Raw genomic sequence first — 71,734 nt, forward strand, 5'->3', positions numbered from 1 at the left:
CACCCCTGCCTTGAGCCATCAAGGCCACTATCTCCATTAATACCATCTGTCCATGGTAACAGTAGTACGGTGGGTGGGTTGGGGGTGTGGAGTGCTGGGGTGGGGGGCAGGGCAGGGCAACATTTGCCTCTCCCAAGCAATACGCAAGCAGGCCTTCGTTCAGTCCCACCCGGACCATATCCTTCAGCCTGATAAGCACTGCTCAAACAGCTGGTGCTAACTTGTAGTACACCTACGCACTACGGGCCTTACCAAAGCATACAGTCTAATTTGCCGATGTCTAAAAGAAGGCTGATCGCCGAAGAATTGATGCTTTTGAACTATGGTGCTGGAGGAGACTCTTGAGAGTCCCATGGACTGCAAGAAGATCAAACCTATCCATTCTCAAAGAAATCAGCCCTGAGTGCTCACTAGAAGGACAGATCCTGAAGTTGAGGCTCCAGTACTTTGGCCAACTCATGAGAAGAGAAGACTCCCTAGAAAAGACCCTGATGCTGGGAAAGATGGAGGGCACAAGGAGAAGGGGACGACAGAGGATGAGATGGTTGGACAGTGTTCTCGAAGCTACCAACATGAGTCTGACGAAACTCCAGGAGGCAGTGAAAGATTGGCGTACCTGGCATGCTGTGGTCCATGGGGTCACAAAGAGTCGGACACGACTGAACGACTGAACAACAACAACAACAACAACAACAACAACAACAAGAGATTGAGTATCAGAACAACCTGGCCACCACAAAGGAAATTCTGCACATGGTATGATCAATTTCCACCTTCCTATTCTGATTCTCTGGCTCCATACCTGCACAAACTAGCTATCCCAAAATACAGACGTGCTTTCACACTTGCAAGACTGAACGTTTTGCCATCATCTGCGGTACTTGAAGGCCGATTACAAAAGATCCCTCATGAGAAACACCTTTGCCCCTCTGGAGACGGTAGCACCGAAACAGTGGCTCACATCCTCCTCTCTTGTACTCTCTACAAAGCCCTTTTCTCTGTATATATTGTAATGTTTTATTGCTGCTACGAATAAAGTTTTATCTTTGTCTTTGTCTGCCAATCCCTGGCATGCAGCCCCCCCCCACCCCCAGAAAGGTTGCTATCAGCCCTGAGCGCTCACTGAAGGACAGATCCTGAAGTTGAGGCTCCAGTACTTTGGCCACCTCATGAGAAGAGAAGACTCCCTAGAAAAGACCCTGTTGTTGGGAAAGATGGAGGGCACAAGGAGAAGGGGATGACAGAGGATGAGATGGTTGGACAGTGTTCTCGAAGCTACTAACATGAGTTTGGCCAAACTGCGGGAGGCAGTGGAGGATAGGCATGCCTGGCGTGCTCTGGTCCATGGGGTCACGAAGAGTCGGACACAACTGAACAACAACAACAAAAATGTACTATTGTTGTGTCAATGACTTGTTGCAGAATACGCCAATGGCCCGTATAGTGTTTCTTGACTGAGTGTGGGTGTGTCTTAATTGTTTGAGTAACAACACATCCTGGGAAGGCTCACAGCCCTTCCTCTTTGTTTCAGGGGAACTGTCAGCCCAAGGAAGGATGCCTGATGAATTATAGGAATAAGAAGCGTTTTCCTCACCCTCTCATTCCAACAGCCCTTGTATTTGCTAAAGAGGCGACTTGGGTCTAAGATAGAGAAGACTATTCTCCAAAGGAAAGGAAAATGTGTTTTAAATCCCTTGGAGGGCCGTGAGGTCAAACCTAGGAATAGCACAATCCTTTCATCTATGCCTGCTGGTAATTACAGAGATGCTGATCAGGAAGCTCCATTTTGCACTTAAAATTGCAAGCAGGGTTCATCTTCTGCGCATGAAAGATTTCCACGTTGGAATTGTGGGGCTTAACAGACAGAGTGAAATCTCTCTGAGTTTATGAGGGAGACCATTAATCGCCCTGAGCTGAAATTTAAATAAAATCTGAACCTTTTGAGATTGTCTAGCAACTGTAACAGGCTTTCCTTGTAGCTGAAATGAAGTGAATTGGGTTGTCCATACCCACGCAGAAAAAAATGGCTGTTGCTGTTTAACTGTGTCACGAAATTAAAAGACACCTGCTTCTTGGGAGAAAAGCAATCACAAACCTAGACAGCATCTTAAAAAGCAGAGACATCACCTTGCTGACAAAGGTCAATATAGTTAAAGCTGTGGTTTTCCCAGTAGTGATGTGTGGAAGTGAGAGCAGGACCATAAAGAAGACTGATCGCCGAAGAATTGATGCTTTTGAATTATAGTGCCAGAGGAGACTCTTGAGAGTCCCATGGACTGCAAGAAGATCAAACCTATCCATTCTGAAGGAAATCAGGCCTGAGTGCTCACTAGAAGGACAGATCCTGAAGTTGAGGCTCCAGTACTTTGGCCACCTCATGAGAAGAGAAGACTCCCTGGAAAAGACCCTGATGTTGGGAAAGATGGAGGGCACAAGGAGAAGGGGGTGACAGTGGATGAGATGGTTGGACAGTGTTCTCGAAGCTATCAACGTGAGTTTGACCAAACTTTGGGAGGCAGTGGAAGACAGGAGTGCCTGGCGTGCTCTGGTCCATGGGGTCACGAAGAGTCGGACACAACTAAACAACAACAAACAACAATGGGTTTCCTGCTGTGATGCCATGGCACCAAAGGGTTTTTGTGGGCCCCCCTCCATTTTAATTAAAATATTAAAAAAAAAATGTATAGTTCCCATAGGTATCCCACTGTGCCCTCTAGAAGACCCCCTTTAAAGATATTTTTAAAATAGTATTATTATTTTTTAAATATTCACCATTGCCCTGCTGTGATTCTTTGATGTCAAAACATGATTGAGCCCCCGCCCAACCCACCCAGCTCTCCACAAAGAGGTGGCAAACCTTTGGCTTTTCTACTGGACCAGCAAAGGTCTGCTCCAGAGCGCCCTATGGAAGCCCAGTTGGCCAGATCCGTTGTTGGCTTCCAGGATTGTGCAGCTTGTCTCGTTTTATTTCCTTTTCTCCTTGGCGGCCGGTGCTGCGGGGCCCTCGGGGGAGAGATGATCACTGCTGTGTTGAATTGTTTGTCACATTTTCCGTTTGGCTGCCTCGGAGCCCCCAGGGGAGTTCATTGCGCCAGGGCCCACGGGAGGTGAGAGCCGTTCCCTGTTTGCACGTGCGGCGGCGGCAGAAGGGAAAACAGCAGGGCGAAGATGCAGCTTGGAATGAGCTGTCTCTGCCAGACAGCGGTTCTCTGGGCTAGCGGCATGAGTTGGTGCCCGGAGCGCAAGGCAGCGTTCTGGTGGCAGCGCACAGGTGACAGGCTCTTAACGGAAAAAGGGGTCCCTAGGCACGGACTTTTAAAGGAAGGAGGAAAAAGGCAGCAGTTTGCGCTCGACAGAAACAACGAGGAGGAAGCACTAAAAAAAAAGAAGGGAATGAGGCAGAGCCCTACAGGCTTCTTGTTTCCATCCTCTCTCAGCAGGCTTGGCTGAGCAGCGTTTAAGGAGGAAGCTGGAAGTGATGTGGAGAGTCTCCCAACTGCTTTTGTGTTTGTCTAACTTTTAACACGGCCCATGAAATATTTGGCCAGAGAGATGGTTGGTGCGTATGTGTGTATGCTTGCTTGCTTGCTTGCTTAACCCTTTCCCTGCAGTCATTTTTTTTACAATTAAAAATCTCCCTCACCATCTGTTTTCACACCCACGCATAGATTCTTCTGTGGGGAGTAAAGCAGCTTGGAAAAGGTGATTCTAATAAGGCGGACAACCCACGAGGAATTTTTAAAAAGCCTCCCCCTCTCCCCCTGCTCCTCTGTTTATATCTGAAGCCAGCTTGGCCAATAATGATAGGGGAAATGCTTGGACATCTGGAAGGCCCTACTCTGGCTGCCCCTGCTGTAGAGTATATAGCCTACTCATACCTCTTCCCTGATTGAATGTTAGAAAAATATTTAACAAAAGCTGAGATCTCCAGGATCCCAATTTCTGTCCTTGATGTCCCATTTGGCATTTGCATCCTGAGGCCATAGCACAGGGGTCAGCAAACTTTTTTTTAGCAGGAGGCCGGTCCACTGTCCCTCACACCTTGTGGGGGGCCGGACTATATTTTGGGGGAAAAAGATGAATGAATTCCTATGCCCCACAAATAACCCAGAGATGCATTTTAAATAAAAGCACGCATTCTACTCATGTAAAAACACCAGGCAGCCCCCACAAATAACCCAGAGATGCATTTTATTTTTATTTTTTTCAATAATTTTTTAGTTGATTTTCACATATTGAAACAATTAAAACTTATTTTAATTAATTTAAATTAAAAAATACATCTTATTTCTAAAAACATATATAAAAACTTTCTTATTCTTTCTCACTTTGTTTCATGAGGTCCTCTAATCCCTCTTTGCTGATTCCATTATAATACATCTTTAGCAGTCTTCCAAATCATTTTAAACATTCTTGTTTATAATCTTCTAATTTACATTCTTTCTCTATCCTTATCTAACTTTACTATCTAATTTCTAATTAATTCCAATTCTAAATACACACCTAAGCCTCAATTTCTTCCAAAAACTTTCCTCTTTAACAAATATTACAGTATTTTTTTAAATACACTTTAAAATTGCTCCAGTCTTGCTCTATCGTCTCCTCCTTCTGGTCACTGATTCGTCCACTCATTTCGGCCAGTTCCATATATTCCATCATCTTCATTTGCCATTCTTCTATCTTTGGTATAGCCTGTGTTTTCCAGTTTTTGGCGAGCAGTATTCTCGCAGCTGTTGTGGCATACAAAAAGAATTTTCTATCTTTTGGGGGGCAATTCTTCTCCTACCAGAGATGCATTTTAAGTAAGAGGACACATTTTACTCATGTAAAAACACGTTGATTCCCGGACCGTCTGTAGGCCAGATTTAGAAGGCAATTGGGCCGGATCCAGCCCCCACGCCTAGTTTACCTACCCATGCCGTAGCAGAATGGAATACATGCAGCCTGGTTCATGGCCCGCCTGGTGCTGGCTGGCGTCAATTACCGTATTTTTCACTCCATATGACACACTTTTTTCCTCCTGAAAAGTAAGGGGAAATATCTGTGCGTCTTATGGAGCGAATGGTGGTCCCTGGAGCTAAATTGCCCAGGGGCCAAAAGCAGATAGTGCTTTTTATTTTACAAAGAAAAAAGGGGGTGTTGAAAGGACCCCCCACTCAGCAGCTGATCAGCAAGAGATCGGGAGAGAGATAAGATTCCAGGCTCCCTTTCAGCCCCGCCCTCCATTGTTGAATGTGCTGCGGAGGGAGGCTGTTTGTTTCCCCAGCGACATGTGACTGGCTGATTAGATTATCTGTCCGGAAACTGTAGAAACTGCTCCCTTTCCTTAAGATTTTTCAGAAATGTGAGTTGAACCCCATAAAAATGGGGCTTTTCCTCTTTGCTTTTCCCCCTTTGCAAAAGGAGCTTTGCTTTCCCCCCTTTGGAAAAAAAGCTGCAAAACTTTTAGCTGATCCCCCCCAAAACCCAGGGCTTTTCACTTTGCAAAAAAGCTGCAAAACATTTAGCTGATCCTCAAAACAAAACAAAAAACAAACAAAAAAAACACCAGGGCTTTACCCTTTGCAAAAAAGCTGCAAAACATTTAGCTGATCCTAAAAAAAAACCAGGGCTTTACCCTTTGCAAAAAAGCTGCAAAACTTTTAGCTGATCCTAAAAAAAAACAGGGCTTTTCCCTTTGCAAAAAAAGCTGCAAAACTTTTAGTTGATCCTCAAAAAAAACCCAGGGCTTTTAGAGGAGGAAAACCAGACAAATATTTTTTTCCTTTTTTCCTCCTCTAAAAACAAGGTGCACCCTATGGTCCAGTGCGTCCTATGGAGCGAAAAATACGGTATTGGCTGTGTGCGAGTGCGAGCCCCACTTTGAAACAGCCTTAGAAATTGCTCCCTAAGCTGTGTGTTATATGAAACTGTTCCCCTCATCCTGTACTTGGCTGCGGCAGGTCAAGGTTAAGGTGTGTTGGCTGTGTGGCCAGGAGGAGACTCGCAGCAGGCACAGGTGGGGACGTTGGAAGCCGGTAATAACACCCGGTGGCAATGGCCATGTTGTCTGTGTGTGGGAAGAGGTGGAGCTGCAAGGGGTAATGAAGGCTTTGATGGAGATTCGGCGGAAGAGCCAGGTGGGGATCCAGAAACGAAATAGCAGGGAGTGCATAGAAAGCGCTGATTGACATGCACTCGCGGATCCCAGGACTGAAATAGCAGGAGGAGTGGGGGTCATGAACAGCATGCGCTAGCAGAGCCATTTGAGGTCCTTTATAAGAGAACAGCAGGGCTCTTGCCAGCCGCATCCAAAGTGTATTATTAGAGCTTCATGGGAGCCAAGGACTGGCATTTTTTCTGTGGGCTTTTGGATCAGGGCTATGCTGCACGGCCAGAGGATGTGTGTGCGAGAGAACTGGCTCCAGAATCAGCCCGCCATACATACTTACTGTGCATGACTCAAGTGCAAAGAGCCAGTGTGGTGTAGTGGTTACGAGTGGTAGACTCGTAATCTGGGGAACCGGGTTCGTGTCTCCACTCCTCCACATGCAGCTGCTGGGTGACCTTGGGCTAGTCACACTTCTTTGAAGTCTCTCAGCCCCACTCACCTCACAGAGTGTTTGTTGTGGGGGAGGAAGGGAAAGGAGAATGTTAGCTGCTTTCAGACTCCTTCGGGTAGTGATAAAGCGGGATATCAAATCCAAACTCTTCTTCTTAATGCAACATATGGAAAGAATACCTAATGTTCCAGCAACTGTTTTCCACCCACTTCCCCATAGTTCTACCCAGTTCCGGGGCATCTTGGCTGGCATTTATTTATATTTTTTAAAGAGGAGCCATGTTTTCCTTGGAAATCCCAGCACTCATGTGCCTGACCCCTGACTCTGCTCCTATGTGAGTCAAGTAGAGTTAAGAAACAGCTCTTCCTAGCCTGCCTTGGAATTCTGTGCAGCAGCCCCCATTCCCCTTCCCCACTCCAAATTCCAGTACTGTTCAGTACCCAGAGGCGTAGGAAGGTCAGGTGGTACCTGGTGCAGAAAATTTCTTGTCACCCCCCATTGATTCCCCCCCCCTGCAAAAATGGTTTTATGTTATTTCATATTTTCTTACAAAGAAATAATAACAAGTAATAATTTTTAAAAAACTTTTATTTATATCCCCCCCCCAATAATTAAATTACCTGCTAAAAAATCTCAAAATCAAACTACAATGGTGCCCCGCTAGACGAATGCCTTGCTAGACGAAAAACTCGCTAAACGAAGGCATTCGTCTAGCGGAAGGCTGCCCCGCAAGACGAAATTGTCTATGGGGCTGCCTCGCAAGACAAATTTTTTTTCGTTTTATTTTTTTCGTCTAGCGAAAACCGCAGTTTGCATTGCCGCTTCGCTAGACAAAAAAACCGCTAGACGAAAAGATTCGCAGAACAAATTATTTTCGTCTAGCGGGGCACCACTGTAAAGTCTAATTAGATGGCTTTCCACAGGGTTAGGGGTTGGGAACAGTAAGTGCTCCACTGAACTGAAATTTCCGCCTTCACGGCATAGGAAAACAGCCAAGTAAACAGCTATTTTGGTGGAGGAGGGTGAAGGTATTAACCGATATGCATGAAATTTCATATATAGCTATAGAATCCCTAGTATAGTAAGATAAGACCTTCGGAGCAGACATTTTTTTTAAAAAGTTTTTTTTAATGAACCGCCCTAGTAGGGCAGTAATTGTTCCTTGATAATTTGTCACCCCCTCCATTATGGAACCTGGGGTGGACTGCCCCCTACGCCCCCTTGCTTTGCCCCTGACTATACGAGGCTCTCCTCAACTGCAGCCACCACCCCCCTCTGACTCACTCTGAATATGGCCAAATCAGTGCCATCATCAGGACTTGCATCATGGTTTTCCTCTGTTACCTACAGGGAAAGGTTTTGTGGACACTCATTCATAGCAAGGCTGCTGCACAGATCATTGCAGGCTTGCATGCACCCTATTTTATTATTATTATTATTATTATTATTATTATTATTATTATTATTATGCTGTTATTTATTACATCAAAGAATCCACATAAAAATGAAAAATTCCAAAACTTGTTAAAAACCATTATACACCCATGCATATTCCTTATACATCCCTATACTCTGCCGAGTATTGTGACTTCCCTCCCTTCCAACCCTGGTTTTCAATCTTCTCTTCATTCTCTCGCTTTAATTATTGTCCAATTACCTTTAACATGTTAATTCTTATCTTGTTCTTGTTTAAGTCTAACATCTAATATTCTCACATTGCAAGTATTTTGTCAAATCCTGTTGGTGTTGCCGTTTTGTTACAGTGCTTTTTAAAATACTCAATAAATTCACTCCAATCTGTTATCACCTTTTGATCTCTCTGGTTTCTTACTCTTCCTGTCAGTCTAGCCAATTCCAAATATTCTAACAATTTAGTCCGCCAATCTTCAATTCTTGGTAGGTCCGGAGTTTTCCATTTTTGAGCCAACAATATCCTGGCCGCCGTAGTGGCATATAAGAATACCTTCTGATCGTTTTTTATAATTTCATTTCCCATTAATCCTAAATCCGCCCTCTTAGTAATAGTCTACCAACCGAAAAGCAACTGTTGGAAGGTGTGCCGCATCTGCTACATTTGCATTAGAATGGCAAGCCACACGCTGTGATTGACATGTCTCGTTTCTCGCACTTTGAGAGGTTTATTACTGAAGGTGGTGATGGAGACCCTGTTTGCAGGTTTTGCATTTACTCTTCTGGCGGAGCTCTGTTTGCCCCCCCCCCGGGGTGATGCTTCTTGCTCTGTGGGGGGGCCTGCTTCAACCAAGGAGCCCATAAAGGTTAGTGGGCTGTTTGAAAGCCAGAATACAGCATGTGAATCAATTAGAGCTGATTGAAATGCTTCCTTGCTGAAGCAACACGGCTGGGTAAAAATAAAGAATATTCCACTGGTGAGCAAGAGTCAATTTTAGTTAAAGTGCCTTGATTCCCCCCTCCCTCCTGTTGAATAAAATGGAATGGGAAAAAACATCATTTTACAATAACATTTGCTCGGTGATGTGCACGTAGGTGGGTCAGAGTTTAATAGTATTGTTTATTTATTCCTATCCTTCACCTTCAACAGCGTGGCTAGCAGAGCAACAAGAAACAAAACAGTACAATAAATAAACAATAATAATCATACAAATTACCGTATTTTTTGTTCCATAAGACGCACTTTTTTCCTCCTAAAAAGTAAGGGGAAATATCTGTGTGTCTTATGGAGTGAATGGTGGTCCCTGGAGCCGAATTGCCCAGTGGCCAAAAGCAGATAGTGCTTTTTATTTTACAAAGAGAAAAAGGGGTGTTGAAAGGACCCCTCTCAGCAGCTGATCAGCAAGAGATCAGGGAGAGAGATAAGAGTCCCGGCTCCCTTTCAGCCCTGCCCCCTTGCACAGGCCTCCATTGTTGAATGTGCTGCAGAGGGAGGTTGTTTCCCCAGCGACATGTGACTGGCTGATTAGATTATCTGTCTGGAAACTGTAGAAAAGGCTCCCTTTCCTTCAGAAGCTGCAGAAATGTGAGTTGAACCCCATAAAAATTGGGCTTTTCCTCTTTGCTTTTCCCCCTTTGCAAAAGGAGCTTTGCTTTTCCCCCTTTGCAAAAAAAGCTGCAAAACTTTTAGCTGATCCTCAAAAAACCAGGGCTTTTCTCTTTGCAAAAAAAGCTGCAAAATTTTCAGCTGATCCTCAAAACAACAGGGCTTTTAGAGGAGGAAAACCAGGGAAATTTTTTTTTCTTGTTTCCTCCTCTAAAAACGAGGTGCGCCCTATGGTCCGGTGCTCCCTATGGAGCGAAAAATACGGTAATGCACTAACAGCAGATTGAAAACAATGAACTAAAAAAGCAGCAGCCAGTTAAAACAGATGATGTTCATAAAAATCTGAGGGCCTCAGCAATGAATTAATGTATATTAATGAGTGAGCAATGAATTAATGTATATAGTATTTGGAACTATTTTACAACTTTGGCATGCATTTCTTTAATAGTAGCAGGAATTTCCGGCAGTGGAAGGGTCTTGCGCTGATACATAACAGGAAACAAAAATAATGAACTAAGAGGATGAATTACATAATCATAGAGCGACACATATGATGGATCTCGTTGAATTTAATAACCAAACAAATGAAGTTGTAATAAGAAAATTAAATGGATCAACTGCATTTTTTAAAATAAAATAAAAAATGATCATCACCGCCAGGGCTTGATTTAGTGTCTTCCTTAGCTCCCAGTTCGAAAAGTTTATATATATATATATATATATATATATATATATATATATATATATATATATATGTATGTATATACACACCCAAAAACAGAATGGACATTCTGAATTTTAAAAATAACACGTAACAAATCAGAACAGATTTTTAAAAACTAGTTAATTTTTTTATTAAATACACAAAAACATGATGGTTTATACTGGCAGGAAGGTTCCGATAAACCTTTTCTCATTAATATCTCCTGACACATTATGTCGTACATTCTCAGTTGAATGAAATTTTCCGTACCGTTCATTCCCTATTTGGACAGAAATCTTCCATGACGGAGATTACAGTTCTGCACTCGAACAAATGTGGCTTGATGAAACCGCTAATCTGATCGAAAGTGAAGGTGAGGGGGTTGGGGGTTGGGGAACCAAGCCACCCTTTTATCCTGAGAGCATCAAAGAACTGTAAACCTGTCAGCTGACTTAACTGGTTCCTAGCAGCTGGTTTTCCCAGTAGTAATGTACGGAAGTGAGAGCTGGACCATAAAGAAGGCTGATCGCCGTAGAATTGATGCTTTTGAATTATGGTGCTGGAGGAGACTCTTGAGAGTCCCATGGACTGCACGAAGATCAAACCTACCCATTCTCAAAGAAATCAGCCCTGAGTGCTCACTAGAAGGACAGATCCTGAAGCTGAGGCTCCAGTACTTTGGCCACCTCATGAGAAGAGAAGACTCCCTAGAAAAGACCCTGACGTTGGGAAAGATGGAGGGCACAAGGAGAAGGGGACGACAGAGGATGAGATGGTTGGACAGTGTTCTCGAAGCTACTAACATGAGTTTGGCCAAACTGCGGGAGGCAGTGAAGGATAGGCGTGCCTGGCGTGCTCTGGTCCATGGGGTCACGAAGAGTCGGACACGAATGAACAACAACAACAACAACAACAGCTTCAAACCGTTTGGAGCAGGGATAGAGAGCCAGTGGGTCTCTCGCTGGGTGTGGATGGACTCTGACTCCCATCAGCCCCACTCAGCAAAGTCATGGATGGTGGGGGTAGTGGGTAGTAGTCCGACAACAACTGGGTGGCCACTTGTTCTCCATCCCTGGTCCAGCGTTTGGATGATGGGCTTGAGGGCATCCTGATCAAGTTTGCAGATGACACCAAATTGGGAGGGGTGGCTAATACCCCAGAGGACAGGATCACACTTCAAAATGATCTTAACACATTGGAGAACTGGGCCAAAGCAAACAAGATGAATTTTAACAGGGATGAAATGTAAAGTACTACACTTGGGCAAAAAAAATGAAAGGCACAAATACAGGATGGGTGACACCTGGCTTGAGAGCAGTACATGTGAAAAGGATCTAGGAGTCTTGGTACATCATAAACTTGACATGAGTCAACAGTGTGATGCAGCAGCTAAAAAAGCCAATGCAATTCTGGGCTGCATCAATAGGAGTTTAGCATCTAGATCAAGGGAAGTAATAGTACCACTGTATTCCGCTCTGGTCAGACCTCACCTGGAATACTGTGTCCAGTTCTGGGCACCACAGTTCAAGAAGGATACTGACAAGCCGGAACGTGTCCAGAGGAGGGCAACCAAAATGGTCAAAGGCCTGGAAACGATGCCTTATGAGGAACAGCTTAGGGAGCTGGGTATGTTTAGCCTGGAGAAGAGAAGGTTAAGGGGTGATATGATACCCATGTTCAAATATATAAAAGGATGTCATCTAGAGCCTCCTCTAGAAAGGTTGTTTTCTGCTGCTCCAGAGAAGCAGACACGGGGCAGTGGATTCAAACTACAAGAAAGAAGATTCCACCTAAACATTAGGAAGAACTTCCTGACAGTGAGAGCTGTTCGACAGTGGAATTTGCTACCAAGGAGTGTGGTGGAGTCTCCTTCTTTGGAGGTCTTTAAGCGGAGGCTTGACAGCCATCTGTCAGGAATGCTTTGATGGTGTTTCCTGCTTGGCAGGGGGTTGGACTGGATGGCCCTTGTGGTCTCTTCCAACTCAATATTTCTATGATTCTGAGGTACTGCTTGCAAGCCACCGATTCCGGACTGAGAAACCTCTCAAGGCAGCTGCTCCATGCCCCCCCCCCGGCTTTTGTGCCAATGCCTGCAGCAGCTTTCATTTTAATATGCAGGGATTTGCTCAATCTCATTCTTCCTTTCCATTTATCCTGTGTTCTTAACAAGAAATTGTGTTGTTGTTTTTCTCCTGCTACTTTTCCCCAAAGCAAGCCTGCATACCAATTAAAGCAGGATGGAGTGGCAGGTATGCTGCTGCTATTCTTGTACGAACTCCATGACGTCCTAGAGCTAGACCATAGGTAGGCAAACTAAGGCCTGGGGGCCGGATCCGACCCAAATGCCTTCTCAATCTGGCCCATGGACGGTCCAGGAATCAGCGTGTTTTTACATGAGTAGAATGTGTCCTTTTATTTGAAATGCATCTCTGGGTTATTTGTGGGGCCTGCCTGGTGTTTTTACATGAGTAGAATGTGTGCTTTTATTTGAAATGCATCTCTGGGTTATTTGTGGGGCCTGCCTGGTGTTTTTACATGAGTAGAATGTGTGCTTTTATTTGAAATGCATCTCTGGGTTATTTGTGGGGCCTGCCTGGTGTTTTTACATGAGTAGAATGTGTGCTTTTATTTGAAATGCATCTCTGGGTTATTTGTGGGGCCTGCCTGGTGTTTTTACATGAGTAGAATGTGTCCTATTTAAAATGCATCTCTAGGTTATTTGTGGGGCATAGGAAATCATTTAATTCTCCCCCCCAAAAAAACTATAGTCTGGCCCCCAAAAAACTGTAGTCTGGCCCCCACACGGTTTGAGGGATGGTGGACTAGTCCCCTGCTGGAAAGGTTTGCTGACCCCTGTCTAGCCCAGAAAAGGAGGGCGGTGGTGGTTGCGAAACACACCCTGCAAAGAAAACACACCACATGGTAACACCACCAGCGCCCACCGGTCACGGGCTCTGTGTGCCACTCGTATGCCAGGGGAGGAGAATGCCAATGCAGCATGTCTCTAGGTCAACTTCCTCCCCCTGCCCCACATACAGTATCACTGCAGCGCCTCTCCCCAGTGGGGGAATAAATAAATAAATACAGGAAAACACAAAATCACTTCAATATTGCCCCCTCCCCAAATTAATAAATGTAGGCTCAAGAACATAAAGCAAAACAGGTGTTAACCAACAATGAAGTTTGTGGTGCTGGTCTTGCTGCACTCTAAGGAGTCTGGCTTAAATACAGTTCAGAGGGGAGGGCTCCACGATGACATACAGCTGGCTCCCATATCCCTACTCCTGAGGAGACTGACAGCAGCAAAAGGCAAATGTCGGGGAGGGTAATGATGGCAAGTCTCTCCCCCAGCCTCCTGGAAGTACCAGCTGCTCGTGCAGGTCTTACCGCAAGCAAAGAAACAACAGATGTGACAAACTTATAGGCCTTTTTTTGAAGGGCATCGGGGTGGAGTAAACCTTGAGATTAAAAAAAAGAAAGGATTGCTAGCCTGTCACCTGAATAGAGAGTTCCATTCAGATTTTAAGCTGCTAAAGCAAGGAAGAAGAGTTTGGATTTGATATCCCGCTTTATCACTACCCTAAGGAGTCTCAAAGCGGCTAACATTCTCCTTTTCCCTTCCTCCCCCACAACAAACACTCTGTGAGGTGAGTGGGGCTGAGAGACTTCAGAGAAGTGTGACTAGCCCAAGGTCACCCAGCAGCTGCATGTGGAGGAGTGGGGAAGTGGACCCAGTTCACCAGATTACAAGTCCACCGCTCTTAACCACTACGCCACACTGGCTATTCCCAGGTGCTATTCCCACCCCAAAACTTACTCTGCTTATGTACTCTGCACATTGATGGTGCATGTAAATAAATGAATAGCAGCCGTGTTGGTGGTAAAGGTCCCAGAATTCGTTCTATTCTTGCTCTTGTTTTTTTCTGGAGTGGGTGGGAAAACAAAATGTTTGTGCTTTGAGAGATGCTACCCAGACTCAGAACTAAAGACTCCCGTGAGCAGATTTTCAGATGCTTCTCATCTGCAACCGGGATGAGATTTGTACGCGAAGCAAAGTTGCCATCACACCAACCTCCTTGGAAATAATCTACACATCTATTTTAGTTCTGAAATAGAAGTTGAATTCTGCAGGGGGCAGGGAAATGCTGCCCCAGACTGGGAGCGAGAGATGCTCCTTCAGCTGCTTGTTTATATTGTGTTTGTTTGTTTGCTTTGTCTGTCTGGGATTTATTTATTTTATTTGTCTAGCTGGCTTGGCAACTGGCGCTGTGATCCTGACAAATTATTCCCGTTGCTGTCAATCAGCATTTCATTACCTCAGCAACTGAGGCCTTGGAACAAAAGAAATAAGCCCTCCGCTTTTGCAGGGCGCGTGATGCACAGAATTGGGGCTGACAGTATTTATTTTTAAAAGGCTGGTGCTCTGGGAGGTGGGGGCATGGCAGGTGCCCTCTTGCAGAACAAATGGGGCATAACTAAGTGACAGATGGCTGGCAGGTAGAGAGGACTCTGCCCCAGAACAGGAAGAGACGCAGCTTGTGACAGATAAATGCTGGATAAATTTGGGGGTTGTTTGAGAAATGCAGTGGTTCTGTCGCTGTGCCGTGATAAGCAAGGCATGAGACTACCAGGTGGCTGGGGGCATGCTGCTAGTCTTTCTCAGCCCACATACCTGCAATGGATTGGTACCTACCAAATCATACTCAGGGTAGACCCAACAGAATTAATGGACCCAAGCGAGTCATGCCGTTGAGTGTCAGTGGGTCTGTCCTATAGCATATTATTGTTGTTTAGTTGTTCAGTCGTGTCCGACTCTTCGTGACCCCATGGACCAGAGCATGCAAGGCATGCCTTCTTTCACTGCCTCCTGCAGTTTGGTCAGACTCATGTGGGCACCACCCTCCATTATGAGGTGCCGCAAAGCATTGTGGGGGGGACGCAAAACGCTCACTGTGACTTGAAGAGGTGTGGGCAGATGTGTGTGTTGGGGGGGGGTGACAAAAAAATCTGCACTGGGTACCACTTGGGCTTGCTGCGCCTCTGCCTAGCATCTTGTTTGGATAAGTCACGACCCATCTTCTTTTCCTTGTGCCTTCCCAGTGCAGGAAATCCTGAAGGAGCGCCGAGAGGGAAGGAGTGGTGAGAGAATGAAGAAGCCAACCGAGCAGGAGAAGCATGAGGTGGCAGCGCAGCGCTCAGTTTAACGGGCTCTGGCTGATGGTCCCATGGGTGCCATCAGTATTGGTCCTGACTCTGGGGTGCTGGGGGCTGGCTGCAGCTGTTGCCACACCACACGAACAGCATGCCCCCACAGCCTTCTCCAGCCAAGTGCCACTGGACTGGCTGCTCACTGACCGAGGACCGTTTCACCGAGCCCCAGAGTATGTTGACTTCATGGAGCGCTTTCGGCAGGGTTTCGCCACCAGGTACAGGATCTACAGGTAAGCCAAAGAGACGGGCACATCTCACCTTATGGACTGAAAGGGGTTGTATACAAACGGATTGATTCCCTGTATTTCTAGACCAAGACGATTTCAGGGCAGCAGACAGCAAACCGGCACAATATTTCGTCACATTTAGATTAAACAAACACAATCTCAGCTCGCCCCTAAACAAACTCCTAACAAAAGCAAGGTAAAGGGTGTTGTGTTTTGTTTTTTTGGAGCGGGGGGGGGGGAATGAAAATCTGGTAATGAGGGGAACAATCTGAAGGGGAAACAAAATAAAAAATAAAAAATTCCTTCCAGTAGCACCTTAGAGACCAACTAAGGTGCTACTGGAAGGAATTTTTTATTTTTTGTTTTGACTATGGCAGACCAACACGGCTACCTACCTGTAAGTGAATCTGAAGGGAGTTCACAATTGGGACACAGTGACAGAAGACACTGCCTTGGGTCACCACAGAATGTACCGTTGGTGCAGGCAGGACTCGAAGGAGGGCCTCTGGTTCACTTAAGAGGAGCTGAAGCAGGAGATTTTGCCCTGTGCTACTTTGTGGGAGGGAAGTGTGCCCTTTGGATATTCTGCCGGGTACCAAAATGTGTGAAGCTGGCCCTGGTGGAGATCAGATGCTAGTCCCCCTGTGAACTATAACAGAGGGGCAATCAAGTTCTCAACTTCTACTCCTTTCCCATCATCTGTGCTTCTGTCCTCATCCTATCCTCACATCTATGGGTTGGTTACTTCGCTACATTTAGGGATGATGGAGAAATGTGTTCACATTTTAATGCAAATCTGCTTGACTTGCATATCCCAAACCAATCACAAATTGAAGTGGAGCAACCCTCGAAAAGTCACACAGGGTTCTCCGGAACTAACATTCAAAAATGCATTATAGTAGGAAAAAATTGTTTTTTTTTATAAAATGTGTGCATTAGACAAAATGTGTGCAATGGGCAGATCTATCCATTCCTAACCACACTACGGTTTAGTGGAGATTTTTTGCTGGAAGGGAGAAGTCAGCAGCAATTGCTCAGAGGCAAAACCTGTTCTGGATAGTATGATATTACGTTGCTAGGCAGCAGCAGCAGCAATATGCCCCTTTCTCTGGATCCAGGAAAAAGGTTGGCTCAGACCAAACTGAACCATTATGGCAACTCAGCCACAGAATTGAGGGCCAACAGAAGTTAACCTTTTAATTGTTCCATCTCATTATGGTTTCAGATGCTTATCGTCCATGTTGATAAACAAGCACTTCCTTAAATCTGGGCTGGGTTTGCATTTTGCTTCTGACTTTTGGCCATGAACCTATATAGAGGCAGGGGCGGAGGAACCCTCTCCGGCACCCGGGGCAGGATGCCGAGGGGCGGGGCGAACCGCCCGGTGACGCACATGCAACGTCCGGACAGACTGCGCATGTGTGGCATCCTGTACAGAGTGCGCATGCATGGCAGCCCGTACGGTCGCCGTGCGAGAGGCAGCTCATACGGACACCCGTATGGACAGTGCGCGTGAGCGGCGCCCATATGGACTGTGCGCGCCCTCGATCGCTCTACAGCTGGGGGGAGGCAGGGGCCATCTTGTCACCCCCCAGAGTGGCACCTGGGGCGGCCCGCCCCCCACTTCGTATAGAGGAGGTGTTTCTCAGACATTTTGAACTCAGGGTCCCCTTCTAAACTTACCCTACTCACACCCTGTCTCAGCGCCAGATTCTCTATAGATGAGCTTGCAATGATGATTGCCTCCAATGCTCACACTCCTGCTGCTGTGGAATTGAGATACTCAGCTCAACACTAGCCTTAGGAGAGGGATGGAATACAATCTTGTTGGCACGTCTTAAAACCATACATAGGGAGGGAACCACCTTAACTAAGCTGTAGCTTCTTCCTCAGATAGTGGCGCAATGGAGATGTTGTCACTTCTATAAATCCATTCTGTATCTGTATGGATCCCCTTATTGTCTTTGCTTGGGGGGAAGGAACGTACCACCAGCTTCAGGATCTTACCCCTCCCTGGAGTATTGTGTGCACACAACATTCTGCAGCAGCTTTTCCCATCCCTGCTATCTAGGGATGATGGGAGTTTTAGTTCAGCAACATCGGAGGAACCAAGTTTGAGAAAGTCTGCTCTACAGCGTGGTTGGGGAAATTCAGGCCCGGGCGGCTAAATCTGACCCTCCAGGCATCTGAATCTGGCCTGAATAAATCTCCCCAGGCTACACACCCTCATTCTTCCAGTTTCACACTCTGAATGTGTTAAGTTGTGGGTGGACACAGCAGACGACACAGTGATTTCCAAGCAGCTCTTGTTTATTCTCAGGCTGGAGCAGAAGTGAGCTGAAGGGCTCAGCAGCCTGCTTATATAGAACTCAGCTACAAAGCAACAGTAACAACTTTCTGTAGTTACCCAATCCCTGAACGTCACTTTCAATCCCTCATTTGCATGTGCGGACCTGAGTGAGAACTGCAGCAGAATGAACTATATACACACACCCCTAGTGGCCTAGGGTGAGAACTTCAATACATAACAGAATGCCTTAGCCTGGTCATAATGTGAACTCCGATTGTGCCCCTTGCTTGCCTGGGGGGAGGATGGAGTGGGGTGTGAAACGGTACGGTGGTCAAGTTTACGTCCATTGCCCTGCCTACGTTTGTCCCTGACAGCACGTGGCCCTTGGAAAGCTGCCCAGAAGGCAGTGTGGCCCTCAGGAAAGGGTTCCATACCCCTGATATAGAGACGATATCCCGCTAGGGGAGGTTCATCTGACGGTATGAGAACCACTGCCGCTGGGGAAAGGAGGGGTGATCTTTGAAGCCCTGTGAGAACAAAGCAAAACAAAAAGCACGGGTTGGGGGAGGCTAAAATTGTAACCCATGAAATGCCCCCATTTGGAATGCTGTTTATCAGACTCAGAACCGGCATAAAGAGCTGTTGGGCTACAGCTTGATTGTCAACACTTTGGGGATTGGCTTGAATAGTCTTCATGGCGATGTCACTAGGAAAGATTGTCATAAATATTTCAGCGGCTGTTCTCGGAGAAAATGAGCAAAGCCGGTTGTACGAGGCAGGATCAGTGGTTCACTTTGTTTGTTTTTGTTTTGTTTTAATAAAACAACAACAACAACAACGGGTTGTGGTAGTTTGCTTGCTTACTCACTTGACTTTCTCATTTTGGCAAGCTGCAACGGAGCTATCCAGGCGTCAAAATTAGATTGGGAAAGCAATCATTTTAGATTGACAATTCCTTTGGTGACAGGGGAGCTGTCAGCTGTGCTCCCTCCAAGGAGGGATTTAAAAAATTCACTTTTATTCTCGTGCCTGTCACCTCTCTGTGCTCTTAATTGCGGTGGCTGTTTTCCGTGCGAGCCGCTTCCATCAAGACCCTAAAATACAATGACAACGGAAGAGCTTGCGCCAAAGTACTGTTAGTAACAGCAGTAGTAGAAATGTAATGATAAATAAAACATAAAATAAGGATCTCTTTGCGGACACTTCCATTTGAGCAAACTGATTTAAGGTTCTTACAAAGCGGTTTTGAACAGGCATTCGCAGCCTGAACTGCAGGAGGAGAAAGACTGGCAAGGTAGCTGCACATGGGATTTACCATATCAAAATTAGCCCTATATAAACCTAACTCTGACTTTTCAGAATATTGCCAGCTCTCCCTTATTAGTGCTGCTTTGTCCCTCTTCGCCATTGAGTCATTTATTAAGCAGGTGATGTCATTACCCTGTTTTCAACGCCTGCTTAAAAAAATGTAATTTTATTATCTATATTTGTTTGTAAAATGTTGGTTTTATCTATATTTTGATATTTTGATTATGTTTATAAAGTTTGATTTCATTGGTATTTTCTCATGAGGTTTTTTGGGGGGTTATTTTTTGTTAGAGGGTTGTTGTTTTTAAATAAGTGGTATATAATTATGGTTTTCCCAGTAGTAATGTATGGAAGTGAGAGCTGTCCCATAAAGAAGGCTGATCGCCGGAGAATTGATGCTTTTGAATTATGGTGCTGGAGGAGACTCTTGAGAGTCCCATGGACTGCAAGAAGATCAAACCTATCCATTCTCAAGGAAATCGGCCCTGAGTGCTCACTAGAAGGACAGATCCTGAAGTTGAGGTTCCAGTACTATGGCCACCTCATGAGAAGAGAAGTCTCCCTGGAAAAGTCCCTGATGTTGGTGGGAAAGATGGAGGGCACAAGGAGAAGGGGACGACAGAGGACGAGATGGTTGGACAGTGTTCTCAAAGCGACTAGCATGAGTTTGGCCAAACTGCTGGAGGCAGTGGAGGATAGGGGTGCCTGTCGTGCTCTGGTCCATGGGGTCACGAAGAGCCGGACACGACTGAACAACAACAACAATATAATTATTGCCCAGTAAATAAATTAAAAACACGCACTAACTTATTAAATACAGTAGTAGCTTCTTCCCGGGGGGGGGGGGGAGAGAGAGGAAAGGATACACCATTTTGTGGTCCACCTCAGGTGCTATAATGTATTGGGCCTGATTCTGCCTGATTCTACCAGGGGCTGTTGGGCCACTGAAACAGTGGCTTGGTGGGCCAGATCCCTAGCGCTTGCCCTTGATAGCATAAGCTACTCAAGTGACGCTGCAAATTTTTAAAAATGATACACACTGGTGGGCACCTGGGTTGCTGAAGGAATGCACCATGTTGGTGTATTTGCAGAACATGTAATGTGATGGACTGGAGCTCCAAACTGGGTAAAAACAGTTGAAATGAGGGTTGAATATGTTTGCCACATGAATCAACCAGCCTTGAGTGCCCCTTGTCCTTTCCTCTGCGGTTATAGGTTTCCTTTCACAGCTTGGTACGTCTTGTTGCAAATGCCAGTAAGTTAGGCATGCAGCGTTGCAGACATTTATTTGCGCAACCGAAAGTCAAAGTGCAAGTGTTTCTATTCCGAGCATTCAGAACTTTCCGAAGAAGAGTATTTCTTTCTAACCTCCCGAACCTCAAATCTGGCTGGTGTGATATTCTTAGGATAGCCACGATTCGAAAGAGGATCTTTGGAATGGTCTCTGAATCGAAGTGCCTAAGTCAGGGGTGCCCAAACTTTTCTCAAAGGGGGCCAGATTTTATGAAGTGAACATGCGTGAGGGCCAACCAAAGTTGCTGAGCTTTCCCCCCAATTTTACCCCAAAGTTGTTTTTTTTAGGATTGAAGTTGCTGAGCTTTTTTTAGGATTTTACCTCAGGACATATACTGCCACAGGGGCTGGATTAAATCGACCGGCGGATTAGGCCCCCAAAACGGCAAAGCTACAGGGAACCAGACAGAGGGCCTTCTCGGTAGTGGCGCCCGCCCTGTGGAACGCCCTCCCATCAGGGGTCAGAGAGATAAACAACTACCTGTCATTTAGAAAATACCTGAAGGCAGCCCTGTTTAGGGAAGTTTTTAATTTGTGACTTTGTATTGTATTTTGGTATTTGTTGGAGGCCGCCCAGAGTGGCTGGGGAGACCCGGCCAGATGGGCGGGGTATAAATATTATTATTATTATTATTATTATTATTATTATTATTATTATTATTATTAGCCATATAAATTGTCCAGAGGTTAACTGTGGCTGATGTGAGGCTGATGTGACTAGAACCAGGCAGAGGGCCTTCTCAGTAGTGGCGCCTGCCCTGTGCAGCACCCTCCCTTCAGATGTCAAGAAATAAGCAACTGTCTGACTTTTAGAAGACATCTGAAGGCAGCCCTGTATCGGGAAGTTGTTAATGTCTGATGTTTTATTATGTTTCAAAATAGGCTGTAAGCTGCCCAGGGTGGCTGGGAAAACCAAGCCAGATGGGCGGGGTATTATTATTATTATTATTATTATTAACCAGACCTGTAGGAGGATCGTATATGACTTAGCTAGTTTTCTAGTTGTAGTTTACCTATTAAAAAAGAATGGGTGACCATGTTCTCAACAACAACAACCGATTTGTAAAAAATGTTATATGGAAAAATACGAGAGAGACATTGCATTACCTTTGTAAATCAAGTTACAGGTGGGTAGCCGTGTTGGTCTGCCATAGTCGAAACAAAATAGGAAATTCTTTCCAGTAGCACCTTAGAGACCAACTGAGTTTGTTCTTGGTATGAGCTTTCGTGTGCATGCACACGAAAGCTCATACCAAGAACAAACTCAGTTGGTCTCTAAGGTGCTACTGGAAAGAATTTCCTATTTTGTAAATCAGGAAAATCTTTAATAAAAATATTTTAAAAAAAAAAAAAAAAAAGAATGGGTAGAATCCCATGTGATTGACTCCCTGCATGATTTAGAATAATGAAGGGCAGATGAAGAATTCCTGCAGTAGGAGGACTCGTCAATTCTGTTGGTAAAGTGTTGGGCTAATTACAAACTGGCAAGAACCCGTTGCTTTTATAATGAAAGCTCAAGCTATCACCATGTAAAATATATTGGATATATATTGGGTATTGCAGTGGGTTGTGCTATTCATATGTTTTAATCCTATTTTGAGGGGTATCCCGCCTTTTACATTGGATTGTTATATGACTGCTGGTGGCCTTCGGCTAAGCAATAAAGATTTGACATCTGGGGTTGGTGGATTCGCATAATGCGCAGGCTTAAGCCCTCTCCAGGAGTTACATTTTCAATATTTGTTTTTAATATTTGTTTGCTATATGTAAGTCTCCTTGAGCCCTTCAGATATAAGGTGATGTGTAAATAAAGTAGCAAAAGCAGTAAGAATAATGAAAGAAAATGTGTGTGAAAGCAGCAGCAGCAGCAGGGGTGGGCATACCACTCCTTGGTTTTAGTTTCCGTCGCCTTCCAAATTGTTCTGGGTCCCAAAAACAGGAGGAGCCTCCATGGTATGGTCACCAGATTTGGGCAGCCCCCAGGTTGTTGGTTCTTTGGTGAAGTGGTGTGCACTGGGTCAGGCATGGAAGGTGGAGAAGGAGGGCCGAGAGCGGCGACGCTGGTGAGACGCGGACAGCGCGATGCCTCCCTTCCCATCGGAGCAGCCCCAATCCCATTCCTACTTGCGTGCAAGCAGGAGGGGGCGGGGATCCCTCAGCTGGGAAGGGAGGCTTCCCGTTGCCTAACTGAGAGATCCCCACCCCGCTCCTGCTTGCACGCAGGTACAGGGCCATCTTAAAGGGATCGGCCGCCCGGCCACCTCTCCGCCCACCTCCCTCCCGTGCTGCCCACCCCTCGGGAGGGGGGGTGGGCGAGCGGGGGATGAGGGGCGTGGCCCTGCAAGCCGGCCGCCCTCCGGAGCCCCAGCTGGAGCACTGGGAGGGGCGCGCAAAGCCCTGCGCTGCTCCAGCGCCACGCCCCTCATCCTCCAAGGGTTGGGGAGGGGGCACCCGGTATGCCTGCGGGGGGCCTGGCGCCCTGGTGCACCGCACCACCCAGCCCCTATGACGAGACGGCCCTGCGCAGGTAGGAGTTGGGAGGGTGCTCTGATAGGCAGTGTGAGGCCTCCCTTCACAGCTTAGTTGCTGGGGTCAGGAAAGGTGGAGGCAGCCCGGAAGCTGCATCTTAGAGCCCCTGGACCACCATCATATGGGGACTTCCGAGCAGCTCCTGAAGCCAGCCAGAGCCAACTGCTCCGGGCTGCCGAGACTGCCGCTGCTGCGTTTCCCGGGGACGTTAGATGAAATCCGGGGACATTCCGGGCATGGAATTTGTCCAGGGACTTATTCGCAAATCAGGGGACTGTCCCCGGGAAATGGGGACGCCTGGTAAACCTACTCAATGGACGCAAAAGTGTCTCCCCCCCCCCCGCTGTGCAGAAAATCACCACCTGCAAGTTGGAACGGCAGTAGACCTAGCGACAGAGTGTCTTGACATTCAACCATTCCATGGAATATTCAGTCATAAGGCAGCGGCCGCCTTCATGGTGGTCTGCCCCTAGAAATTTGGTGATGCTACATGTCTCAGCTGCATCTGTTGGTGCTTTTGTGTTCCTATCTCTCCATGTGGTGGTGAACTTGGGGAAGTTACAACTAGAGGCAAGAATCAGCATGACCAGCCCCGTCTTACCCATAGGGGCTACTGGCGCTGGCCCCCGAGGGACGCCCTGCGAGCCCGCCGGCATACCATGCGCCCCTCCCCAACCCACCCCCGCCCCCACGGGTGGGTGGGTGCTCGCGCGCCGCCGGAGCAGCCGCTGCCGCCCATGCCGCTCCCGGGCGGGCTGCGAGCCGGCCGCCCTCGCCTCCCATCCTGCGCGGGGAGCCCCAGCTGGAGCGCTGGAAGGGCACACAGAGCCCCGCTCCAGCATCACGCCCCTCATCCCCCGCTCGCCCAATCCCGCTCCCGAGGGGCGGCCAGCGCGGGAGGGAGGTGGCCCCAGAGGCAGAGAGGCGCTGGAGTCACAGGCGCCGGAGGGATGGCCGCGCCACGGCAGCCGATCTGCCTAAGATGGCCCTGAGAATGACTGGGGGAACAGCAATGTTTGCAGTGCCAAAAGAATCCCCCCCCAAAAAAACTATCCAAAAGGCAACCTCCCGCACCCACCCACCCACCCAAAGAAGCCCTGGCTAATAAGGACTGAGCATGCTTAATAGCTACAGAATATTGAATAGTTACAGGTGTTGGTCTGCCATAGTCAAAACAAAATAAAATAAAAAATTCCTTCCTGTAGCACCTTAGAGACCAACTAAGTTTGTTCTTGGTATGAGCTTTCGTGCACGAAAGCTCATACCAAGAACAAACTTAGTTGGTCTCTAAGGTGCTACTGGAAGGAATTTTTTAGAATACTGAATGATAGCTAGAAAAGAAAAAACAGAATGTGTGTGTGAGAGAGAGACAGATAAAGAGAGGGAATGGGAATACTCTGCTTGCAGGGAATGGCTGAAATGCTCCCTTCAGTCCCTTTTCAGAGCACTCTTTTTAAGGGAGAAGACACGCCGCAACATTTCGTTTTGGGACCCTCTTGTGCCTGGGTTACTGTGTTCTTGGCCGTACACTTACTGGGCAACCCACATGAGCTAATGAGGAGGCCATTGACTGAGTCACACTCAAATATTGTGTTTCGTTTCGTTTTTGTATTTCTCAACTTCCCTACAGGGCACTTATTTCCCCTGCTCAAGTTTTGTTTCCAGCCTCCCCCGCTCTGCTGCTCTTGTTTTGTGTAGGTTGATGTGATTTGGCATCACTTGCAGATTTCTAGCCAGCGGGAAGGTAGAGGCACGGGGGGCACCGCAAGTCATGATGGACGAGCTTCTGCGGAGATCTGAGCCTGGCAGTTTTTCACGGGTCTTGCTCACAAGCTGCCTCGTTCGAATCAGCCCTGTCAATTCCTCACTTTAATGAGCATCACCAAAGCCCACCTGATTATTCCTGAAAGGATGGTGTGCTTGGCCCCTCCCCAGCTTACGAAAACCCTAATAGCCAGGATGTGGCTTGGGGAAATGAATGCGCGCAGGGAGGAAAGAGGTGCTGGAAGGCAGTGCGTCTGGCAACAACGGCAGCATTACTGGCGCCAGTGCCTGAGCTAGGTCTGTTCTCTTAAGCCCTGGCCTTCAGAGAGTTGGGTTCTCCCCGCACCTTCCTGAGCCAGTGTGGTGTACTGGTTAAGAGCGGTAGACTCGTAATCTGGTGAACCAATTACGATAATATCTCATATATTAGTTTCACCTTTTAAGTTGAATTACTGAAAGAAATGAACCTTTCCACGATATTCTAATTTTTCGAGTTTCACCTGTATGTTGTCAGCTACCAGGAGTTTGGAGAAACTGGCTTAGGGTTTTGCAATCTTGCAACTGTCATTTGAGCCTAAACTCTGCTCCACTCCACATTTAGCCTGGTTTAAAACTTAGAAGGGGAAGAAATGGAGGCAGTGAGAGATTTTACTTTCTTGGGTTCCATGATCACTGCAGATGGTGACAGCAGTCACGAAATTAAAAGACGGCTGCTTCTTGGGAGAAAAGCAATGACTAACCTAGACAGCATCTTAAAAAGCAGAGACATAACCTTGCTGACAAAGGTCCATATAGTTAAAGCTGTGGTTTTTCCCAGTAGTGATGTATGGAAGTGAGAGCTGGACCATAAAGAAGACTGATCGCCGAAGAATTGATGCTTTTGAATTGTGGTGCTGGAGGAGACTCTTGAGAGTCCCATGGACTGCAAGAAGATCAAACCTATCCATTCTGAACGAAATCAGCCCTGAGTGTTCGCTGGAAGGACAGATCCTGAAGCTGAGGCTCCAATACTTTGGCCACCTCATGAGAAGAGAAGACTCCCTGGAAAAGACCCTGGTGTTGGGAAAGATGGAGGGCACAAGGAGAAGGGGACGACAGAGGATGAGATGGTTGAACGGTGTTCTCGAAGCTACCAACATGAGTCTGACCAAACTGTGGGAAGCAGTGGAAGACAGGAGTGCCTGGCGTGCTCTGGTCCATGGCGTCACAAAGAGTTGCACATGACTAAACAATTAAACAACAACAACAACAACAAAACTTAGTTTGGCAGCTGCGTGGGTGGCAAGCTCAGAAGTCTTAGAACTCTGTGTTATTTCTGGCTTTGCCAGCCATGCGTTATACTCCCCTGCTTCTCCTCCATCTTTCCCAATCAGACTTAATTAAAGTGTTTGCAAGCCACAGCCTGGTTTTAATTACAGTGAAATTGTCAAGATTAGAATGAAATTGGCCGATCATTGTTTACAGGGGCATTGTTAGGGGACACAGCAGGCGGCTGAAATCATCTCCATGCCAGCCACCATAGTGTGAAGAATATGTGAGGCCTCTTAAGTGGAGGTCTGGTTGGCACGTAGCTCATGACTTGTTCCGCAGGCAGCAGATGTTAAACTGATATGTATAAAATTGCTGAGTGTCAACACGTTTATCTTTGGCCAAGATCTCAATACAAAGAGTGGCCTGATAGGTGGCCCAAAACAGGTTCTGCTTTTGTTAATTACGTTTTTACCTCACCGTTCTTCCCTCAAGGTGGCATACAAAGGTACGCCTCTGGCTCCCCAATCTCAGTGCAATCTTGTGAGACAGGTCAGACTGAGAGAGAGAGAGAGACAGAGACAGAGAGAGACAGAGAGAGAGAGATTGCCCCAAGGTCAAACTGAAGTAAATAGTCAGAATTTAAAGTGAACCATCTGGAGTAAAGCCTATATTTTGCACACAGAAAAACTTAAAGCCAAACTCAGAAATGGCTCTCAGTGTAAAAGCTGTTCCATAAATGGGAGGCCTTTCTTTATAAGCCAAGGTCTAGTGTGAAGGAAGATACAACTCCAGTCACAGTGGTTGTTGTTGTTGTTGTTCAGTCGTGTCCGACTCTTTGTGACCCCATGGACCAGAGCACGCCAGGCACGCCTATCCTTCACTGCCTCTCGCAGTTTGGCCAAACTCATGTTAGTAGCTTCGAGAAAACTGTCCAACCATCTCATCCTCTGTCGTCCCCTTCTCCTTGTGCCCTCCATCTTTCCCAACATCAGGGTCTTTTCCAGGGAGTCTTCTCTTCTCATGAGGTGGCCAAAGTACTGGAGCCTCAACTTCAGGATCTGTCCTTCTAGTGAGCACCCAGGGCTGATTTCTTTAAGAATGTATAGGTTTGATCTTCTTGCAGTCCATGGAACTCTCAAGAGTCTCCTCCAGCACCATGAGACTCTCAAGAGTCTCCTCCTCCAGTCACAGTGGTACAAGTACCCTTAAGGTGTCAACATGCAAAAAGGGCAGCAGGGCCGCTGGGCTTTTAAAGGAGAGGAGATTTTGTCAGGTTGGCTTCTTGGGACTTGGCAAGGGGGTGGTGGTGGTGATGGAACGCCACATGGTCTGGTTTCATGCAGTGACCAGACTCCAATGGAACTGTATTGATAACGGCAGAAGTAGACACAATTATGAACCTGGCAAATAGAGGACTACAGATTCTTCCCCTGCTAGTTTCCCCATCCCCGTCTCCAAGACAAAAATGGTTCCTTTCAGATGGGGTAGGAGTAAACTAGCAGCAGAGAGGCATCAGTGAAGCCTTTTGGTTTCTCCTCCACTGTAAATTATGTTCCTGAGCTTGCTCAAGAGCATAATTTCCTACCAGGCAGCATGGAATTTGCAGATAGCTGAATATGAGTTAAGAAAAATAGTTAAGATTAAATATTTAGGTGATTTTTATAGAAAATAAGATTTGGCAAGATGTTTAGAAATTACTAAAGATGATAGACAAGGAATGCGTGGAGACAGGAGGAAGTCTACCTACAATGTGAGGGATAAATATTAGGTATAAGATATATTTTTATGTATTTGTCTTTGTTTTTGTTGTTGTTATATGTGTATTTGTTTATTCCTCTGTTTTCTCTGTTTTAAAAAAATTAATAAAAATTTTTTTTTTTAAAGGAATTTGCAGTTTCCATTGTCTCCTGAGTTGAATCAATAGGCAGTGGAAATAGCAAATCCCATGGTCTCTAGCCATTCTTTTCTTCCTGTAAGAACCTTCTTGAGAGTCCCATGGACTGCAAGAAGATCAAACCTATCCATTCTGAAGGAAATCGGCCCTGAGTGCTCACTAGAAGGACAGATCCTGAAGTTGAGGCTCCAGCACTTTGGCCACCTCATGAGAAGAGAAGACTCCCTGGAAAAGACCCTGATGTTGGGAAAGATGGAGGGCACAAGGAGAAGGGGACGACAGAGGATGAGATGGTTGGACAGTGTTCTCGAAGCGACTAGCATGAGTTTGGCCAAACTGCAAGAGGCAGTGAAGGATAGGTGTGCCTGGCGTGCTCTGGTCCATGGGGTCACGAAGAGTCGGACACGACTGAACGACTGAACAACAACAACAAAGAACCCAAGAGATCAGGGATGTGAAAACTTTGCCCCTCTAGATGTTGTTTAACTATGTTTCCCACAATCCCTGCCCATTGGCCATGCCAGGCAGGACTGATGGAAGCACAGCAGTATCCAGAGCATCACCTCTGTAGTTGAGGAAGAACTGCACCAAAGGCAAGCCAATGTCTTAATACTTTAGCTTGACAACCGTAACATAGGACGAAGCAGATGTGTAGTCGTCTTGTTGTTACTCTTAAGTGGTTTTGCTTGCTAGCCTATTTTATCCTGCCTTGGGGGAAGGAAAAGAGAAGCCGTGCAAATATATGCCCTTTGCCTCCTTTTATAATTTGGGGCACTTTATCAGATCTACAGATTGCCAGTATTTACTGTGGTGCATAGACTGCCTTGTATAAATCTCTCTAATGTCCTATCCATCTGGAAAGCTGGTTCATGCAGATGGAGTATGGATCAGAAATATTCCTTGAAGGAACAGGATCAAACTGATGTGAACTGAATTCCTCCAGCACCCTTGGCTTAGTGCCACTATGTGTTTCTACAAGCTGTTGGCATCACTCATTTCTGGTTGTAGCAATCAGCGTTACTGTCAAGGTACTAGGCACGGAAATGAAGTCTTCAACAGAGTTGCCATCACATTTGTTTGAAACAAAAATATTGATGTGAATTTGGAGGTCCCTGCTTAGGCAAAACAGCCAAGGAATTCCTAGGGAAGCAATAAGAATGTTTCAGTAAGACTAAGGAAATTTATTGGGTAGCGGTGTTCCATGCATCTTTACCTGAAGCCCACCAAAAACATAATTGCAGTTCTCAGTAAAACTGTTATTGTGAATGTTATCTTTTGCCTAATAAGTATACTTAGGTCTTCATTGCATTTTTCAGGGTGTTTTCTGTAAACCCCTGGTTTTTCAGAACACTTTGCGTGTAATATTTTCAGTTGTTGGTGTTTATCGTTCTTTTTCAGAGATGTCTGTACTGTCAGATAAGTGAAGTGTGTGGATTGGTATTACATGTTTGTGTGAGTTGGATCCCATCTTGAAAACATCACACATATAAAGGTGTGGTGAGGAGTATTTGCATAAGGAGCTGCCTTATACTTAGCTAGATCATTGGTCCATCTTGTTCGTTGTTGTTGTTCAGTCGTTCAGTCGTGTCCGACTCTTCGTGACCCCATGGACCAGAGCATGCCAGGCACACCTATCTTTCACTGCCTCCCACAATTTCAACAAACTCATGCCAGTCGCTTCGAGAACACTGTCCAACCATCTCATCCTCTGTCGTCCCCTTCTCCTTGTGCCCTCCATCTTTCCCAACATCAGGGTCTTTTCTAGGGAGTCTTCTCTTCTCATGAGGTGGCCAAAGTACTGGATCTGTCCTTCAACTTCAGCTTCAACTCCTTCATGGATCACTGCCTCTCCTCCTTCATGGATCGCTGCCTTGTTGTGGCGAAGGGGCTTGAATATGAGCTATGTCATGCAGGGCCACCCAAGATGGACAGGTCATAGCGGAGAGTTTAGGCTACCAGTGATCTGCCACAGACGTCCAGTGATCTACCGGTATATCACGATCTACCTGTTGGACATGCCTGCTCTAGTGCATCAGCCTTTCTGTCTTTGAGTTAGGGAAATTGGTGAAGGAGGAGGTGGACCGTAGAGACTAGTGTGCAATTTGGTCCCCATCCCTCTCCCAGTCTCAATTGCAGCAGGACTGGCCTGAGGTGGACTGTGGTAGCCATCTTGGGGGGGGGGGGTGGAATCCCAAGGGGCAGCACCCACCCTGCCATCAGAGAAGCAGTTGCTTCTTGTGAGATCTTGTGAGACTCTGGCAAATATCGCCATCCCTTCTCACTTCGTCTGCAACCCTACCACTGTTGCCATTGGGGAACCAAGGATCAGTGGCTGCAGCTTCTGGGTTCTGGAGAGATTTCGTGGACCTCCCACTGGGGGCCAAAGCCACACAACTCCAGTAAGTGCAGGGGCAGTGGGGAGGCAGCACCTTCCTGTTTTGCCTCAGGCATCGAAACAGGAGAGGCTGCCCTGTGGGAATGTTTAGGAGTGTGGATGATGATATATTACTTCATATATCTCATCCCAGCTTGAATTAACAAGCTCTAAACTTAGCAGTTACATTCCCTTTTAAAATACAGCAGAAAACAGTTGCATAGGCTTGCTAAAGCCTCTAGAAGAATTATATATTCCTGGTCTATTCCCCTTCTTCCCTCTTAAAAGTAAAGACACAACACAGTACTGTTTATAAGATATAAAAGAGTTTACTTACAGTCATCCATGAGTTACAGTACATGCTCAGAGAAGCAGACAGGCTTAGATAAATGTATTTACATGTAGAGGCTAACTCCATAAGGGAGGAAAGCCTCTTTGTGCTCTCTTGGCTGGGAGCCGAGAGAGCATCTTCTCCTAAGATGTTGCTTGTTCACAAGACGATGCAAAAAGAGAGAGATGGCGTCTGCTTCCTGTGGTTTTGTGTAAACCTGCCTAGGTGAAGCCACACCCATCTCCAGTTAGATGGAGGAAGTTGTCTCAGTCCAGGTAAACAGGAAGTTAAGGCTGGAGGACTGAGACACCTTCATGTCCACTCTAGCAATGTTGTGTTTTGACTGCTCTGTGTTTACATCCCACATGCCCCTGAGTTGGAGGGTGAGCGTCTCAAGCAGGGAGCCTCTTTTAATAATAATAATAATAATAATAATAATAATAATAATAATAATAATAATAATAATAATTTTTTATTTCTACCCCGCCCTTCCCAATCCAAAGACTGGGCTCAGGGCTGCTAACAACAAATATAAGACAATGATTAAAACAACCTAAAAACAGCATAAAAACAAATATCAGTGGGATCCCCCAGGGCTAACTGGCCAGGTTAGTCATGCTAGGCCAGTAGGGAGGCCAGGGAGGAATTTTAATGTAAGGGTTTCTTCAGAAAAAAAAGGGAAGGGGAAAAGGAATAGGGGATCAGGCTAGATTAAAGGCCAGGCAGCCTTTACTCCTGGGGGCTCCTTGTGTGTTTTAGAAGCCTGGAAAGTCAGGGTTTCCGAATTGTGCCAGGGAGCCCCCCACGTGCATCGGAGGCTCCCCACATTGGGACGTCACCCTCCAACTTGTGAGGGTGGCTGGAGTGGTAATGGAAGTGGAACTAGTGTGCTCGCCCCTGTTGACCCCCCCTCCCCATGTGTATACTTAACTCACGACAGTCTGTATTTGAGTTATCTTCAGAGTGTCCTTTATCCCCTTATTCCAAGATGCTGGAAACGCGCTCCTTTTTTTATATTAAGAAAAACCAGGCCTGGATCCTGGATGCGGTTATAACTGTGGTTTTACTTTGCCACTGCTGTTTTCTTGGCTTTCTCCTCCAGAGAATTTGCTCGCTGGAAGGTGAATAATTTGGCATTGGAAAGGAAAGATTTCTTCAGCTTGCCTCTGCCCCTGGCTCCAGAGTTCATCCGCAACATTCGCCTCCTGGGGCGCCGGCCCAGCCTCCAGCAGATCACCGAGAACCTGATTAAGAAATACGGGACCCATTTCCTGCTCTCCGCCACACTCGGAGGTGAGTGCTCCCCTTTCTTCCCATGTGTTTTCTCTCTTAAACTCAAAAACTACAGTCTTAAGCCACACCGGCCGGTTACCTGAATTAAGTGTTGTGTTTCTATATTAAAAATGTGTTAAAGGCACACCAGTATCTCTGTACTGCTGTAAGAGTTTTATTAATTTATTCATTTGTTTATGTCCCACTCTTCCTCTTCAAGGAACTCAAGGTGTGTATCGGTTGTGAAAACGCAGATTGTCAACCTGGGTACAAAAGCTCATGCCACCGGGGGGGGGGGGGCTGTTCTCATCATGTGTACTCGGAATTAAGTTGCATTGAGTTCAATGGGGCTTACTTCCAAGTAACTATCCATAAATGTGCAGCCTTAAAGTCCCACGCACAGAGGCGAACGGAGCCGCTTGGCCACCCGGAGTGGCAAACCTGGGGGCATCCCCCGGGGGCGGGGTGTCGCTCGGTGGCGCGCATGCGTCAGGTGTCACGACGCACGGCACATGCGCGCTACGAAGTGACGGCACGGCAAACCCCTTGCTCGCGGGGTTTGCCGCGCTGCTGCTTCGTAGCGTGCATGCACAGCGTCACAATGCAGGACGCATGCGTCACGACACATGGTGCATGCGCACTACAGAGCGACACTGCACATGTGCACTATGAGGGCGGGCGGAGGCAAGGGATGGGCCAGGGAGGGGCGTCAGCTCCAGCCGGAAAAAGGAAAGCGCGTGCTGAGTAGGTTTGGGGGGCGGGTTGCCCTGGGTGGCACCCAGGGCAACCCGCCCCCCAACGCCCTGCCCTTGCTACACCACTGCCCATGCACTGTATCTTTACTCAGAAGCGGGTCCCATTATATGGGGGGGGGGGGCTGTCGGCTACTCTCAAGAAAGTGTGCAAAGGGTTGTGCCCATGCAGTTCGATTCTATTGTATCCATTGTACAAAATGTCCTTGCTGTGCCAGAGCCTAGGCTGGCACCCAGTGCACAGTTGGCCACACGATGGCAACCATTGAACTGCAAGCAGTATGCCTGGTGGTAATGCCCACAGCCTTCTAGAACAGAGTCCAGTGTGGTGTAGTGGTTAAGAGCGGTAGACTCGTAATCTGGGGAACCGGGTTCGCGTCTCCGCTCCTCCACATGCAGCTGCTGGGTGACCTTGGGCTAGGCTAGTCACACTTCTCTGAAGTCTCTCAGCCCCACTCACCTCACAGAGTGTTTGTTGTGGAGGAGGAAGGGAACGGAGAATGTTAGCCTCTTTGAGACTCCTTCGGGTAGTGAAAAGCGGGATATCAAATCCAAACTCTTCTCTTCTTCTTCATAAAGATTAGGGGGCCTGACGGAAACAAACATTGACTCCAGAGTCTTTTACACAAAGGTCAAGACAGCCCTTTTGCAGAGTTGTGCCCTCCATATGTTTTGGATCACAACTACGAAAGCCAGCCTAGACCTAAGCTTAGGGAAGGTGAAGTCTAAAATATCTCTAGGGCAGCAGGTAGGGGAAGGCGGCCAAGAACCCTACACAGCTTCTGGATACTACTGATTTCTATGCACATATATGTATGGGCACTCAGTGGGGATACCATGTTGAATGGAAAAGTGCAAAGGTGGATAAAACTGGCCTGGCATGAGGAAAACCCTTGCTCCCCACACTCAAGAGCCACTCCATCACTTCTTAGTCACAGAGGCGGGCATGTATCACTGACATCCTGGTTTTGGTAGGTGCCCCACCCCATCCTGCACTTGCTACCGCTGGTCATTTTTTGTTTTGCTTATTAAAGTCTATATACCATTTCCCATGCATAATAGCCAAGTGGTGTACAAAAAAGAAAAAGATACCAAAAATAATAATAGAACTCAAAATAAGTCAATGGTAGGAAGCTAAAATGATATACCGTATTTTTCGCTGCATAAGACGCATTCTAAAAAGACCTCCTAAAAAGTAAGGGGAAATATCTGTGCGTCTTATGGAGCAAATGGTGGTCCCTGGAGCTGAATTGCCCAGGGGCCAAAAGAGGACCATGCTTTTTATTTTACAAAGAGAAAAGGGGGTGTTGAAAGGACCCCGCTCAGCAGCTGATCATTAAGAGATCGGGAGAGAGATAAGAGTCCCGGCTCCCTTTCAGCCCCGCCCTCCTTTGTTGAATGTGCTGCAGAGGGAGGTTGTTTGTTTCCCCAGGGACATGTGACTGGCTGATTAGATTATCTGTCTGGAAACAGTAGAAACTGCTCCCTTTCCTTTAGAAGCTGCAGAAATGTGAGTTGAACCCCATTTGTCCAGTGCGCCCTATGGAGCGGTAAAATCCAACTGGTACTACATGGTCAGGAAAGGCCTCCTTCTACTGTTATCTCCAGACTCTTAGTCATAGCTTGCCAGAAAGAAGTGCAATGCAGATCAAAGTTCACAGCTTTACAGAGAGGTTTCATAAAGAAAAGCTTAAAAAGTTCTTTTATACTTCTGGACTAACAATACATTCAGGTAAATATATACAGGTTAGCTAATTAACCCTTTCAGTCCAAAGCAGAAGAAATGCTTACGTACCATGAGAAAAGCCACAAGGGGCGGTCGCAGGAGTTGCTTAGTCTGTTCTGTTTTCATACAGCCCTCCCGTCCTTCCCATAACAGCCCTGTGATGGGGTCGGCTGAGAGAAGGGACATTGCCAAAGGTGAGGGAGCTCCATGGCTGAGCTGTAAACCATGCTGGCTCTCCGTGGTGTTACGGTGGGCTGTCTCTCTTTGCTGAAGCCACCCTCACCCCTTCTCGGTCTTCCCATGTGTCTCCCCCCCACGCCTCTTGTCACACCAAGCAACTTTGGGAACCTCACATGGGACGTTGGGGTCTGCTGGATTGCCCTTTCCCCCAAAACCTGGCAACAAAGTTCTCACACTAATACAAATTGGCGTGAAGACTTTGTTATTATTGATTAAAGCCGTAGTTCAAGGCAGGACTTAATGTAGCGGTATGGATTTTTAGAAATCCATAAGTCATGTGTACTAATAGCAACAAAACAAGCTTGCCAGACAGCTAAAGACAATTAGTGACATTTTGCTGTGCAGGTGACCAACTGGCTTAAATAATACCTCCTCACTTGCCAAGGCTGCTTTTTCCTCTCCCGTCCTTTGCCTGAACGTGTGTTTTCTGTGTTTTGTTCTTCTGTAGGTCTATTAAAAGTCCCCTGTGGAACTGCTGTTGACATCCACGTATAGAAGTAGCATATTCAAGTTATAAATGGATCTGATTGTGTGTGTGTGTGTGTGTGTGTGTGTAAAAATTGCCCAGAGGCAGGAGGATATCCTTAGTTTTAAATGTGTTTGTGGGAGAGGGGCTATTGTTTTGTTGTTTTTGTTTTAATTATTTGTTTTTTTTATCTTGTATTTTTCTCTTGTGTACTGTCCCGAGATCTTCTAATGAAGGGCAGTATATACATCACAACCGTAGCCGTAATCATAATCATTGTTAATTTATTCAATGGGAGTGATTCAATGATGTTTCATTCTTTTGGTGTGATTTGGTGGGCTACTTAAAAATGAGGCTGCAGTCCAAATTAAATTTTAAATTGTATTTTAATCTGTATTTTAATGAATTGTTTTATGTTTTTGTTGTGATTTCATTGGTGATAGCTGCCCTGAGCCCGGTTTGGGCACCAAGAAGCATTATGGTGCTCAAGATCAGGAACTGTGTGGATCAGCAGTTGGTTCATTCCCCCCCCCCAGTGCCACCAAGGGGACTGGTCAAAGGAAGGAATGGCAGGCCTTGAGTTGGAAGGGATCACAAAGGGTCATCCAGTCCAACCCCCTACAGTGCATGAATCTTTTTGCCCAATGTAGGGTTCAAACCCACAACCTAGAGATTAAGAGTCTCATGCTCTACTGGCTGGAATAGCCTAGAATCCTCTTGCTGGAGGATAGCCTAGAATCCTCTTGATCTGGAATAGCCTAGAATCCTCTTGATCTGGAGAGTCAGGTGACAAGCAAGGAGCCAATCAGATGCCAGTCCCTGATACAGAGCTTCTGGATTTGCCGCGTTCCCCTGTCAAAGCTATCCGTATAGTTGAGAGAGGACGCCAGGTTTATTAATTTATTAGAACATTCCTATCCCATAGCTCAAGGTGATTTCAAACAGACAGACAAATTCAAAAGCCTGATACAAGAAGTGTGAAAATAAAATAAAGAGGTAGTTCTCTTAACCTCTTGAGGGAGAAGGTTCTACAGTTTGGGAATGATCAGTGAAAGTCCATCTCTTGGCTCTCCCTGCCTGGACCCGTCACAAGGACAGAACAGTTAGTAAGGCCTGCTGGTTAGCTCCCAGTTGGTGAGCGGCTTGTATAAAGGAGAGATGGTCCTTGAAGTAGGAAGATCTCAGGCTATGCAAGGCTTTAAATCAAAATGGGCATGGGAACCGATTGGTGACCAGTGTAACTGGCACAGAACAGGTTGGGCATGCACTTAACACCCAACACTTGTTAGGGGGATACACAATAGCATTCTGCTGCATTTGAAGATTCAACATCACCTTCCAGGGCAGCCGCATCTAGTGCACATTGCAGTTGTCAAACCAGGATTGGATTAGAGAAGAGGTAATGGAAGCAAGGTCTGATCTGTCTAAGACAGGGGTGGGTGGGACATTAGCTCAAGATGGGAAACTATGCTCCTAACAACAACTCTAAGCTGCTTCTTAAGAAGCAGTTCTGAGTCCAGATGTTCAGATATGGTTGCAGGGAAACCATAAATCACCGGCAGGCTAATGCCCTCCAGATCATACCCTACCAGTATTGCCTCTGTGCTGTCACCTTTGTGGAGCTAGGCTTTGACTCATCTGCTAAAGGTATTTGCCCACCAGTGGACTCCAGATATGGACTGGTGACCACTGAAGGACTTGAGCCAGGGGGAGTGAATTAGCTTTTGGGAGATCGTGGGAGATCCATTACCTGAGTCTGCCGGAAAACAAAGCCGTGAGCCTCACATAACAGACAAGGAGAGACAAGGGGTGACCGTGATGGGATGGTAGTCAACTTTTCAACGTTTTACGGGGATCTGCCTCTGGTTGAAACTCTCCTGCGAGGTGTGCCTTTTGTCCTTTCGTTAAGCTGGTGGTTGGACAGTCACCCAAAAGGGACACTGAGCCCAGAGCATCTTGAGTCCTGATGGGCAGCTCACTAAACATGGTGCCTCGTGCCTTTGCAGGGGAAGAGTCTCTGACCATTTTTGTGGACAAGCGCAAGCTCAGTCGGAAAGCGGAAGCCGGCGGCCTGGCAGGAAGTGGTGGGAGCAATGCCACGGTCTCCTTGGAAACGCTGCACCAGCTGGCAGCCTCGTACTTCATTGACCGGGAGAGCACTCTGCGGCGCCTCCATCACATCCAGATAGCAACAGCTGCCATCAAGGTAACCCCCAGGGGCGAGCCAAAAGGCAGGGGAATGTCCCGTAGCCCATGAAGATGTGGGCTTCCGAGGCAGCTCTGTGTAGAGCGTGTTGCCGCAATCTAGGCCTTGATTGGGTCACCACTTCAGCATCAGGGGTGGGGGAAAGAGAGAGAGAACAGAATAGGCGGCAGATTTGCATAAAACGTGCATGTGCTAATTTATATGTGAAGGTGTAAATTTAGCAGTGATAACTGATGCAGGGCTACGTGTCGGTACACAGGCCCCCTATACAGCTGCCCAATTCATCTGATCCTTCCTCTTCAATAATAATAATTTAGTGATATTTTTTTAATTTATATCCTGCCCATCTTGCTGGGTTTCCCCAGCCACTGTGGGCGGCTTACAACATATAAAAAACCACAACAAAGCATCAAATACATACATACATACATACATACATACATACATACATACATACATATATATCTCCTATACAAGCAACAAACAAACCAATAAATCAATAGAAACCCATATTAACAGCAACAATCATAAACAGTTTACAGTTACACCCAAATTAAAATAACCGCCAACCCCAACTGAGCATTTAACCAACATCAACCCGGCAAAAACAAAACAGAGGAACCAACATTAGAAGCATTTTAAAACATCTTCAAAACAGGGAGGAGATTGCCCAGGTTAAGGTTCCACATGAACAGGGCTCTGCTGTTACCGGGAATGAGTGGGAGGGGCCCATGTTTACTCCTCCCCCTCACGCACACCATCTTGGACTGGCCTTGCTTGAGAAATTTTGGCTAAACAGCGGGGACTTGCGATAGGGGTGATTTGCGGGGAGCAAAATTACGCATTTGAGGGGGCTCATTATGGGTGGCAACTGCTGTGGCCAAAAATGGTGGTAGCACTGGGTCTTGTGGTGCAGTGGTTAAGAGCGGTGGACTCGTAATCTGGTGAACCAGGTTCGCATCCCCGCTCCTCCACATGCAGCTGCTGGGTGACCTTGGGCTAGTCACACTTCTCTGAAGTCTCTCAGCCCCACTCACCCCACAGAGTGTTTGTTGTGGGGGAGGAAGGGAAAGGAGATTTTGAGCCGCTTTGAGACTCCTTCGGGTAGTGATCAAGCGGGATATCAAATCCAAACTCTTCTTCTTCTTCTTGTCCCAGGGCTCAGTGCCTGTCATTTCTCAGAATGAAACTCAATCGTGAGGTAGTTTGGTTCCTGGGGACTAGGGGAGACAGCAACTCTCGCCCTTAAATGCAGGGGTGCTTGATGCTGTTGAGTTGGTTTATTGTGCGTGGGATAAGCAAAATACATACCACAAGGGACCCTTGGAGGATTCACAGAAAAAACCACCTCACGCTTTTGAAGGATCCACACCCATCAGGATACGTCATCTTGTATGAGCGATGGGGCAGGTTTTGTTCTTGCTTTGAAATTGTCCCCATTAAATGGAGGAAAGCAACGGGGTTGTAGGTGCTAAGCACACCACCTGCCCCTGTTGAGCCCAGGTAGAGGAGCATTCAAGGCTGCTCCTTTCTGTGTTGTCCCCAGAGGCATAGCAAGCCCAAGTGGTACCCGGTGCAGATTTTTTTTTGTCCCCCGCCCACATCCACCCACACCCCTTCAAGTCACAGTGAGCATTTTGCATTCCACAATGCTTTTGCAGCACCTCGTTTGCATACATGCAAATGAGGTGCCGCAAAGCATTGGGGGGGGGGGGAAACGCAAAACGTTCACTGTGACTTGAAGGGGTGTCCTAAGTCCAAAGCAACTGGGTTTGCTCTGGCTTGTGCTTGAGGCTGTAGGTGGAGGTGCCAAATGTCACCCCTTGAAGATGGCACCTTTCTGCCCCCTGAGAGGGCAGTGCCCTGGTGAAATGTGCCAGGCTGCTGGGTGGAGCCCTGGCTGGGCAGAGCTGTGCTTCTGTGGCTCTTCCTAGCACAGGTATAGGCAACCTTCGGCCCTCCAGATGTTTTGGACTACATTTCCCATCATCTCTGACCACTGGTCCTGTTAGCTAGGGATCATGGGAGTTGTAGGCCAAAACTTCTGGAGGGCCGAAGGTTGCCTATGCCTGTCCTAGCAGGAAGGAAAAAGCAAAGTGTGTGCAGTGTAAGCCAGCTGCTACACTGAGCAACTTATGAGTTGTGGGGTGGGCATGCTGAGAGTCACCCCCCCTCCTCTGGAACACGGGACGGCCCGCCCCCCCTAGCGACGCCCCTAGTTGTCCCATTCTAGATTTGGTTCCTCGGTCTCATGACAGTGTGGCAGGATATTGGAAAATGGGAGGTATGCTACATTCTAATCAGGACCTCGTTGTTTGAGTGTGGATCGTTATGTAACCAAAATGGCAGCATCTTCATATGAAATGGAGAGATCAGCAGGGCTTGCAGATGTGCAAAACATATACGGGGGGTGGGGGTGGGTAGAGAGCCCAAAGTTGGTGGACCCTGCTAGGGCACTTGCTCATCAGCCAAAGTCAAGAAATCCCTTTCCCAGCCCCACTAACTGATTTCCTTTTCCTGTTGTTTTTTTTTTTTGGGGGGGTGCAGGATTCCAATTCCCCAGCTCCCTCCAACAATGTACTGCAACAGTCAGACTCAGCAGCAGAAAAGACACCTTTTCCCCTGTTCCATTTCATTTTGTGCAACAACTCTGCTTTTATCCCCCCCCCCCCTTAGCCGCCCTCCCCCTGCCTGCCTGCCCACCCGCCCCATCGCATATGCCTGGATTTTAATTTGCAGGTTGCTTAAGCAAGGCTGCCATCCCTGAGATCTGCCTACCCAGCTCTGCAATTATAAACCTATCGCTTTAGTCAGCCTTCCCCTCTCCCATTCCGCTCCCCCCCCCCCCCCCGCCAAGGAAACAGGAGGGGCAGCAAGCAGGGAGTCAGACCACAATCGGCGCCTTTGTGCTATTTGTGGGAAATCAGCCATACTAATGATGCTGAAGCTTTCATGGAGGGGCGGTGGCTAGAGGCAGGTCTGCTCTCCATCAGCAGGCCAATTACTGCACAATTATTTCTCCTTTTTAGAAGTGGCCTCTTGCATTCTCATAAGCCTGGAGTGCTTGGCTCAAGTTTTTCCTGCTTCAAAGCTCTCTCTCTGTGTTTTGTCGCATTTAATGGATTTCCTGTGTTTATACAGTCAGCCACACTTTGAGGATGATGAGGGTAATTCAATGTAAACAGGGCCAGCCCACGAGGTTTCATTGTCCAGTGTAGACAATCCAAATGTCCCCCCCCCCCCCCGCACAAGCTAGTTGAACATGGATGCCATCCACCAGCAATGTTTTGTCTGCAAGGCTCAATTGAAACAAACACGATCTGCGCAAGAATCCACACTCTTCCTGTGCGTCTCCCATTCATTTTGATGAGACTTGCACAGGAGACAGTCCTGGTGGATTGTGCCCAGTGGCACATACCTCCCTGTCTCTCACTCTGCTGGCTTTAATGGCGCACAAAAACCGCTTCCACACTTCCTCTGCTTCATCGTAACCATACGAAAATGCAAATCAGTGTATACAGCAATTATGCCTGGCCTAACCCCAGCTCCCTGCAAGCCAGCACAAATAGTAGTTTCAAAATATCTCTGGATAAGCTTCCAAAGATTGCATGATTTCCCTCCATCTGGAGCTTAAGTCTTGTGCACGTGGAGATACACACTTTCACCCTCTTGGAACATGTTTCTGTCTCTTCCTGTCTGTTCACTCCATTGTTTGTGGCTTTAGAGATGACTACTAAAATGTGTACCTATTTATCTACTTGCACTTTGACGTGCTTTCGAACTGCTCGGTTGGCAGGAGCAGGGACCGAGCAACGGGAGCTCACCCTGTTGCGGGGATTCGAACCGCTGACCTTCTTGATCGGTCCCAGCTCCTGCCCACCTAGCAGTTCGACAGCACGTCAAAGTGCAAGTAGATAAATAGGTACCGCTCCGGCGGGAAGGTAAACAGCGTTTTCGTGCGCTGCTCTGGTTCGCCATAAGCGGTTTAGTCATGCTGGCCACGTGACCCGGAAGCTGTCTGTGGACAAACGCCGGCTCCCTCGGACAGTAAAGCAAGATGAGCGCCGCAGCCCCAGAGTTGTTTGTGACTTGACTTAACTGTCAGGGGTCCTTTATCTTTACCTTTACTAAAATGTGAGATGGCTAGGCTGAAGTCACACTAATCATAGTTCACACACTCACACACACACACTCAAAACACACACACTAACACACACATACATATTTTCTTGGAGTATCCCGAACCCTTTTCCTGCCAGCTGTTTTCCCAGTCAAGACACACACACACATCCCACCCAGGTGCATTCCTACCTTCAAGAGAAAATACACGGGGTATTTCTCCACTGGGAGAAAACCAGCTTTTGGAGAGGGTGAGGGTCGAAGAGAACATTGGGAAAGGGCTCTACTTTCCAGCTGGAATGGTAGAATTTTAGAGTTGGAAGGGACCGTGAGGATTGTCTAATCCAGCTGCTTGCAATGCAGGAATTTGCAGCTGTCCCATATGGGTATCGAACCTGCAACCTTGGCGTTATTAGCACCAAATTCTGTCCTCAAAACATATGCACACAATTCAATCTAATGTTCAGAGCAGGTTTGTTAAGGAGGATGGGCAAAGGTCCTTTTGTCTTTGCATTTCAGTTGCTTATGGTACAGCTGCTCTCTTTCCATTGCTTAGGTCACTGAAACCAGAACGGGGCCACTTGGCTGCAGTAACTATGACAACCTGGATTCTGTGAGCTCTGTTCTTGTCCAGAGCCCTGAGAACAAAGTTCAACTTCTCGGTAAGGATTTTTCTCCTTCTACCTGCCTGGAATTGCATCTACATTATCCACTGGACACTAACCGGACTCATCTTCTAACTTGCTCACAAGGTGGAAATAGCAATCCTAAGTTAAGATGCATTTGTCTTGGTGTGTTGCTTGCTCCTGGCTCACAATCTTCACCTCCTTTCCATGGCAGAAAGCCTCAGAACTGAGTTAGATCACTTTGCACCCTGATTTGAAGGCTTAAGCCCAGCTGCCATGGCTGGAACTGTTTCCTGGCCCAAGGCAGATTCTGCATAGGGATCCCTTCGTTTATATCTGTAACCTACCTTCAGCTCTGATCACACTCAGAATCAATCAGAGGATGCTCCTGTAAGTCAAGAGCTGGATCGTGCAAACTCTTGCGGGTCTGCGGACCACCCGGGTGAGTCATATGACTGCACCACATACACAGAAACAAAGTTATTTGAATGTGTGTGTTATTACATTGACAATAATGCAGTGCTTGGGTATTTTACAGGGGTAAGTTGGGGTTAAATACAGAGGATTGTGCATATTTTTATGAAGATGTGGAGAAAACCCATAATCAATAAGAATTAACATGAAGTTTGGAATATGCTTTTTTTTAAAAAAAACAACAACACACTAATGGATGCTAAGTATAGAATCATGCATCAAAGACTTTAAGTGCATTGTTTTGTTAATGTGTTGCCTCCAGTAAATTTTGTATATTGCCCATGCAATATTCCACCAGTCAACTGGGCTAGTTTTTGTTGTGATATTATTATATGCCGAGCTGCAGCAGCGAGGCCAGCTTGACTGTGTCTGTTTTTATCCTGTGGGAAAGCTACCAGTCCTACCAGCTTTCTCACACACGTGATTTTTTTTTTTACTGTACTGTTGTACTTTACTTTCAGTTCTGGCTCGAGAGATGCTGGACGCAATTACAGACAGCTCTGAAATCATGAGTTGGAAAGCAGAGACATACTCTGCATTTTAACTGCAATAAAGTAGTTTTAGCCTTTACTGGCTCGTGTGTGTTGTTCTTCAAACTGGGAACAATCACATATTGCTAATGTGCCACTGGACTCGAGTAGCCAGGAGGGCACGCAAGTTTCGTTCCTGCCTGGGGGTCAGTCTAACAACATGCCCCCCCGGGACGTATCATAACAGTTTTGTCTACTCTTGCTGAAGATAGCATATTCAAACGGAGGCCATGCCCAGTACTTCTCCCTGAGGTCCATTTTAGCTAGAGAAGCTGGGACTTTTCCCTGGGACCATCTACTGCTCTGCTGTGGAAGTCAGAGTCCTCACTTAATTCACCTTATTTTGATATGTGATAGGGCTTGTCCTCAAGCCTCCGGCCAACTCACTTTAAGCATGTACAGGTGTGGGACTTTTTAGTATATGCACAAACTGATATAAATCACAAATCAACGGAGCTAGGTTCTTTTGCAACATCTAAAGGGCAGATATCCTGAAAGAAGCCATTGTTCCATAGGGTGAGTAGGTCGGAAAAACCTGCTAGGGAAGTGAGCGTAGCTCTTTGGTTTTCATGCAGGGACGCCAACTTGAATAAAATATTGTGGGGGCCCAGGTAAGCCCCGCCCCACGTAATCGATCACATGATGTGGTGCAAGCACACCATTTGAATGGCAATGGCCATCAGCTTTGGGGGCCCCCTCAAATATTTTATTGGGGGGCCAACACCCCCTCGGCCCTAGGAGGTGGCTCCTTTGTTTCCATAGTACTGTACCTGTTTTTCCTTGGTGCAGATATGGCTGAGCTGAGACCTGTAATTCTCTGCCTACTTTTTGCAGGCCTGCAGGCCCTGCTGCCTGAGTACTTGCGTGAACGCTTTGTGGCTGCTGCCTTGAGCTACATCACCTGCAATTCAGAGGGGGAGCTGCTGTGCCGAGAGAATGACTGCTGGTGTTACTGTGGGCTCGGTTTCCCACAATGCAACTGCCCCGAGGCTGACATCCAGGCTATGGAACAGAGCCTTTTTCAGATCCAGGGAGTTTGGGAGAACCACAACCAACAGTTTCAGGAATCAGGTGAGTTTTGGAAACGTGGGTCTCACGGGGAACGTGACGATGGGTGGGTGATTGCCCACATCCAGTTGACTCAGCAAGCAAGGAGGATGACAGGTGACTGAGGCAAGGAGCCGTTCACTGTTGCACCTCTCTTGTGAACAGCCTGGCAGAGAATGCAGGTGAGCCGGAAGACGGAGGCAGGTCTTGTGAGATGCCAACCAGTGAAACAACCACAAGAAGGGCAGGCAAATTTACTCAGTGAACCAGAGGAGACTAGGAAAATGTGGGGAGGCAAAGATTGGCTGAGTGTGCGGTGATGGAGATAAGTTTGAAGATAAATGTTTGGAAATGTTAGCATACTGACAAGGATACTGACAAGCTGGAACGTGTCCAGAGGAGGGCAACCAAAATGGTCAAAGGCCTGGAAACGATGCCTTATGAGGAACGGCTTAGGGAGCTGGGTATGTTTAGCCTGGAGAAGAGAAGGTTAAGGGGTGATATGATAGCCATGTTCCAATATATAAAAGGATGTCATATAGAGGAGGGAGAAAGGTTGTTTTCTGCTGCTCCAGAGAAGCGGACACGGGGCAATGGATTCAAACTACAAGAAAGAAGATTCCACCTAAACATTAGGAAGAACTTCCTGACAGTAAGAGCTGTTGGACAGTGGAATTTGCTGCCAAGGAGTGTGGTGGAGTCTCCTTCTTTGGAGGTCTTTAAGCAGAGGCTTGACAGCCATCTGTCAAGAATGCTTTGATGGTGTTTCCTGCTTGGCAGGGGGTTGGACTAGATGGCCCTTGTGGTCTCTTCCAACTCTATGATTCTATGATTCTAAAGGGAGAGAGACAGTAGGAGGAACTGGAAGCAGTTTTGGGAACCTCCTTTAAACTCGGTTGGAAGCCAGAACCTATAGCCAGCTAGGAAGTGCTTGACCATTGATGGTTATTGACATCTGGAGGTCAACCAGCTGAACCTGTGGGAGAGTGGCAGCTCTGGGGCTCTGAGGGCTTCCTTAAGTAAATTAACAGCAGTGGCTTTTCCTAAACTTTGATGTTAGAAGAAGGTAGACACAGCATTTTTTTTTTTTTTTTTAGAGCTGTGGGGCTAATTCAAATGTGTCATCAATGTGTTCAATACAAATAGATCTATTCCTGTCCCCAGGTTAATTCTGCATATTTCCAGCATGGTCAGTTAGGAAAAACAAAATGTCCATGATCATACTACAAGTAACAGCTGCTGAGAACAGCTTAAACATATAACCACTAAATCAGTGTATTATAAAACCAAAAATAATTTTTTTGCCAATTATATTTATTAAGTTTTCCAATTATAATAATCACATCAAATATTCCCATTTTACATAGGAATATCGAATAATCCAAATACGTCCAAATAAACTGCCAAATTATTAATTTTATACAACTTCCCGTGCTTCAAACTTTTAGGAGTCTTAATCAACGTTGAATTTCCGTTGCCTTCCATAGTCCTCCGATGTTTAAAACCAAAAATAAATTGATCAGAAGATAAGTATGAACCTTGTCAAGGCAAATACAGGTAAATGGATAAATACACATGCAAAGCAATTATTTTAATAATAGAAGAAGAAGAAGAAGAAGAAGACTCATCACTCTAGCTGGTATAATTTCCAGTAAAAAACCGTGCTTTAAAGGTAGCTGAAAACTATTGGCTGACAGGAGTGTTTCATCGCCCCTTTGTTCCCGCAGCTACTGCTGAATGTTTGAAGCTATTCTGTTGGATTTCTCATGTTGTTCCCCCCCACCACCGCCCTTTCATACCTCTCATGTCACCTGTTAGGCTTTTAGGTGAGCAAATTGGAGAAGGATGGTGACTGTTCCTCCAGCTGCTGTTACTCATTGGGCTTCCTCCAGTGTTTCCTGACAAATCCGCTACCACTTTGTGTGCAGCACAAAAGTCTTTTTTGTGTGTGTGTTTTTCAGCAGGCTTTTTGAGGCTGAGAAGTTTCCAGCCCTTATTTTGGTGGGAGATATGGAGGGGGCACCGAGGAAGCCCTTCTTCACCCCCGCCGCTAAGGATCCTGGGGGAGGGTGGAGAGGTGGAGGACAGAAGGCAAGGGAAGCTACCCAGGTGTGCTGGGTGAATGCAAGACTTCTGCAGCTTCCAAGAAAGTGATGGCAGAGTCTTCAGGTAAAGGCAGGAGAGAGGCAGAAAAAGTGCAGATAATTAGCAATAGCTGGAGCAGAGTTCCACTTCCCTCTGTTCTAAAAGAATTCTACTTGCTCCTTCAGGGCTTGCAGGATTTTGAGGCCTGACAGATGACAGCAAAGCTATAAAAAAAAATGAAAAGAAAGTAAGAAAGAAACCCAGCAGAAGCCAAATTCTTAGCGATAGCTGGGGAAACAAATTGGGGAGGTCCTGCCAGCCACTGCTGGCAAGGAGGAGCAGAGGTTGCAATCTCTGCTTTTGCAAGGCTAACATTTTCTTTGAAACCGTGAATTCTAAAGTAGCAATCCTTGTTCTTCTAATTACTGAGTATGTGATTTGATGGTATTATGGGGCTGAAATAAATAAGGGGCATAGCATGGGTGGCTGGAAATAAGGGGCATAGCATGGGTTGCCGGTGCCCGGGGCGGGGCAAGTGTTGTGCCCCCTCCAATGGACTGGGCAATGGTTGGTCCCTTCACCAGCCAGCGTCTAATCAAGGGAGTCTCTCCTTACAAACGCATCCCAACCTGGGAGCAGAGATAAGGCAGAGAAACGCGAAGCCTTATGTGCTGCTGTGTTGCCTCGCCCTCCTGCCTTTGCAGTGAGAAGAAGAAGAAGAAGAGAAGAGTTTGGATTTGATATCCCGCTTGATCACTACCCGAAGAAGTCTCAGAGCAGCTAACATTCTCCTTTCCCTTCCTCCCCCACAACAAACACTCTGTGAGGTGAGTGGGGCTGAGAGACTTCAGAGAAGTGTGACTAGCTCAAGGTCACCCAGCAGCTGGATGTGGAGGAGCGGAGACGCGAACCCGGTTCACCGGATTACGAGTCTACCGCTCTTAACCACTACACCACACTGGCTCTCTGGGCAATGCACATGGCTCTAGCAGTGCTTTCCCACCTTCCTCTTCAGTGGGCAGCAGCGGCCCCCTCTCCCAGCCGTCCCAGGGTGTCCCTTCACTGGCCAGGAGGAGGAGGAGGTGGCAGCGCCACCCCAACCCTGACGGCCCGGCCTGAGCAGAGCTTGCCTTCCTGCAGCTGTGGCCTCAATGAGGGAGCTTGTTGTGGGAGCACCTGATTGCGCCCCCTCAGAAATTTGCACCCAAAAGAGTCATGGCTCCCTTGCCCTCCCACTGTGGCGGAATAATGCCTGCTGATGATTCAGGTCCATCATGGGTTAACCTATCACTCCCATGTTAGGTTGGTGTTCCCTAGGACGCGGAGCTAGTTGGCGTTCTAAAAGGAGGGGGAACAGCCTTGAAAGGCAGTTGGGGGTTTGGCAGTTGGGGGGTGGAGGGTTATAGAGAGAGAGAAAAGGAGAGGTTAGGCTTTGGGAAATGGGAGGAAAGGTCATTACCATTGCTAAAGGGATGCAGGAAATATTATAACAAAGCTGAATTACATGAGAAGAAGATTTGTACCAGTAATAACCCGAGACATCCATGTTTTCTAGTTACCTAATAAAGGTAACTGTGCTTAAACGTTCATTGACTGTGGCAGTGTATCAGTACCTTAAGAGGTGTGACTAAGAGGAGAGAACAAAGCTTTCATGTGGAAGAGGAAACTGTTTGCTTATTCTCCTGTCATACAGAGGGCTGGACAGTGAAGCCAAGTGTGCCACTTATTTGCCTAAAGGGGAGGCAAACTGCAGTAGTTGGGAATCCTGGGAGGGAGATCCCACAGGTGGCAAGAGGTTTTCAACCGTAGAGCCCTGAAGTACCCCAGAGACAACTCCCGTATGAAGGATTCATCCTAGTTGTCAGTGAAACCTAGGGAGAGTCACTGTTGGGGAAGTATTGAAGGGGAGGGAATAGGATCCCTCACACCCACGCTATGCCATGGGCTGAAATGAAAATCTGAAAGTTAATAGAACTTGCCATTGCTTTCCAAAAACAGAGGTTGATTGGAAAGAGGTCAGAGAAGTACAGTAAGTCATACAGGGAGACAGTGGACAACTCTCCATCATGGATGAGTGGAGCCTTGCCAAAGGCTTCAGTTATTAACATATTCCTCACACTTTTTTGGAAATTAATCTGGGGTGTGAGTGGGGCTGAATTCTTAAAAAAAAACACCACACATTTGAACTGTAAATTTCTACTTTAGTTTTTAAAATGGTACCTTCTTTTCTATTATTTACATGGTGCCATCATTGCACGAAGTGCTTTACAGAGCAACATTGGCGGGGATTGGGGGAGACAGGCCCTGCCCCAAGGAGCTTACAGTCTTAAGTTCAACACAGGAGGGAGCTGCAAATCGAGGTGGGTGGGAGGATAACAGAGGAGGAAAAAGAATATATTCAGTTCAGTTGCACATATTTGGGCCGATGACATTTTTATTCACCGTAAATATGGGTTAATCTAAAAACAAAGTTAGTCAATGCAATAGCCTCAAATACAGGATACTTATGGAGTTTATAAAAAAGCATGTGGACACCCCAGCTCCTAAAACAAGAGACAAAATATTGGATTCATCTTCAATAACATTAACCCAACTAAAATTGTTTTTCCAATAATTTATTTCCCAATACTGTCTGAATTTCCAAAGAATGTCAAGGTGATGGCTATATATATATATATATATTCCTTTCCTACAATCTAATATGGGATGTCAGATTTAATAAATCTGTTGTAAGCCAGCAGTTATTTCACCACGGCTGTCTGGCTGGAGATTAACGCTGCCATCCTGTGCACATGGGGACTGTCCCTGAGGACTATCAGCGGCAGAAGGAGAGGCAAAATAAGTTGAGGATGTTGTGATATTATTACAAGCCGAGCTGCAAAAGCCTCAGCAGCGAGGCTCACATGACTATGTGTCTGTTTTCATCCTGTGTAGAAAGCCACTAGTCCTTCCAGCTTTCTCACACACGTGATGTTTTTGTACTGTACTATTGTATCTTACTTTCGTTTCTGGCTCAGAGATGCTGGACACCCTAATGCACAGCTCTGACTTACTGAGCTTGCAAGCAGAGACATACTCTGCATTTTATCTGCAATAAAGTAGTTTTTAGCCTTAATGGCTTGTGTTTGTTGTTCTTCACGCTGGAGAGCAGTCACATATTATCAATGTGCCCCTGGACGTTTCATAACAGAGGCTTCGCAAGCAGAGGCAGCCCATAGCTCCTGCCTCCCAACATGTCCCTTCCTGTCTCCTCTGGAGCCAGAGCCAACCCCCAAACTGGTTTTAAGAAAGAAGTTAGGCAGGTGCTGACTGAAAGCAGATTGAGGTTGGTGTTGCAGTGGTCCATTCACACTAACGGCCCAGCCTCCACTGAGTGAACCATGCTTTGAAGACATAGCTCAGTCCCCGAGGAAGCAATTCCTAAAAACTTGGGAAATACCGTATTTTTCGCTCCATAGGGCGCACCGGACCATAGGGCGCACCTCGTTTTTAGAGGAGGAAACAAGAAAAAAAAATATTTTTTCTGGTTTTCCTCTTCTAAAAGCCCTGGTTTTTTTTTTTGAGGATCAGCTAAAAGTTTTGCAGCTTTTTTTGCAAAGGGAAAAGCCCTGGTTTTTTGAGGATCAGCTAAAAGTTTTGCAGCTTTTTTGCAAAGGGAAAAGCCCTGTTTTTTTAGGATCAGCTAAAAGTTTTGCAGCTTTTTTGCAAAGGGAAAAGCCCTGTTTTTTTGAGGATCAGCTAAAAGTTTTGCAGCTTTTTTTGCAAAGGGGGAAAAACAAAGAGGAAAAGCCCCATTTTTATGGGGCTCAACTCACATTTCTGCAGCTTCTAAAGGAAAGGGAGCCTTTTCTACAGTTTCCAGACAGATAATCTAATCAGCCAGTCAGTCACATGTCGCTGGGGAAACAAACAACCTCCCTCTGCAGCACATTCAACAATGGAGGGCGGGGCTGAAAGGGAGCCGGGACTCTTATCTCTCTCCCGATCTCTTGCTGATCAGCTGCTGAGCGGGGTTCTTTCAACACTCCCTTTTCTCTTTGTAAAATAAAAAAGCATGATCCTCTTTTGGCCCCTGGGCAATTCAGCTCCAGGGACCACCATTCGCTCCATAAGACGCACAGATATTTCCCCTTACTTTTTAGGAGGGGAAAAAGTGTGTCTTATGGAGCGAAAAATACAGTAGGTGGTGTTGGCCTCCTAACAAGTCCCTTCCTGTCTCCTCTGCTGGTCTCCATGGGCAGAGCCCGGCTTATAGGTGGCACTGGGTGCGGTGTGTCACGTGCAGTCAGGTTCTGAGCCTATGCATACCAGATACCATCCAAAGAGCTTAAAAAACAGTTGAAAACAAAACAGAAAACAGCAGATATATTTGGGAGGGGGGAACACACCAACCCCCCCCCAAAAAGGTGCCAATTTACCCAGCTGGGAAAGTCTTTTGGGGCAAAAATTTCTTCAGTTGTTTCCAGAAAGTGGGTGTCTGTTGTGTCTTGACAAGGAATGATGCTCTACAGAAGAGGAGCAGCAATTATAGAGAAATGCAATGGTTTTCCTAGAATCATAGAATTGGAAGAGACCGTGAGGTTCAGCCACTCCAATCCTCTGCAATGTAGGAATTTCTTTTGCTTAAAGTGGGGCTTGAACCCGCAGCCCTGAGGTAAGAGTCTCCTGCTCTACAGACTGAGCTACCCACTCTGTTCTATATTTGCTATATAATTTAATCAGCTGCCCCCTCCCCAAGTATTTCAAAATATGAAATATTCTGGAATAGCAATTAATGGGAAACAACCTTGCATTGACTTCTGTCATCCCCACTGCGAGATAGTGGTTTAAAGACACAGTCCTTCCACCAAATGGAGTGTTAGCAGGGAATATATGTCACTGCTGCATAATTTGCCTCGGAAGAAGAGATACCAAAATGCACTGGGAAACAACAAAATAAAATAAAATAATTCCTTCCAGTAGCACCTTAGAGACCAACTAAGTTTGTTCTTGGTATGAGCTTTCGTGTGCATGCACACTTCTTCAGATATCTGAAGAAGTGTGCATGCACAGTATCTGAAGAAGTGTGCATGCACACGAAAGCTCATACCAAGGACAAACTTAGTTGGTCTCTAAGGTGCTACTGGAAGGAATTTTTTATTTTATTTTGGTTTGACTATGGCAGACCAACACGGCTACCTACCTGTAACTGGGAAACAACAAGCAACTGCATTCACACCTACCTGGTTTTGCCTGTTGCAGTCTGGGTGTAGCCCTCTATTTTTGCATTTGCCCCCTGGGGTATGGCCAGGTTGTTCACACACACTCCAGCTCCTCCTGCATCTTATCTTGGAGCATCTAAGGGCTTACTCTCCCCAGAGCACCACCTGCAGCCCTTTTCTGCTTCTGCTTAGAGAGTGCACTACAGGTATGTCAAAGGTGTGGCATGGCAGAGCCTCTGCATAGAGGAGGCACAGATAGGGAGAGGAGGGCTGTGCCGTAGCCCAGTCAAGCCCCTCTGCACCCTGTTCTTTGTGCAAAGGGAGAGAAGGATCAGAGACCTAGGTGACTCATAGAACCATAGAATGGTGGAGTTGGAAGGCACCCCAAGGGTCATCTAGTCCAAGCCCCTGCAATGCAGGAATCTCAGCTAAAGCATCCATGACAGAGGGCCATCCAACCTCTGATTAAAAACCTCCAAGGAAGGAGAGTCCACAACCACCTGGAATCAAATGATAAAACTGCCCCATTTCCTTTTTTAAAATTTAATTTTTATTAATTCATTTTGTTTAACAAAAAAAGAAAAAAGGTAACAAAGTATTACAACTGCTATTATATAATATTACTGAATAAAATTTTACATCCCACATAGTCGTATCTGTGTCTTATTGTTTATATCTTAAGAGAAAACTAAAAGAAAAAATAATTTCAGCCCAAAAGTATAATAACAACTTTACTTCCATGCCAGCTTTTGAGTGCTAAAGGAAAGGCAAAGAGTTGGGGAAAGATGGATATATAATATGGCGGAATGTACTGGAAAATATCTGAACGAAGTAGAATTGTTTGATCTACATTCAGTAATAAGAGAGGTAGACGCATGGGGAATTGACAGGAAGTCTGATTTGTGAAATTAAAGTTTTGTCAAGTTAAGTTTGTTATGTCTATGTAGGTAAGAGAGTTTAGGTATATATAGGTATGTATAAGTAAGTGGATGTATGGACTATCTAAAACTGCCCCATTTCCATTGTTACTCGAGTTTGCTATGTGCCAGGGATTTTTTTTCCTTGGAGGAGACCCAAAGCAGTGCAGTCGAGGTCAAACTTTACCACTTGGTCCTCTACCTTCTTAAAGGATGGTGACTTTCCAGGTGTTGAGTGTTGCTTTCCGGTGCTATCATTCCTGCTGACATCCTGTTCTGTCTTGGCAGAGGAGCTACAGTCCCTGGTGAAGAAGTTCCCTGTGGACCACTTCCTGAACTTAACAGCCATCTCCCAGTACTGGGCAATGGACCTTGATATTCAGCACCGCTATCAGAAGTTGGGCAGCACCTTGAAGATGCTCTCCAAGAAGACCCATCGGATTGTCCGGCGTCTTTTCAATCTGGCCAAACGCTGCCACAGGCAACCTCGCTTCAGGCTACCCAAGGAGAGGTCTGGTATATTTTTTGGACAGCTTTGCTTGGGCACAAGCCAGTACAAAGATAGATATGCCTCCAGCCCGCTATGTTCTGTGTGCTGAAGCATGTCTAAACTCTGTTTGGATTGTGGCCGTTGTCTTTTGGGGTCCAAGCGGGAAGGGTCTGTCATGGGAACTAGTATAAAATATGGAATCTGAAGCCCCCCAAGAGGCTTAGTGATGTTCTACATGTTACACAGACTGGGAAGGAGTTGCATACATACATACCGGTACATAGATACAGGTAGAGATAAATAGGTAGATAGATATAGATAGATAGATAGATAGATAGATAGATAGATAGATAGATAGATAGATGATAGATAGATAGATAGATAGATAGATAGATAGATAGATAGATAGATAGATATAGATGGTATAGATAGATAGAGATAGATAGATGATAGATATAGATCAGGCACGTCCAACAGGTAGATCGTGATCTACCGGTAGATCACTGGACGTCTGTGGTAGATCACTGGCTCCCCCAAAGAAGCTCAACAACTTCGGCTCCCCTAAGAGAAGCTCAATTTTTTTGCCCTGCACCACCCAAAAACGGGGCTTTCCTCCTCCCCAAAAAAGCTCAACAACTTTGACCTGAACCCCCCAAAAGGGGTGGATCACTGCCAGTTTTTAACTCTGTATGTAGATCACAGTCTCTTAGGAGTTGGCAACCCCTGATATAGATGATAGATAATGATGATGATGATGATGATGATGATACATACATGCATACATGCATACATACATACATACATATATACATACATACATACATGGTAAAGGGACCCCTGACCATTAGGTCCAGTCATGGACGACTCTGGGGTTGCGGCGCTCATCTCGCTTTACAGCTTCCAGTTCATGTGGCCAGCATGACTAAGCTGCTTTCTGGCGAACCAGAGCAGTGCACAGAACCGTCGTTTACCTTACCGCCAGGGCGGTACCTATTTACCTACTTGCACTGGTGTGCTTTCGAACTGCTAGGTGGGCAGGAGCTGGGACCGAGCAACAGGAGCTCACCCTGTCGCGGGGATTCGAACCGCCGACCTTCTGATCGGCAAGCCCTAGGCTCTGTGGTTTAGACCAAAGCGCCACCCGCGTCTGGAAAGTGTGTATACTTCATGCAATACTAAGGTTTACTGCAGAAGGATTCGCTTTCTTTTTTTAGGGGGTGACTGAAACATGGGAAATGGCTCAGCCTAATTATACATGTCTTTGCTGTGTTGATGCAGAGTTAACTTTTCATCTGCTTTGTGCCTTCTTCTGTCAGGCCCTTGACGTACTGGTGGAGCCATGCTCAGTCCCTCCTCTATTGCAGTGAGACCTCTGTGCCAGGAATGTTTGTGGAAGAAAGCCACAGCTGCAACTGCCCCCATGACCAGCCCTCCTGCCAGGGGACTATCCCATGTGCCTTGGGCGAAGGACCAGGATGTGCTGCCTGCGCAGAGGACAACGCCACCCAGTGTGGGTCCTGCAACCATGGCTATGTGCTCACCCTGGGACTGTGCCGCCCAGAGGTGGCAGAGTCCCTGGAGCACTATATAGGTTTGGAGACAGACTTGCAGGACTTGGAGCTCAAGTACCTTTTGCAGAAGCGGGACAGCCGCATTGAAGTGCACTCCATCTTCATCAGCAATGACATGCGCCTGGGGACCTGGTTTGACCCCTCCTGGAGGAAGAGGATGCTGGTAACCCTGAAGAGCAACAAGTACAAGCCAGGTTTGGTCCACCTCATGCTGGCCCTCTCCCTCCAGATCTGTCTCACCAAGAACAGCACCCTGGAGCCAGTCATGGCCATCTACGTCAACCCATTTGGGGGCAGCCACTCGGAGAGCTGGTTCATGCCCACCAATGAAACTGGCTTTCCCGACTGGGAAAGGACTAACGTGGATGCCTCTGGCCAGTGCCAAAACTGGACCCTCACTTTAGGCAACAAGTGGAAGACCTTCTTTGAGACAGTCCATGTCTACCTGAGGAGTCGCATCAAATCTCTCAACGACAGCTCAAACGAAACCATATTTTATGAGCCTTTGGAGATGGATTCTTCCAAGAACCTAGGCTACATGAGGATCAATAGCTTGCAGGTTTTTGGCTACAGCCTGCCCTTTGAGTCTGACGCCATTCGGGACCTTGTCCTCCAGCTGGATTACCCGTATACTCAAGGCTCTCAAGACTCCGCTATATTGCAACTGATTGAGATCAGGGACCGGGTCAACCGCCTCTCTCCACCCGGGAAAATCCGCCTTGATCTTTTCTCTTGCTTGCTCCGGCACAGGCTCAAGCTGGCCAACAACGAGGTAAGTCGCATCCAGTCCACCCTGCAGGCCTTCAATGCCAAATTGCCAAACCCAGTGGAGTATGAGACTGGTAAACTGTGCAGCTAGCCTTGGGAGTGGGGCAGGGCCGGTCCTTGTAGCTCCCGGAGGGGAGGACTGGGGAATGAGAAGTCGAGACTTCCAATGGCCTTACTTTCATGCCAGCCGTGCTCTTCGGCGAGACAGCCAGCTGCCAGCCTGTAAGACTCCAGCGTTTGCAGACTCTGTGGCACCAAACCCGGCAACGAGATGCGGCACAAATCTCTGGCACGACAGCAGCTAAGAAGAGACCAAACGGCAGGGCTGCTGCTGCTGCAAACATCTTGCTTCGGTTGCTGAGGAGTCTGCATTGCACCCTCTCTTCTCTTGCAGGCTGCGTTTGTGGAGCATGCAAGAAAATGTACAGGCCCACGAAGAAACCAGGAGATGGAGACATAGAAGGGAGAGGGAGAGAGACATGACCGAGGGCTAAACTTGTGGGAATGGCACTAAAGACTTGGACTTTGTGATCTGGTCAGTAGCCCTTAAACACACAGAGAGAGGAGCAGCAAAAGGATTGAACGAGGATTCTGTCGAGTGCTTCAAAAAACCACCCACTTAGGAGAACCGTTCTTTGGCCCTTGCCTCCCTTGGCGCAGTTTACTTTTGTATTGTTTTTATGGGTGTTTCTAACAATGTCATCGCCTTTACATCCTCCGCATTACTTTCTAAAGCTGCCACCCTAAGCACACTTTCTTGGACATCGGTGGAAGTCAGTTCCTCGCACCAGTGAAACTCGCTCCTCTTAAAGCAATGAGTTTGAGAACCCGGTGCAGAGCCCTGATTTCAGCTGCCCGACCACCACCTTGGATCCACAATTTTGCTTTGTGCCCTGATCCACCCCTCTGGGGTGAGATCTTTTCAGGAACTGGTGAGTGGTAGCGTTTGGCACATGAAAAGTGTGCCTAAATTGCCCCTTTCTCTCAACCACCCCCAGGGAACATGTCACCCTCTTCTGTTCCATTCACATCACATGGTCCTGTCACACAAAGCTAATTTCACCAGGGGGGAATACACTTTTGAAGAGTGTTCCCAGTGGCGCACAGGCAGTTTTTAAATGGGTATTCAGAGCCCAATGGATGATTGGCCTTTCAAGCGTTTATTTATTATGTATTGGTTTTAACTGATTGGCTTAAAAAACAACAACACATTTCTGCTTTTGCATTTTTTAAATTTGGAGTGGGGTGTTCGTTTTCAGTTGACTCCTCCAGCTGAGTTACACATCTTATCCAAACATTTGTTTTACTATATTTTGTAAGGGGTGGGATGAGGGAGAAATTGTTATGTTATGTTTTGGTTTGGTTTTTTTGGAGGGGGAAAAAGGGAAAGCAGTAAACAAATCAAAATTGACTAAATGGCTTCTTTAATAGATGGAGTGTGTGTGTGTGTGTGTGTGTGTGTGTGTGTGTTTGTGTGTGTGTGTAAGTGCAAAGACGTCTGGGTGCAAAGAAATATGTAGTATGGGGTGGGTGTGTTTGCAAATTTATACTCATGCAAATGTTTACTCCAGCAGTAATAATAATAATAATAATATTTATTATTTGTACCCCGCTAATCTGGCTGGATTTCCCCAGCCACTCTGGGCGGCTTCCAACAAAAATCAAATACACATTAAAATATCACACATTAAAAACTTCCCTAAACAGGGCTGCCTTCAGATGTCCTCTAAATGTCTGGTAGTTGTCTATCTCTTTGACATCTGAAGGGAGGGCGTTCCACAGGGCGGGTGCCACTACCGAGAAGGCCCTCTGCCTGGTTCCCTGTAGCTTTGCTTCTCGCAGTGAGGGAACCGCCAGAAGGCCCTCGGCGCTGGATCTCAGTGTCCCGGCAGAACGATGGGGGTAGTAACTTGGGCAGTGAGGCACCTCACCCCTGGACTATCAGTTTACTCCCCCCCTGAAGCGGTAGAGATGAAGTTGTTGCTGGAGTAAACTAGAACCATTTGAATGTGGGAGCACAACTGTACCTTTCCAGGGAACTGATACTGAATGTTGGGCACTGGGTGAAAAATGTAAAAATGATGATAATGGAACTAGATAAATATCATCTCACAGAGTGTATCCCACTATTCCACCAAGAAGATCAACAGGGCTTTTTTTTTTTTTTTAGCCTCAAAGCAACCTCTCTGGTAGTAGGTGACATTGATAGTTGGCAATTTATCCACAACCATCTGGTAACATTTTGCCAATGCAAGTTGTAAGGCGGCTTAGTGGCTGCTCATGAGTAACCAGCCTGATGCGAGGCTTCTAAAACTACCGGTAACTTCTTTAATGGTGCAAATATTTACAGTGCAGTACAAGAAAGAACGTCCAGCTCATCCTTCGGCAGAGTCCAGGAATGACCCCCTCCAGTTCTTTGCCCAGCAAAAAAGGCGCGGGATGCGAAACCCCCGCCTACTCCCCCTGCGTCTTTCCCCTCTGCGCAAAAGGGGAGACGGAAGGGGCGCCTCCCTTCCAGCCTCTGCTCGGTGCGAAGGCTCTCCTCCCCTGTCAGAGCCCTGGTCTCCATTTCCTGCTCCCATCTCCCCCTCCCCACTCAAAAGATCACTGCTTCCCCTACCGGATGAAGACGAGTTGCTCAGCATCTGAGACGGGGGGCTCTCGATACTGATAAAGCCCTGGCACCACCTTGCCTTCCGCCGAGGGCCGTTCTCTGACACAAGTAAATGGATGTTCTAACAGCCACCTGATCAGCTACAGTTCTATGGCATGTGGAGAGAGTCCTGTGGGAGGAAAAGACGGAAACCTATGACCCATGAGTGTGGGGTACTTAATAATAGAATCAGCTGGGTGCCTAGATTCAAAACATGAAGCTAAATTCACTCACTCTCCAGCAGGAGGGAGCCCCGAGTAGCAGTAGAGTCACAAACACAAACAGCAGTATAGCGTTAGGAATATGGGTTGTTTGACCTTTTAATCCCATTTAGTCCACTCGCAAAGAGTGCTCCTCTTTCTACCCCTCTCACAGTGAAGAGACCACACATTGTTAAGTAAGTTTCAAAAGTTGTACTTACAAAAATTTCCAAATGTCAGATTGATGCATTTATCCGAGCAGCAGCAAGGAGAACACAGGCAGAATATTATTGAGTAGAGAACACAGAAACATAATTTCAAACACGTGCTCTGAGCTTGCAAGCTCACTTAGGCACATCTTCTTGGGTCAATTACATGACATAGAGGGAAAGGGCACAGGAAGAGAAGGCTTCACTTCCTCCCTCATCAGAGAAGAGGGTGTGTGACCTAGCTGAGTCTAGGAATGCAGCTCCATTGTCTTAACCCCTTCATGCGCTAACTAGCACTCATGCATATTTTTGTTTGACTGCAGTCTCCCACAAGCCCCACTCCCAATTGGTTCTATGGCTTGTCTTACTCCCTAACCACCACAATATGTAGCAGGGGGCAGAATGCAATCCTGCTGTTCTGTCCTGTCTCCTGTACTCTGCTGTATTCCTGCAAGCTAAACTTCACTTTCTCTGAGTTGAAGCTGAAATCCCTGAGAGATGCTGAGATTAGCAATTAAAAGCCGATGCCAGAGGTCCTAACCAGCTCAGAAGAAAACACACCTGCTCTCTTGTTGCACATCCCGGTTATTCCCCTTCTAGTACACGCACCTGCTACAGTGTGTGCGTGTGCCAAGAATGACCCGCTGCTGTGACTTTGCCAGGCAGCTGCACACTCTAGTTGTATCCTTGTAATACACACTTGCTGCTTGTTCCAGCTACACCCCAGGAGAGCTCACCTGCCTGCCATGAAATTGAACACAGCACTGCGTCCAATTAAAATTCTCTAGGAGTGCCTGGGGGGGAAAAATGTTTTTTGCACTGTTTGCAGAACATGTTTGTGTTAACAGTCCAGGTTTATCCCGTGGAATCATGAAGGATCCTGATAGATCATCACAGCCGTTCAGTTTCCTATAAACAAAGCATGCATTGTAATTAAAGCAAGACTCATAGCTACTTGGCTATTTCTTGGAAACTACCAGGTAAGGAATTTCACACCCTCTTAATAACTCCATTGCTGAGGGGTTTTTTATCTCAGGGGTGGCCCAGGTGGCAAAATGAGCCCCTACTCATGTTCTATCCAGCCCCCTTCAATATTTTTTCACTTCCTTGGAACTACACTCACTTTATTCACGTGTTTACTAGCTTTGTTTTTTTGCTGGAAAGCTTGTGCCTCCTCCTGTTGCATCCTAGCTCAATGGGAGTCTTTCCTTTTGCATTTCCTTTCCCTTTTCCATTTGAAGCTCTGAAATAGTCCCATGTGACATGTTGAACTTGCACGCATCAGTGCTTGTGTCAGAGCACCAACCCACAGTGGGGAATGTCGGGCAAGATTCAGCCTGCACACTGTCACCCAGATGGGGGTGGAAAATGCCAGGAGACCAGTCGTACCAAAGTACCTTGCACAATAGGTCACAGTGGATCAGCTGATACTCTCCTAACCCCTGGGAAAGCTTCCAGGTCCGGCTTGCTGAGATCTGCTCTTGCCATGCACAGATCTGCCTCTGTCCCAAAGCTCAGTCTGGTTGCCCAGGAAAAAATGTTTTGGGTGGTCCCAGGGTGTTAGATTCCTTCATGTAAATCCCTACTTGGAGAGCCTTCCCTCATATTAAGTGTTGATGTGTGTGTGGATCAAGGTTTGTGTTTTCTTGTTCATGTTTTCTTCTCCATTGGAAGAGAAGCTGGGACTTCACTGATTTCTCTTAACATTTATTTCAAGTGGATATCTATCTATCTATCTATCTATCTATCTATCTATCTATCTATCTATCTATCATCTATCTACCATCTATCATCTATCTATCTATCTATCTATCTATCTATCTATCTATCTATCTCAGTGTTTTTCAACCTTTTTTGGGCAAAGGCACACTTGTTTCATGAAAAAAATCACGAGGCACACCACCATTAGAAAATGTTAAAAAAATTAACTCTGTGCCTATATTGACTATATATAAAGTAATTCTCTTGAATTTTTCAATTTTTCCCACGGCACACCAGGCAACATCTCGCGGCACACTAGTGTGCTGCGGAACAGTGGTTGAAAAACACTGATCTATCTATCTATCTATCTATCTATCCATCTATGTATCAAAGCTGGCAGGCTGACTGCGACAAGAATACAAATATGACTTAGACATAAATTAACACAATAAAACATAAAGCCACCACAAAGCAGCTAAAGTATTTCCAGTACTGAGCCCAGTTCTGGGCACCACAATTTAAGAAGGATGTTGACAAGCTGGAACGTGTGCAGAGGAGGGCAACCAAGATTATCAAGGGTCTGGAAACCAAGCCTTATGAGGAGTGCTTGAAGGAGCTGGGTTCAACAATGGAGGGCGGGGCTGAAAGGGAGCCGGGATTCTTATCTCTCTCCAGATCTCTTGCTGATCAGCTGCTGAGTGGGGTCCTTTCAACACCCCCTTTTCTCTTTGTAAAATAAAAAAGCATGATCTGGTTTTGGCCCCTGGGCAATTCGGCTCCAGGGACCACCATTCGCTCCATAAGACACACAGATATTTCCCCTTAATTTCTAGGAGGAAAAAAGTGCATCTTATGGAGCGAAAAATACGGTACCTTTTAAAAAACTAGGCGAAGGCTGGAATTCCTCATTGAAGGTTTTTGGACGTGCCACTCTTTCTGATTTCTAAATGTGGGCACAGCAATCCCCTTTGCCTGCCTTACGCCAAGCACTTTTTGCACTCAGATGATACATAATTATCATGCAGCTGCTCAGATGCTTTATTCCCTGTTGAACTTCCCCTGCTCATATTCTGCACTGGAGAGATCAAAGCAGTTTCTACCAAGAAATTCACATTCCATGATCAAATAAGACCAGCCAGTCGTCGAAATGAACCTCCCTTGGAAGGGCTATTAGGCTGCGAGGCAAGGACCACAATCTTATCACTTCATGGCAACTCCATGTGAAAATGCAATCTTTGTTTTTATTTTATTTTTTTCAGATGGGCAATACTGCCCCAGCACATTACTTTAAATTTCTCACACAAAATCCCCTACATTTTTTTTTTGCAAGGGTACATTTAAATGAACAGCTCTAAAATAGAAGTTAGTACCCTTTTGCCCAGTAAGAATAATCTGTGGAAGCATCGTGGAAAATATGTAGGAAAGACACTGCAAAATGTATACTAACAATACTAAGTGCACCTGAAATCACGAGGACAAAAACCCACTGTACACATATGAGAGAATATTTGTGTCTGAATCCAAATGTTGCGCAACATCTAACTCTGCATATGTAAAATTTCAGAATCCAAGTAGCTCTAGGTATAAGGAATAACAGTGGCCTTTTCTATGTTCACACGCAGCTTTGAGTAAATATTAGAAGCACCTCCTAAGGCAACATTTTTCCTCCAGTAACACAGAACTAAGATTCCCTCTCTTTTCCCCTTGATTTTATTTCTAGCTGGCCCTATGACTTGAACAGGACACGGGTGGCGCTGTGGTCTAAACCACTGAGCCTCTTGGGCTTGCCGATCAGAAGGTCGGCAGTTCAAATCCGCATGATGGAGCGAGCTCCCGTTGCTCTGTCCCAGCTCTTGCCAACATAGCAGTTTAAAAACACACCAGTGCGAGTAGATAAATAGGTACCGCTGTGGTAGGAAGGTAAATGGCGTTTCCATGCGCTCTGGCTTCCGTCACGGTGTCTCCCGTTGCACCAGAAGCGGTTTAGTCCTGCTGGCCACATGACCCGGAAAGCTGCCTGTGGACAAACGGCAGGTCCCTCGGCCTGAAAAGTGAGATGAGCACCGCACCCCATAGTCGCCTTTGGACTTAACCATCCGGGGTTCTCACCCTTTAACCTGTTACTTTAACAGTAGCTTAAAACAAATGGCAGGTTATACTTTCCCCATTACTTATTTTTGGGCCAGAAAAAAGCTTGGCCTGCTTAAATGTTCTTTGCATCTATCCTGTAGTTGGGTGCAAGAACAAGGGTGCAAGTGGTGTGCTACTGCGGCCACCTGGATGATCTAGCTTGGTAGCACAATGGTCAATGACAATGCGTTTAGCAGATCATGGCAGCTGAAGCGTGAGGCCCCTAGTGAAGGTTTAATGACTCTGACTGGAGAAGCAGTTAAACCTCAGCAAATAGGCCTTTAATCATCACTTGCAATTAAACCGGAGGGCCGGAAAGATGACTTGCGTTTATTGATCCAGGTAGGAAAATAAAATAAATGTGTCCAGAAACAGCAAGCAGGCTAAGCAGCCAGGGCATCTGGGGTTGTTTGTGAGGCAGGTTTTGGAAAAGCACTCTGATTGGCCAAGGTCTCAGAAACGACTTCCCTCCTCCTCCTATAAGAACTCGTCTGTCCAATTAAGGGGACAGAAAGCAGCTGTTCCTTTTGCTGCAGCTGCTATCCATCAAGAAGGAGGATTAAATCTGCACCAGTCATCTAGGACAGGGGTCAGCAAACTTTTTCAGCAGCGGGCCGGTCCACTGTCCCTCAGACCTTGTGGGGAGCCAGACTATCTATCTATCTATCTATCTATCTATCTATCTATCTATCTATCTATCTATCTATCTATCTATCTATCTTGGGGGGAATGAACAAATTCCTATGCCCCACAAATAACCCAGAGATGCATTTTAAATAAAAGCACACATTGTACTCATGTGAAAACACCAGGCAGGCCACACAAATAACCCAGAGATGTATTTTAAATAAAAAGGACACATTCTACTCATGTAAAAACACACTGATTCCTCGACTGTTCGTGGGCCAGATTTAGAAGGCGATTGGGCCGGATCCGGCCCCCGGGCTCATGACCTAGGAGGCCAGACAGATCCTAGCTTAAACACATGCTGGAGCCTTGCAAGCATACCATATTCTGGCTGGGAAAGAAACCTGCCGTTTTAGCAACAGGGTGAAATGTGACACACACACACACTGCCCATTTCATTTTCTCTTACTCTCTTCCCTCAGTTTGACTTTAACATTTCAGGGGTCACAGATAAAACAAATTAGTGCATAACGTCACAGCAGAAATTATTAACCACTGATGGGAAACGGGCAACGCAATTCTATTTACCGACTGACCCATGTATTTTTATGGAGGCATAAAGGTAAAGGTAAAGGGACCCCTGACCATTAGGTCCAGTCATGTCTGACTCTGGGGTTGCGGCGCTCATCTTGCTCTATAGGCCAAGGGAGCCGGCGTTTGTCCGCAGACAGCTTCCGGGTCATGTGGCCAGCATGACAAAGCCGCTTCTGGTGAACCAGAGCAGCGCACGGAAACGCCGTTTACCTTCCCGCTGGAGCGGTCCCTATTTATCTACTTGCACTTTGACGTGCTTTTGAACTGCTAGGTGGGCAGGAGCTGGGACCGAACAACGGGAGCTCACCCCGTGGCAGGGATTCGAACCGCCGACCTTCTGATCGGCAAGCCCTAGACTCTGTGGTTTAACCCACAGCGCCACCTGGGTCCCTTTATGGAGGCATATGCCCCACTAAATACGGTGGGAGCTCCCATGTGCATATTGCAGGATAATGTCCTCTGTGGAATATGTATATTTGGGCTCCTCCCCCTGCCAGGTTCTCACTTGAGCTGCACCATTTTCGGAGCATAGGTTGGGAACTCCGGTGGCGGAATGTTCCTTCACAAAACCAAATCAATAAAAAGACATTCAAATGGAGAGCTAGTATATCCTGTTGGGGTGGGGGGGAGTTCTAGCTATTTCCCAGATAAACCTGCGGTACTATTTGTGTGGAGGGATTTATTTTCTTATTTGTGCGTTTATTTACTCAACCTGCAGTCTGAAGTGGTATAACCGAGACAAAGGTTTTACTGCCTCTGTGAGAACTAGGCTTTGAGTGTTTCCTGCCAACACACACACACACACAGAGAGAGAGACCCAAAATGTCATTAACAATTCTGAATACCTCAGCCTTTCAAAGAGCACCTAGAAATACAACAGCACCAACTACATATACAATGCTACCCTAGGGGCAAAATGACACGGTACGCAGAGATTTATTTATTCATAAACTTGATTTTTACCCCATGCCATCTACCCAAAATGAAGTTTCCACCTGAATTATAAAAAATCACAAAAGAGAAAGAAAAGCAATAGAAGTACCAGAGCCGACACAGCAAAAAGCTTAGAAATCACCCAGCAGCCTCTTGAAAAGCATGTTCACAAAGAACAGTTTTCACCTGACAACTGAAGGGGTCAAGGAAGAGGTGGCCCAGGGCTCCTTTGGACAGACTGCTTTGTACCCAGGTGCTGCAGCCAAGAAGCTTGTGAGTTTACCTGTATATCCCTATTATCTGCACCTCAAAGGGCCCTCTTCGGATGGCCACATCATGGAAATAGGTTCATCATGTTCAAGGAGATGATTGATTGTTCAGCTAGCCAGGTCCCAATTCATTCATTCATTCATTCATTCATTCATTCATTCATTCATTCATAACTGAATATGTATTTAATGTCAGTTTTGATGCAGATTAAAAGAAATTGCAGTTTAATGTGCAAATGGAAGAGAACAGATTTATGGGCAAAGATACAGGAAAAGGAAATACAGTGGTGCCCCGCTAGACGAAAATAATTCGTTCTGCGAGTATTTTCGTCTAGCGGGTTTTTCGTCTAGCGAAGCGGCAATGTAAACCGCGGTTTTCGCTAGACAAAAAAAAAAAATTCGCCTTGCGAGGCAGCCCCATAGACTTTTTCGTCTAGCGGGGCAGCCTTCCGCTAGACGAATGCCTTCGTCTAGCGAGTTTTTCGTCTAGCGAGGCATTCGTCTAGCGGGGCACCACTGTAGAAAGAGATTCATTCATCACGCCCTACAGCTCTACAACAAAATGACTTCAAAGTATGCAAATAGTATCTCAAGGAGGCAGCCCTCCCATTGGTTGAGCGAAAGGGAAGCACATGTTCTGCCCTTAAACATATTTTATTTGATTGCATTTAAAATTTACCTCCCATAAGTTATCAAACATAAAAAGTTGGGTTAAGTGAGTGTGCTAAGCACTTTAAGATCATTTTACACTACCTTCTTAAAGACAGATCAAAAAGCAAAAGCATTGCAGCTGGTTGGTCTAGATGTCCCTTCCACAAGTCTACGGTGAAGGTATTCCACTGTTGCCATGCTTGAAGGCAAATTGTTTACTCCCTCAAAGAGGGAACCAAACCCTGTGTTGTGGGTGGGTACGATTGGATAGCCACAACACCCTATTGGTAGGTCCCTCGATGCTGGGTGTAATCAGGCCAATGGGACGCTAGCCAACGGATTGAGGGACCTATATAAGCCTATGCACGTGTCCTTGAGCTTCCTCTTTGGGCCAGTGCATCAGAACACCCGCCCACCTCTCCCTTGACCTTGCTATGCCATCATCTGTCGTCTGTCGTTGGGACAGGGGCACGGCAGGAATTTCCCCCACTTGGTTGATCGGCTGTTGCCATTTGGGTTTCGCCTGCCATGTAGCAAATCATCACAACTTGTAAGGTTGCAGATAGGCTCTGGTTCAGGTGATGGGGTGGAAGAACCTCTTGCCAACCCTATGCAAAGGGTATCCAGGGACTGGTCATCCCTGAGAGCGGTTGTGCCCATGCCTGAGTCCAGGGGGACATCTGGTTGGTGGACTAGGCTGACCTCGGCTTTCCGCTGTTCCAGGTGTTCACTCCAGGCTGACCTATGCTGGTGCCCTGGGTCAGTGCTACCTGCAACGGTGCAGGGAGCTAGTCGAACCAGAGCCTATGCAACCACTCACTTGCTGTAATCAATAAAGTTGTGGCCTAAATTCTGCCAAAAACCAAACAAAAAATTTGAGTCTTGTCTGAATTTATTCAAGGGGGAGGTTGAAGGTCTAAACACAGAGAAAGAAGGAAGAATTATCCTTCAGAAAAGGGGCACCAGCTTCCATGTCTTTCTGGACAAAACGGAGAGTGTGGCTATTCAAGCACAGGAAGGCTTTGTGATGATAGCCCTTAAGTCTAAGTCCTTAAAGCACCCTAATTTCCCAGCCTTTTGCTAATTCTAAGTTGTAGGTGGTTGCAAATGAATGGTTGTCTAAAGGCTTTGAACTAAATGCTTTTCCATCCGAACAGTTTTTACAGCCTCCTTTTGTTTGGCAGAATACAGCAGGAAGAGGCCAATGTGAATGAATCTATGGAAGAGAGAAATAAGTGCTATGCTGTTAAGACTGTATTCAGGTGTCTTGCATCTTAAAATGCAAGGCCGCACCCTTCGCACATTGGTGCTACCTGACACCAGCTTCTTTAGCTGGGAGATGTAAACAGTGCTTTCATGTTCCCTGTTTCGGAGATCAATAAGCATACAGCTGAGACATACTCTCAAGCAAAGTGCTGGTTGAAGAGTGGGGGGGGGGGAGACATAAAAGGAGGATTTCTGGATGCCAAGACCCAAGTCTGGGCCAAGTACTTTTTGGTGAGAGAATCCCAGCAGAGATTTAAAATCACAAAATATGCAGCAGTAAAGCGTCGGAATATAGGCTGCTGGACCTTTAAAATATTCCCTTCTAAATTCCTTCCAAAGTTTCCCTTTGAAAGAAACCACACGTTTTGTAAGTTTATAAAACGGTTTGATTACAAACTCTTCAAGGGTCAGATTAATGTGCATCATAATAGGTTGCACAGGCAATGAAACTTAGCTGTTACAAAGTGATGAAAGTTCCTAAATTATTAGTAGGCTATAGGAGTTAAAGAATGGCTTGTTAGAGCCATGTGGCTTAAGCTGCAACAACCAGCTCAGAACCTCTTCGCACACTGAGCTTCTCCGGTGGAACATAGCTAAGCCTGGCAGGACAGCTTACCGTACTTTGTGATATTAACCCCTTCATGCCTTAATTAAGACTTAAGCTTGTTGGCTATATGAGACTAGTTATCCCACACAAAGGATGGTGCACGTAGACTGGTGATTGGAAACCTGTGGAGGTTGATGGACTATGGCTCCTATCAGTCATGGCTACTGGTTATGGTGGTTGGGGCTGATGGGAGTTAAAAGTCCAACAATATCTGGAGAGAACATCATTTCCCTGATGTAGATAGATCAGTGGTGGGGAACTTGTGGCTATCCAGATGTTGTTGGACTCCAACTCTCATCAGCTCCAGATACTATGGGCAATAAGAGTTGTGCTCCAGCAACATCTGGAAGGCCACAGATGCCTCACTGGTGGTGTAGAATCTGTCTTGTCCTTTTAACAACGGCCTGATGTGCAGAAATTTTCCATCTCCTTTATGTTATGTTGGGACACGGGTGGCGCTGTGGTCTAAACCACAGAGCTTAGGGCTTGCCAATCAGAAGGTCGGCGGTTCGAATCCCCGCAACGGGGTGAGCTCCTGTTGCTCGGTCCCAGCTCCTGCCAACCTAGCAGTTCGAAAGCATGCCAAAAAGTGCAAGTAGATACTGGTAAATAGGTACTGCTCCAACGGGAAGGTAAACAGCGTTTCCATGTGCTGCTCTGGTTCGGCAGAAGCGACTTAGTCATGCTGGCCACATGACCCGGAAGTTGTACGCCGGCTCCCTCGGCCAGTAAAGCGAGATGAGTGCCGCAACTGGACCTAATGGTCAGGGGTCCCTTTACCCCTTTACCTTACCTCTTATCAAGGGGTCATGAGGTGGTGGTGGGGAATCACAACCACCTATGAAAAGCACAATAAACAGAGCCATGAACAGCAAAACTAGGTGATGGGCCATGACAGAGAAGACCCTGTTTATCATGACCGTCAAACTTTGATAATGTGAGTGTGGGGTCGTGGAGGAACAGGAGGTCCTTTGGATACCCAAGTCTTAAGCCCTTTCTAGAGCTTTCTGTGTTAAAACCTGCTCTCTGAATTATGCCTGGGAATGAACTGGGTCCCCCTGAAATGGCAAGGTATGCCTCCTATTATTTGTACCTTAAGTTATGTTAGGAAAAGTTTCATCTGCAAGTCTCTAAGACACAAGTGGAACCCTGGCAGTAGTTGGGAAAGCAATCCTAGACCTGGAATAGGGATATTCATGAGCTCAGCAACCTGAAGCTGGCACAATAGCTGAACATGCCCCCAGCAAAAAAAAAGCAACTCAACACTTCCATCAAATTTTCACCCTAGTTCTTTTATTGAACACCAACACAATTTTAGCTTCGTATGTCACCTTGAGCTAAAACTCAAATTGTAAAATACAAACAAGCACAGAGAACAAACAAGCACTGAATCTCATCCCTCTTTTTGCCATGTGGGGGGGGGGGAAGGGGAAGAGAGTTGATCGAGATTGCAAGGGTGGGTGGGGGGAGTGCCCATGCGGCCAAAGGCCCACCTTCCTTTGCAAGAGGGGACTGTAAATCTGTGCAGGGAAATTTGCCTGAACTTTAAAGTTGCTTCATGACCTGCAAAAACCCTCCTTCCCCAGGCACCGTCTGACCCAGCCAATCCGGGAGACCCTCTTAAGTCTCTCTGTGAGCTTGCGGGCTGCTGTGTGCTGGCTTTGACCAGCGGGGGTTATTATTCATCCACTTAGCCCAGCTCTTGCGCTGTATGTTTTAACATGCTAGGGAAGTTAAGCCAGCCAGAGCACCAACATCTGCTGCCAGCTGATATGATACATCTCTTGGTGACTGTCAGAGCTGCTGCTGCTGCTGCTGCTGCCGGCGTCACTATCCAGAGAATAAATTTTATGGTGGCATATTATGGACTCGGGGAGTCAATTTTGCATGCCGTTTAGGGCGGCAGAACAGGACTCGAGGAGCTCTGGCTCGCGAGGCACAATTCAGTGGAAAGTTCTTTTGGACAACCGCCCCATTCCAGCACCTTTGTGCAGTCCCCATTCATACAAAGGGGGCAGCATAATTTCTCTCTGTCATGTCCCATGAAGGCGAAGTAAGAAATCCCCACCATCTTTATATATGGTGGGTTTTCATAGGATCGTGGAATTGAAGAGGTGGAAGGGACTTGGTGCATGAAGTCCTTGAGGCTGCAATCCTGAACATATTTATTACAGTTACAGGTGGGTAGCCGTGTTGGTCTGCCAACAAAGCATCTGAAGAAGTGTGCATGCACACGAAAGCTCATACCAAGAACAAACTCAGTTGGTCTCTAAGGTGCTACTGGAAAGAATTTTCTATTTTGCTTCATACTTATTACAGACAACGTCTCCTACAACTCAGAGGGACTCCTGGATAGACGTGCCCAGGATTGTGCCATCAGTAGCCTTAGACAAAGAATTCTGTCTCTTCCTCGACCTCAGTCATTGTTGTTGTTGTTCAGTCGGTCAGCCGTGTCCGACTCTTCGTGACCCCATGGACCAGAGCAGGCCAGGCACGCCTATCCTTCACTGCCTCTCGTAGTTTGGCCAAACTCATGTTAGTAGCTTCGAGAACACTGTCCAACCATCTCATCCTCTGTCTCCTTGTGCCCTCCATCTTTCCCAACATCAGGGTCTTTTCTAGGGAGTCTTCTCTTCTCATGAGGTGGCCAAAGTACTGGAGCCTCAACTTCAGGATCTGTCCTTCTAGTGAGCACTCAGGGCTGATTTCTTTGAGAATGGATAGGTTTGATCTTCTTGCAGTCCATGGGACTCTCAAGAGTCTCCTCCAGCACCATAATTCAAAAGCATCAATTCTTCGGCGATCAGCCTTCTTCTAAAAGAAGAAGACCTCAGTCATAGAATCATAGAATCTTAGAGTTGGAAGAGACCACAAGGGCCATCCAGTCCAACCCCCTGCCAAGCAGGAAACACCATCAAAGCATTCCTGACAGACGGCTGTCAAGCCTCCACTTAAAGACCTCCAAAGAAGGAGACTCCACCACACTCCTTGGCAGCAAATCCCACTGTCCAACAGCTCTCACTGTCAGGAAGTTCTTCCTAATGTTTAGGTGGAATCTTCTTTCTTGTAGTTTGAATCCATTGCTCCGTGTCCGCTTCTCTGGAGCAGCAGAAAACAACCTTTCTCCCTCCTCTAATTTGCTGGTGGACATTTTGCTGGGAAGAATGTGCCATTGCAGCGACCAACAAAATGAATACCATTGCGATCCTTGGAATGCTTGGATTTATTTCCATTCAAGAAAAAAGATATTCTTAACAAAAGATGGTACAGTAAAAAGTTTCTTATTCGGGGGCGGGGGATGACACACAATGATAGGTCACAATGATACGTAACTTCTGCACTGAGGCAGAAACTGGTAACTACTGAAATTGCTAGAGATGCCCCCCTGATGAGAAATCAGCAAGGAGGGTAGATGGCTACAAAGCTCTCCTCCTCCTCCTCAAAGAATGCTTTTAATGTTGCTTCTTAATTTCTTTGAAGTAATATCAAAGCAGCAAAGGCAGGCAAATCGTTCTCAGCAAACATTATTTGGCCATTCTCTAAAAGCAATGATTTAGAAATTGCACTAGGTGGCTGCTGGGTCAGACCGCTGCTGTGAGAAGTTAGAACAAAACAAAACAAAACAAAACGCTGACCTCTGAGCCACAGAATAAAAAAGTCTACTTGCTTCCAGAGATTGGCAGAATCTCTAGGGCAGGGGCCAGCAAACTTTTTCAGCAGGGGGCCGGTCCACTGTCCCTCAGACCTTGTGGGGGGCCGGACTATATTTTGAAGGGAAAAAAAATATGAACGAATTCCTATGCCCCACAAATAACCCAGAGATGCATTTTAAATAAAAGGACACGTTCTACTCATGTAAGAACAACACGCTGATTCCCGGACCGTCCGCGGGCCGGATTGAGAAGGCGATTGTGCCGCATCTGGCCCCCGGGCCCTAGTTTGGGGACCCCTGCTCTAGGGCCTGATTCTCACCAGCAGCAGATGAGGTGGTAAAACCAGTGATTTTTCCTGGGGGTACTCAAGTGTACACAGTACTGTCACCTCTCCCCCCCCCCCCCCCCCGCATGTTAAAAGTGTGGCACTTACCATAACAATTTCATGGTGAGTACTGGCACCATTTTTCCTTAAAGAAAAAAAAAACAGCAACAAACACTGGGTAAACTATGCCTGACAAGGGCAGTCTGTCCTATTTCACCGCCTGAAGCAAAATGGTAAGGTGCCATTCCCAGCTCCAGCTCCACCCACCCACCTGCCAAAGTGTCACTTATCTCACCAGAGAACTGAGAAGCGGCACAGCGGCAAGATCTCGCACAAAGCCCCACAAGATCTCACGGGATTTCGCGGGGCTCTCACGGGAGCTCACCTGAAGCCACTGCCGCCATGTCTCGCTACTTCGGCAGGTGAGGTGCTCTCAGGGATTCCGCTGCCCAGGGGCGTAGGAAGGGCGGGGCATAGGGGGCGCTCCGCCCTGGGTTCCAGGGGAAGGGGGACACTTCCTGGCCCCAAACCCGTTGCCCAGCAACCCGTCCAGATGGGGCAGCCCCATGACCCGCTGCTTACTCACCGGCTCACCGTGGGAGTAGCAGTGCCGGCCAGATCCACTACGCATGCCTGGAAATTCTGGGCATGCGCAGTGCATCTGATGCATTGTGGCATCGTGACGCATGCGTC

The 71,734-nt window shown here is 46.7% G+C and overlaps 1 protein-coding gene across 1 annotated transcript; it reads left to right on the forward strand.

The window, feature by feature from the left end:
• Positions 1–15,361: 15,361 nt before the first annotated feature.
• BRINP2 (BMP/retinoic acid inducible neural specific 2) lies at positions 15,362–56,011 on the forward strand. The gene is made up of 7 exons (XM_033151265.1): positions 15,362–15,702; positions 31,836–32,026; positions 37,196–37,395; positions 42,071–42,176; positions 43,979–44,215; positions 52,683–52,905; positions 54,201–56,011. The coding sequence occupies exons 1-7, from the start codon at positions 15,437–15,439 to the stop codon at positions 55,312–55,314; spliced, it is 2,337 nt and encodes a 778-aa protein (XP_033007156.1). The 5' UTR covers positions 15,362–15,436; the 3' UTR covers positions 55,315–56,011.
• Positions 56,012–71,734: the final 15,723 nt, after the last annotated feature.

The sequence above is a fragment of the Lacerta agilis genome, chromosome 6, assembly GCF_009819535.1.
Source record: "Lacerta agilis isolate rLacAgi1 chromosome 6, rLacAgi1.pri, whole genome shotgun sequence".
In the NCBI taxonomy this organism is placed as follows: domain Eukaryota; kingdom Metazoa; phylum Chordata; class Lepidosauria; order Squamata; family Lacertidae; genus Lacerta; species Lacerta agilis.

Bases quoted from the DNA above. Each gene is read 5' to 3' on its own strand.
- BRINP2 (XM_033151265.1), top strand. From the start codon at position 15,437: ATGAGGTGGCAGCGCAGCGCTCAGTTTAACGGGCTCTGGCTGATGGTC. The intron at 15,703-31,835 runs GTAAGCCAAAGA...TTTCTCCTCCAG, and splicing joins ACCAGGTACAGGATCTACAG to AGAATTTGCTCGCTGGAAGG. The intron at 37,396-42,070 runs GTAACCCCCAGG...TCCATTGCTTAG, and splicing joins TAGCAACAGCTGCCATCAAG to GTCACTGAAACCAGAACGGG.